The following is a 72,089-nucleotide window of genomic DNA, read 5'->3' as shown; positions in this document are numbered from 1 at the left end:
CGTGGGATTTCTCTCGTGGAAATGTGCACATTATCTTTTCCTTTCTATTGGTAGGTGGCACAGTGCACTGTGGCAAGTAAGCAAGCTAGAAGACTGTCAAAGTTATGGAAGAAACACATTAACAAGAGAATTGTGAGTAAAACCAAAGTTACTTTCCCCAGTAACTAGTTACTTTGAAAGTAACGAGTAACTTGAAGTAACTGAGTTACTTTTGATAGAAGTAACTAGTAATGTAACTAAGTTACTAATTTAAAGTAACTTTCCCAACACTGGTGCTGGTGAGTGTCAGAGGTCATCTATATTATTATCCAAACACCTCACATTCCCCCATGATGATTGCTAAACCTTGCTAAACCTCTGAAAACACATAGTTGTGTGGATGCTTTAAGCATCCACACTATTGAGTTCCTGTTTCTCTTTATTCTTTATTATTGTGTGGATGCTTTAAGCATCCACACTATTGAGTTCCTGTTTCTCTTTATTGTGTGGATGCTTTAAGCATCCACACTATTGAGTTCCTGTTTCTCTTTATTCTTTATTATTATTCTAGTTGCTTCCGTACACTTTTTGGCACTTAACTACTTCCACAATTTTCAGCCGATTTTCACCGTTCAAATTTTAAACTATTCTGCTATTTCTGCTAATTTACGCTACGATTTTTGCTATTTTTAACTATTATACTTTTTAAAATATTAAGCTTTTTTCCTTTAATTTGTCCCATTGAAATGAATGGGAAACTTCTGCAATTCTGCTAAAATTTGCTTGTTTTTGAAACTTAACTACTTCCTCATATTTTCACCTAGAACAACCATTCAAACTTTAAAATGTTCATAAATTATTGGGCTATTCAGGTATGATTCAGCTTTTTCAAATCTTTTACTGTTTTACTTTTATGCCTCTTAAAGTTTTGAGTTGCAAAATTGTGATTTTTCACAAAATACATGCGTTGTTATGGTTGCTATGCTCTTGGCTTCCAGTGTGCCACTGAAGGTTTTGCAATTTTCACTTCATGTCCGAACAACTTCTTGCTACTTGCTCAATTTTCACTCAACTTCCACAAATTATACATCAAAACGTAGGTATTTTTGCTGGCTTTCAGAAAATGTCACTATCATTGTTGTGGGATTTATAGAATTTTTGCAAATCTCCTCAGACCAACACAAGGTCTCAAAACTCTCCATATAAAGTCAATGGAGAGCTTGTTCAAAATCATCGCTGGATTTCTGTAATGAGAGGCATATTCGAATCGTCATATCTCCTTAACGAAGCGACTTTAAGACATGAGGCTTGTCCCCGAATATCTTCAGACACCCCTGACGCTCACAATTCAAGAATTTCTTTCTCACCTATTACCGTTCTGAAATGAGTTGGACTTGTTTGAGGGTAGGAAATTCGTCCTTCGCTCAGATTTCTTCAGATTTCAAACTGTGGAAATGAACCACTTTTTTCTCTCGTCATAACTTTTTGTTGGATTTCCACAGAGACCTGAAAATTTCCATGATTGTTCACCAAAGCCTGCTGTCTCTTACGGTGAAAGAATGATATCGATACTCCAAATAGATTTCGAGTTACAAAGCGTTGTTTGAGGGCAAGTCAAGGCAGTTTTTGCTTCGCTCTACTCAGTTATGGTGCATTAGAAGTCAAATATCTTTAATAATTCATATTTTAATGATAAATTGTAAACACTGGAAGATTCCCCCATCTCTTCTGAACAAAACGGTGTAAGAATGACCGCTCTAGCCCCTACGGTTTGGAAATTATGGTCATTTGTTTGAGGGGAGTCCTCACTATGAGAAATAGGCTGCAATAATCCTGTGCATCTCTGTGCTGCGTGTGTAAAAAGAGGCACCTGTTTTGGCGGGAAAACGTAAACAGCCACTCTGATTGGTGGATTTAAATTCGGCAGCTCTCTCCCTCTGTGTGTGTGTGTGTGTGTGTGTGTGTGTGTGTGTGTGTGTGTGTGTGTGTGTGTGTGTGTTTAGTGGGAGAGAGAGGACCCTGCCCTTATTTGGCAGCATGTCATTGTAGGATTTAAATTGAATATAGTTAGACTGGTTGACTGGATTAGAGCCTGTGTTTGTGTGTCCCTCTGTGCATTTGTGTTTCAATAAGTTATTACTATTCTGCTAAATCATAGTATTTCTGGTACTTTTCGGTACTTGTGCTAAATACAGTGTTTCTGCTAAATCATACTATTTCTGCTTTTCATAGGATTTGTGCCTAACATAGTATTTCTGCTAAATTATAGTATTTCTGCTTTTTATCGGATTTGTGCCTAACATAGTATTTCTGCTAAATTATAGTATTTCTGCTTTTTATACTATTTGTTCTAAATTATAGTATTTCTGCTTTTTATAGGATTTTTGCCTAATATAGTATTTCTGCTTTTTATAGGATTTGTACCTAATATAGTATTTCTGCTTTTTATACTATTTGTGCCTAATATAGTATTTCTGCTAAATTACAGTATTTCTGCTTTTTATACGATTTGTGCTAAAACATAGTATTTCTACTAAATGTAGTATTTATGCTTAATCATACTATTTCTGCTTTTTATGGGATTTGTGCCTAATATAGTATTTCTGCTTTTTATAGGATTTTTGCTCAAACATAGTATTTCTACTAAATGTAGTGTTTATGCTTAATCATCCTATTTCTGCTTTTTATAGGATTTGTGCTTAATATAGTATTTCTGCTAAATTATAGTATTTCTGCTTTTTATAGTATTTGTGCTAAAACATAGTATTTCTACTAAATGTAGTATTTATGCTTAATCATAGTATTTCTATATATTTCTGCCAGGTCCCCAGGCAGCCAATCCTCTGTGAGGACTGAGAAATTCAAATTTTCAAATCAGGGCCTGCACGGCTTCCCAGCCAATCATATATGTGTCCTGAGGCATTCAAATTTGCATATTGGGGCCTTCATGGCTTCTAAGCCAGCCAATCATATCTGAGGGCTGAGGAATTCAAATCCACAAATCAGGGCCTGCACAGCTTCCCAGCCAGCCAATCATGTATGTGGGCTCCAGCCATTCAAATTTGCATATTGGGGAATTCGTGGCTTCTAAGTCAACAAGTCATCCATGTCATATATCTCTAAAAATTCATATTTTAATGATAAATTGTCAACACTTGAAGATTCCCCCATCTCTTCTGAACAAAACGGTGTAAGAATGACCGCTCTAGCCCCTATGGTTAGGAAATTATGGTCATTTGTTTGAGGGGAATCCTCACTATGTGAAATAAACTGAAAGAAGCAGGTCTATGTCTCCGTGCTGCGTGTGTAAAAAGATGCACCTTTTTTGGCGGGAAAACGTAAACAGCCTCTCTGATTGGTGGATTCAAATTCAGCAGCTCCCAGGCTGACCTAGAAACTTAGTCCTCTCTCCCTGTGTGTGTGTGTGTGTGTGTGTGTGTGTGTGTGTGTGTGTGTGTGTTTGTTTAGTGGGAGAGAGAGGACCCTGCCCTTATTTGACAGCATGTCATTGTAGGATTTAAATTGAACATAGTTAGACTGGTTGACTGGATTAGAGCCTGTGTTTGTATGTCCCTCTGTGCATTTGTGTTTCAATAAGTTATTACTATTCTGCTAAATCATAGTATTTCTGGTACTTTTCGGTACTTGTGCTAAATACAGTATTTCTGCTAAATCATACTATTTCTGCTTTTTATAGGATTTGTGCCTAACATAGTATTTCTGCTAAATTATAGTATTTCTGCTTTTTATAGGATTTGTGCCTAACATAGTATTTCTGCTAAATTATAGTATTTCTGCTTTTTATACTATTTGTTCTAAATTATAGTATTTCTGCTTTTTATAGGATTTGTGCTTAATATAGTATTTCTGCTAAATTATAGTTTTTCTTCTTTTTATAATATTTGTGCTAAAACATAGTATTTCTACTAAATGTAGTATTTATGCTTAATAATAGTATTTCTATATATTTCTGCCAGGTCCCCAGCCAGCCAATCACATATGTGGTCTCAGGCATTCAAATTTGCATATTGGGGAATTCGTGGCTTCTAAGTCAACAAGTCATCCATGTCATATATCTCTAAAAATTCATATTTTAATATTAAATTGTCAACACTTGAAGATTCCCCCATCTCTTCTGAACAAAACGGTGTAAGAATGACCGCTCTAGCCCCTACGGTTAGGAAATTACGGTCATTTGTTTGAGGGGAGTCGTCACTATGAGAAATAGACTGCAAAAATCCTGTGTCTCTCTGTGCTGCTGCGTGTGTAAACAGATGCACCTGTTTTGGTGGGGAAAAGTGCACAGCCTCTCTGATTGGTGTATTCAAATTCACCAGCTCCCAGGCTGACCTAGAAACTTACTTCTCTCTCCCTGTGTGTGTGTGTGTGTGTGTGTGTGTGTGTGTGTGTGTGTGTGTGTGTGTGTGTGTGTGTGTGTGTGTGTGTGTGTTTGTGTGTGTGTGACAGAGAGAGAGAGAGAAAGCCTTTTAATGGGATGATCCCATTGTAAGATTCAAATTCAATATATTTAGACTGGTTGACTGAATTGGATCTTGTGTGTGTGTCTCTCTGTGCATGTGTGTTTCCTCATGTGTACATATTTGTAATTGTGTGGCAGTCATAAATTTTTTTGCTGATTTTTGTCATTTAACAAGTATATTTGAGGGAACCTCAGCATGTTCAGCATTTTTTCAGCTGTCCATTTTGCTTTTCCAATTTTTCTGTTTAACTTATTACTATTGTGCTAAATAATACTATTTCTGCTATTTTATAAGATCTGTGCTCAATATACTATTTCTGCTTTTATAGGATTTGTGCTTAATATAGTATTTCTGCTTTTTATAAGATTTGTGCTTAATATAGTATTTCTGCTAAATGTAGTATTTATGCTTAATCATACTATTTCTGCTTTTCATAGGATTTGTGCTTAATATAGTATTTCTGCTAAATTTAGTATTTCTGATTAATTATAGTCTTTCTACTAAATCATAGTACAGTATTTCTGCTTTTTATGGGATTTGTGCTAAAACAAAGTATTTCTACTAAATGTAGTATTTATGCTTAATCATACCATTTCGGCTTTTTATAGGATTTGTGCTTAATATAGTATTTCTGCTAAATTATAGTATTTCTGCCAAATTATAATATTTGTGCTAAAACATAGTCTTAATTTAAAATTACAATATTCATAGTTCATCACAGTGTCTCTGGTAAATCACAATATTTCTGCTCTGTTGTACTATTTTTCTAAATCATAGTGTTTCTGTAATGTTTAAGTATTTTTGGCTAAATATATTCTTTCTGTTATCTTATACTATTTCTCCTAAATTCTTGTATTTTTGAGAAGTTATCATGTTTCTGGTAAGTTACAATATTTCTGCTAAATTCTGCTATGCTATTGTATTTCTGCCAAGTATTATGTTTCCTCTAAGATATTGCAGTTCTGCTAAGTTATTACATTTTAGCAATGTTCCTTTGCTTCTGCAAAGTTTTTACAATTTCTGCAACTTTTCAGCTTTTTCAGCTACTTTTTGCATACAGCTTCAGCTTTAAGCATCCACACTGCATTTTCGCAGGAAATGCAAATTTTTCTAGTTGTGTGGATGCTTAAGCATCCACACTATTGAGTTCCTGTTTCTCTTTATTCTTTATTATTGTGTGGATGCTTTAAGCATCCACACTATTGAGTTCCTGTTTCTCTTTATTCTTTATACTTTATTCTAGTTGCTTCCGTACACTTTTTGGCACTTAACTACTTCCACAATTTTCAGCCGATTTTCACCGTTCAAATTTTAAACTATTCTGCTATTTCTGCTAATTTACGCTATATCTTTTGGTATTTTTCACTATTATACTTTTTAAAATATTAAGCTTTTTTCCTTTAATTTGTCCCATTGAAATGAATGGGAAACTTCAGCAATTCTGCTAAAATTTGCTTGTTTTTGAAACTTAACTACTTCCTCATATTTTCACCTAGAACAACCATTCAAACTTTAAAATGTTCTCAAATTATTGGGCTATTCAGGTATAAATCAGCTTTTTCAAATCTTCTACTGTTTTACTTTTATGCCTCTTAAAGTTTTGAGTTGCAAAATTGTGATTTTTCACAAAATACATGCGTTGTTATGGTTGCTATGCTCTTGGCTTCCAGTGTGTCACTGAAGGTTTTGCAGTCTTCTCTTCATGTCCGAACAACTGTTTGCTACTTGCTCAATTTTCACTCAACATCCACAAATTATACATCAAAACGTAGGTATTTTTGCTGGCTTTCAGGAAATGTCACTATCATTGTTGTGGGATTTATAGAATTTTCGCAAATCTCCTCAGACCAACACAATGTCAGAAAACTCTCCATATAAAGTGAATGGAGAGCTTGTTCAAAATCACCGCTGGATTTCTGTAATGAGAGGCATATTCAAATCGTCATATCTCCTTAACGAAGCAAAGTTAAGACATGAGGCTTGTCCCCGAATATCTTCAGACACCCCTGACGCTCACAATTCAAGAATTTCTTTCTCACCTATTACCGTTCTGAAATGAGTTGGACTTGTTTGAGGGTAGGAAATTCGTCCTTCGCTCAGATTTCTTCAGATTTCAAACTGTGGAAATGAACCACTTTTTTCTCTCGTCATAACTTTTTGTTGGATTTCCACAGAGACCTGAAAATTTCCATGATTGTTCACCAAAGCCTGCTGTCTCTTACGGTGAAAGAATGATATCGATACTCCAAATAGATTTCGAGTTAGAATGCGTTGTTTGAGGGCAAGTCAAGGCAGTTTTTGCTTCGCTCTACTCAGTTATGGTGCATTAGAAGTCAAATATCTTTAATAATTCATATTTTAATGATAAATTGTAAACACTGGAAGATTCCCCCATCTCTTCTGAACAAAACGGTGTAAGAATGACCGCTCTAGCCCCTACGGTTTGGAAATTATGGTCATTTGTTTGAGGGGAGTCCTCACTATGAGAAATAGGCTGCAATAATCCTGTGCCTCTCTGTGCTGCGTGTGTAAAAAGAGGCACATGTTTTGGCGGGAAAAAGTACACAGGCTCTCTGATTGGTGGATTCAAATTCACCAGCTCCCAGGCTGACCTAGAAACTTACTTCTCTCTCCCTGTGCATGTTCAGCATTTTTTCAGCTGTCCATTTTGCTTTTCCAATTTTTCTGTTTAACTTATTACTATTGTGCTAAATAATACTATTTCTGCTATTTTATAAGATTTGTGCCTAATATAGTATTTCTGCTAAATTACAATATTTCTGCTTTTTATACTATTTGTGCTAAAACATAGTATTTCTACTAAATGTAGTATTTATGCTTAATCATACTATTTCTGCTTTTTATGGGATTTGTGCCTAATATAGTATTTCTGCTTTTTATAGGATTTTTGCTCAAACATAGTATTTCTGCTAAATGTAGTGTTTATGCTTAATCATCCTATTTCTGCTTTTTATAGGATTTGTGCTTAATATAGTATTTCTGCTAAATTATAGTATTTCTGCTTTTTATAGTATTTGTGCTAAAACATAGTATTTCTACTAAATGTAGTATTTATGCTTAATCATAGTATTTCTATATATTTCTATATATTTCTGCCAGGTCCCCAGGCAGCCAATCCTCTGTGAGGACTTAGACATTCAAATTTTCAAATCAGGGCCTGCACGGTTTCCCAGCCAATCATATATGTGTCCTGAGGCATTCAAATTTGCATATTGGGGCCTTCATGGCTTCTAAGCCAGCCAATCATATCTGAGGGCTGAGGAATTCAAATCCACAAATCAGGGCCTGCACAGCTTCCCAGCCAGCCAATCATGTATGTGGGCTCCAGGTATTCAAATTTGCATATTGGGGAATTCGTGGCTTCTAAGTCAACAAGTCATCCATGTCATATATCTCTAAAAATTCATATTTTAATGATAAATTGTCAACACTTGAAGATTCCCCCATCTCTTCTGAACAAAACGGTGTAAGAATGACCGCTCTAGCCCCTATGGTTAGGAAATTATGGTCATTTGTTTGAGGGGAATCCTCACTATGTGAAATAAACTGAAAGAAGCAGGTCTATGTCTCTGTGCTGCGTGTGTAAAAAGATGCACCTGTTTTGGCGGGAAAACGTAAACAGCCTCTCTGATTGGTGGATTCAAATTCAGCAGCTCCCAGGCTGACCTAGAAACTTAGTCCTCTCTCCCTGTGTGTGTGTGTGTGTGTGTGTGTGTGTGTGTGTGTGTGTGTGTGTGTGTGTGTGTGTTTAGTGGGAGAGAGAGGACCCTGCCCTTATTTGGCAGCATGTCATTGTAGGATTTAAATTGAACATAGTTAGACTGGTTGACTGGATTAGAGCCTGTGTTTGTGTGTCCCTCTGTGCATTTGTGTTTCAATAAGTTATTACTATTCTGCTAAATCATAGTATTTCTGGTACTTTTCGGTACTTGTGCTAAATACAGTATTTCTGCTAAATTATAGTATTTCTGCTTTTTATAGGATTTGTGCCTAACATAGTATTTCTGCTAAATTATAGTATTTCTGCTTTTTATACTATTTGTTCTAAATTATAGTATTTCTGCTTTTTATAGGATTTGTGCTTAATATAGTATTTCTGCTAAATTATAGTTTTTCTTCTTTTTATAGTATTTGTGCTAAAACATAGTATTTCTACTAAATGTAGTATTTATGCTTAATAATAGTATTTCTATATATTTCTGCCAGGTCCCCAGGCAGCCAATCCTCTGTGAGGACTGAGACATTCAAATTTTCAAATCAGGGCCTGCACAGTTTCCCAGCCAATCAAATAAGTGTCCTGAGGCATTCAAATTTGCATATTGGGGCCTTCGTGGCTTCTAAGCCAGCCAATCATATCTGAGGGCTGAGGAATTCAAATCCACAAATCAGGGCCTGCACGGCTTCCCAGCCAGCCAATCACATATGTGGTCTCAGACATTCAAATTTGCATATTGGGGAATTCGTGGCTTCTAAGTCAACAAGTCATCCATGTCATATATCTCTAAAAATTCATATTTTAATATTAAATTGTCAACAGTTGAAGATTCCCCCATCTCTTCTGAACAAAACGGTGTAAGAATGACCGTTCTAGCCCCTACAGTTAGGAAATTATGGTCATTTGTTTGAGGGGAGTCGTCACTATGAGAAATAGACTGCAAAAATCCTGTGTCTCTCTGTGCTGCTGCGTGTGTAAACAGATGCACCTGTTTTGGTGGGGAAAAGTGCACAGCCTCTCTGATTGGTGGATTCAAATTCACCAGCTCCCAGGCTGACCTAGAAACTTACTTCTCTCTCCCTGTGTGTGTGTGTGTGTGTGTGTGTGTGTGTGTGTGTGTGTGTGTGTGTGTGTGTGTGTTTGTGTGTGTGTGTGTGTGTGACAGAGAGAGAGAGAGAGAGAGAGAGAGAAAGCCTTTTAATGGGATGATCCCATTGTAAGATTCAAATTCAATATATTTAGACTGGTTGACTGAATTGGATCTTGTGTGTGTGTCTCTCTGTGCATGTGTGTTTCCTCATGTGTACATATTTGTAATTGTGTGGCAGTCATAAATTTTTTTGCTGATTTTTGTCATTTAACAAGTATATTTGAGGGAACCTCAGCATGTTCAGCATTTTTTCAGCTGTCCATTTTGCTTTTCCAATTTTTCTGTTTAACTTTTTACTATTGTGCTAAATCACACTATTTCTGCTATTTTATAAGATTTGTGCTTAATATACTATTTCTGCTTTTATAGGATTTGTGCTTAATATAGTATTTCTGCTTTTTATAAGATTTGTGCTTAATATAGTATTTCTGCTAAATGTAGTATTTATTCTTAATCATACTATTTCTGCTTTTCATAGGATTTGTGCTTAATATAGTATTTCTGCTAAATTTAGTATTTCTGATTAATTATAGTCTTTCTACTAAATCATAGTACAGTATTTCTGCTTTTTATGGGATTTGTGCTAAAACAAAGTATTTCTACTAAATGTAGTATTTATGCTTAATCATACCATTTCTGCTTTTTATAGGATTTGTGCTTAATATAGTATTTCTGATAAATTATAGTATTTCTGCCAAATTATAATATTTGTGCTAAAACATAGTCTTAATTTAAAATTACAATATTCATAGTTCATCACAGTGTCTCTGGTAAATCACAATATTTCTGCTCTGTTGTACTATTTTTCTAAATCATAGTGTTTCTGTAATGTTTAAGTATTTTTGGCTAAATATATTCTTTCTGTTATCTTATACTATTTCTCCTAAATTCTTGTATTTTTGAGAAGTTATCATGTTCCTGGTAAGTTACAATATTTCTGCTAAATTCTGCTATGCTATTGTATTTCTGCCAAGTATTATGTTTCATCTAAGATATTGCAGTTCTGCTAAGTTATTCCATTTTAGCAAACTTCTTTTGCTTCTGCAAAGTTTTTACAATTTCTGCAACTTTTCAGCTTTTTCAGCTACTTTTTGCATACAGCTTCAGCTTTAAGCATCCACACTGCATTTTCGCAGGAAATGCAAATTTTTCTAGTTATTATTGTGTGGATGCTTTAAGCATCCACACTATTGAGTTCCTGTTTCTCTTTATTCTTTATTATTATTATTCTTCAAGTTGCTCGTTTTTCGTCCTTTAACTACTTCCACAATTTTTGTGCTATTTTCACCGTTCAAATTTTAAACTATTCTGCTATTTCTGCTAATTTGCGCTATGATTTTTGCTATTTTTTGCTATTATACTTTTTAAAATATTAAGCTTTTTTCCTTTAATTTGTCCCATTGAAATGAATGGAAAACTTCCAAAATTCTGCTAAATTTTGCTTGTTTTTGAAACTTAACTACTTCCTCATACTTTCGCCTAGAAAAACCATTCAAACTTTAAAATGTTCATAAATTATTGGGCTATTCATGTATGATTCAGCTTTTTCAAATCTTTTACCGTTTTACTTTTATGCCTCTTAAAGTTTTCAGTTGCAAAATTGTGATTTTTCACAAAATACATGCGTTGTTATGGTTGCTATGCTCTTGGCTTCCAGTGTGACACTGAAGCTTTTGCAGTCTTCTCTTCATGTCCGAACAACTGTTTGCTACTTGCTCAATTTTCACTCAACTTCCACAAATTATACATCAAAACGTAGGTATTTTTGCTGGCTTTCAGAACATGTCACTATCATTGTTGTGGGATTTATAGAATTTTGGCAAATCTCCTCAGACCAACACAAGGTCTCAAAACTCTCCATATAAAGTCAATGGAGAGCTTGTTCAAAATCACCGCTGCATTTCTGTAATGAGAGGCATATTCGAATCGTCATATCTCCTTAACGAAGCGACTTTAAGACATGAGGCTTGTCCCGGTATATCTTCAGACACTCCTGACGCTCACAATTCAATAATTTCTTTCTCACCTATTACCGTTCTGAAATGAGTTGGACTTGTTTGAGGGTAGGAAATTCGTCCTTCGCTCAGATTTCTTCAGATTTCAAACTGTGGAAATGAACCACTTTTTTCTCTCGTCATAACTTTTTGTTGGATTTCCACAGAGACCTGAAAATTTCCATGACTGTTCACCAACGCCTGCTGTCTCTTACGGTGAAAGAATGATATCGATACTCCAAATAGATTTAGAGTTACAAAGCGTTGTTTGAGGGCAAGTCAAGGCAGTTTTTGCTTCGCTCTGCTCAGTTATGGTGCATTAGAAGTCTAATATCTTTAATAATTCATATTTTAATGATAAATTGTTAACACTGGAAGATTCCCCCATCTCTTCTGAACAAAACGGTGTAAGAATGACCGCTCTAGCCCCTACGGTTAGGAAATTATGGTCATTTGTTTGAGGGGAGTCCTCACTATGAGAAATAGGCTGCAATAATCCTGTGCCTCTCTGTGCTGCGTGTGTAAAAAGATGCACCTGTTTTGGCGGGAAAACGTAAACAGCCACTCTGATTGGTGGATTTAAATTCGGCAGCTCTCTCCCTCTGTGTGTGTGTGTGTGTGTGTGTGTGTGTGTGTGTGTGTGTGTGTGTGTGTGTGTGTGTGTTTAGTGGGAGAGAGAGGACCCTGCCCTTATTTGGCAGCATGTCATTGTAGGATTTAAATTGAATATAGTTAGACTGGTTGACTGGATTAGAGCCTGTGTTTGTGTGTCCCTCTGTGCATTTGTGTTTCAATATGCCTCCATATTTGTAATTTTGTAAGTTATTACTATTCTGCTAAATCATACTATTTCTGCTTTTCATAAGATTTGTGCCTAATATAGTATTTCTGCTAAATTATAGTATTTATTCTTTTTATAAGATTTGTGCCTAACATAGTATTTCTGCTAAATTATAGTATTTCTGCTTTTTATACTATTTGTGCCTAATATAGTATTTCTGCTTTTTATAAGATTTGTGCCTAATATAGTATTTCTGCTTTTTATAGGATTTGTACCTAATATAGTATTTCTGCTTTTTATAGTATTTGTGCTAAAACATAGTATTTCTACTAAATGTAGTATTTATGCTTAATCATAGTATTTCTATATATTTCTGCCAGGTCCCCAGGCAGCCAATCCTCTGTGAGGACTGAGAAATTCAAATTTTCAAATCAGGGCCTGCACGGTTTCCCAGCCAATCATATATGTGTCCTGAGGCATTCAAATTTGCATATTGGGGCCTTCATGGCTTCTAAGCCAGCCAATCATATCTGAGGGCTGAGGAATTCAAATCCACAAATCAGGGCCTGCACGGCTTCCCAGCCAGCCAATCATATATGTGGTCTCAGGCATTCATATTTGCATATTGGGGAATTCGTGGCTTCTAAGTCAACAAGTCATCCATGTCATATATCTCTAAAAATTCACATTTTAATGATAAATTGTTAACACTGGAAGATTCCCCCATCTCTTCTGAACAAAACGGTGTAAGAATGACCGCTCTAGCCCCTACAGTTTGGAAATTATGGTCATTTGTTTGAGGGGAGTCCTCACTATGAGAAATAGGCTGCAATAATCCTGTGCCTCTCTGTGCTGCGTGTGTAAAAAGATGCACATGTTTTGGCGGGAAAAAGTACACAGGCTCTCTGATTGGTGGATTCAAATTCAGCAGCTCCCAGGCTGACCTAGAAACTTACTTCTCTCTCCCTGTGCATTTTTTTGCTGATTTTTTCATTTAACAAGTATATTTGAGGGACCCTCAGCATGTTCAGCATTTTTTCAGCTGTCCATTTTGCTTTTCCAATTTTTCTGTTTAACTTATTACTATTGTGCTAAATCATACTATTTCTGCTATTTTATAAGATTTGTGCCTAATATAGTATTTCTGCTAAATTACAGTATTTCTGCTTTTTATACTATTTGTGCTAAAACATAGTATTTCTACTAAATGTAGTATTTATGCTTAATCATACTATTTCTGCTTTTTATGGGATTTGTGCCTAATATAGTATTTCTGCTTTTTATAGGATTTTTGCTCAAACATAGTATTTCTACTAAATGTAGTGTTTATGCTTAATCATCCTATTTCTGCTTTTTATAGGATTTGTGCTTAATATAGTATTTCTGCTAAATTATAGTATTTCTGCTTTTTATAGTATTTGTGCTAAAATATAGTATTTTTACTAAATGTAGTATTTATGCTTAATCATAGTATTTCTATATATTTCTGCCAGGTCCCCAGGCAGCCAATCCTCTGTGAGGACTTAGACATTCAAATTTTCAAATCAGGGCCTGCACGGTTTCCCAGCCAATCATATATGTGTCCTGAGGCATTCAAATTTGCATATTGGGGCCTTCATGGCTTCTAAGCCAGCCAATCATATCAGGGCTGAGGAATTCAAATCCACAAATCAGGGCCTGCACGGCTTCCCAGCCAGCCAATCATGTATGTGGGCTCCAGGTATTCAAATTTGCATATTGGGGAATTCGTGGCTTCTAAGTCAACAAGTCATCCATGTCATATATCTCTAAAAATTCATATTTTAATGATAAATTGTCAACACTTGAAGATTCCCCCATCTCTTCTGAACAAAACGGTGTAAGAATGACCCTTCTAGCCCCTACGGTTAGGAAATTATGGTCATTTGTTTGCCTCTCGCCGCGATCTAATTCTGACTCCTCATTACCCTGTTTTTCAAAACGGCTCCTCTCTTTCCCAGTGGCGCAGTTGGTAATGACATGGGTCAGCAAGCCAAAGATCGTGGGTTCGATTCCACCTTGGTCAACATGTTTTTTTCCCTACAAATTAATACACTGTCACAGACCAGTAATTCATATTCATCATTTATTACAATTCTGCAAACTTTTATGATTTTACCAGCTTTTCTAATATGGACCTCACATTCTTGTTAAGACTCCATGGCACAAACACTCTTCCCTTTAGGCTCTGTGTATGTGTGTGTGTATCAATATGTCTCCCATTTTAAAGTATTAGTCCTCCATAATTGTATTTCTGGTAAATCACAGTATTCCTGCTATGTTGTACTATTTTTCTAAATCATAATGTTTCTGTAATGTTTAAGTATTTTTGGCTAAATATATTCTTTCTGTTATCTTATACTATTTCTCCTAAATTCTTGTATTTTTGAGAAGTTATCATGTTTCTGGTAAGTTACAATATTTCTGTTAAGTTCTGCTATGCTATTGTATTTCTGCCAAGTATTATGTTTCCTCTAAGATATTGCAGTTCTGCTAAGTTATTCCATTTTAGCAAAGTTCCTTTGCTTCTGCAAAGTTTTTACAATTTCTGCAACTTTTCAGCTTTTTCAGCTAGTTTTAGCAGACAGCTTCAGCTTTAAAGCAATTCAGAATTCATGATTACAACCAATATGTAGTAGAATAAAAGAAACAAATGTGCAATGAACATATCAGGAGTCCCTGTTAAAAAGTCTCATAGCAGTGTGGTTAAGGGACCTCCTGAACCTCTTGAGTCCTGCAGTGGAGTGAGATGAACCTCTGCAGCTCCTACTGTGAGGATGCTTAGGCGATCACCAACACCAGCTCCTTGGTGTTGGTGTTCAGCAGAAGACTGTTCTTATTACTGCAGTCAGTTAAATAAATCTATCATAATAAAGTACATTTTAACATAATGACCTTGTGTTTATTTATGTCTTTTAACCATTATTTCAAATTCAAAGAATCCTGTTTTAAACATTTATTAAACTTATAGAATTAAATTTCTGCTAGTTGCTTTTTGTTGCAAAAAAATCTAGTATAATAATATTTAAATTTACATATATTTTTCACGTTTTCCATGCCAATTTTGTGTAATTGCGGAGTTTCCCACTACCCGTGAATGCCTCTTTTTTTAACGTCTCTGCCTGACTCCTGAATCTCCGTCCACTCTCAGCTCGATCCCCACCGGTAAGCGCTGCTTCTCTGTCTCTCTTTTCTGAAATGAAATGTCTATAAGCTGTATGAGGGATTTACCCAGTTGTTGTTAGTGACTTATGAAGCCAGTCGAAGTATAAGTCATGTTAAAGTAACACAATGGCTGCTTTTTTAGTGAAACGTTGTAATTTTACTATTTAAAAGGAGTGTTTGGTATGCTAGCACTAAGTGCTAACGCCTAGCCTAGCTGCTATAGGCCCAGTGTGAAATTAATATGGTTCATTTGATTGTTTATTACAGTTATTGTGTTGTATTTGGTTCATTCGGTGTGTTAGTGTTTCTGAGTCTGTTAGGGAAGCTGAAGTTAATTCTCTTCACAAATCAGTCAGTTAAAAACGGCCTCATTCTTTCGGTTGTAAGGTAATGAGCCGTCATTTTAGAACCACTGATTAGCTGCTGAAGCAGCAGGGTCGGCAACTTCAAAGGAGCCATTTTACCGCCATTAGCTGTGTCCCAAAACGTCGGCTGCATCTTTCGGAGGACCCAGCCTTCGCGGTCTACGTGGACCGAGAAGGCTGTGAAAGTGGACGGTCTAGCCTTCAGATTTGCGTCACCGCTGTCTCGCTGGAGTTTAATAAACTCGGCCGTCTGCTCCTTGCTATTTAAAATATAACAGGACACTGGCGTAAATTCTCGACCGTTTAACGTTTATTGAGCTGTGTGAAAATCCCGGAGGAACCCACCGGATTGATTAATAAAGCTTTATTTAATCTAATAATCTAATAACTTTGATCTCAGCCAAACCGATTTACTCCAGAACAAATAAAACACAGAAAAAGGCAAACAATTACATTTTTAAGTTATCAGAGTGACTTGTATATCATGTTTAACCTGAGTAGCGAAAGAGCGGGGGTCTGAACCCCCCTCCCAGCTTGCCATCGAGCCGGTGGGTGACAGACGTCTCTGAAAACGTCGGCACACTTTTGCAAATATGCGATGTCTTGATAAACCAAGCAGATATTTACACCGCTACTTTCTCGCCTAAAAATATGTTAAAAGTTTATTCGGGGAAATGAAGGACTCATTTGTCGGCCGCATTTGAGACAGCCTTCGTCGACTGGCTGTGACATAATCGGCCTTCAAATGCGGCCTCCGGAGGATGCAGCCGACATTTTGGGACACAGCTTCTGACTGAAAGCCGGGAGAAAAAGAGTCACGTGCCTGTACCGGTGTGTTTTTGTGCTGTGGGTTAATTAACAGAAGGGAGAGAGAGAGTGAGGATGAAACACATAATATAAGAATAATAACATCTCTTAACAAGAAGTTTTTTTTTAATTAGGTAATTTTAGTTTTTTAGTTAAATTTTAAGAACTGTTTAACAAACACTTGTTTGTGCAGGTTTTTTTTTTTTTTTTAAATGAAACCTACACCTGCAGCTCTGTTTAACTTCTCACTTTGTGAAAAACTAACGAAATATAAAAAAGTCCACCTTCAAATAAATAAAATGCAGCAGTGCACCACTAATATTATAAATATGATATGTAGATATTTAAAACAACAGCATATTAAATGATACTGTGTGCAGGTGATAATATTTTTAGGAAGCAGAATTTGAATGCAGACGAACTCAAATGTTGAAGCCTACAAAAATATCATCCAAGCTTTCATTTATGATTGTTCATGCTTTGAAATTGTGATGTCAGAATTTGATAAAGTGTGCAGAGCTAGGTGTAGCAAATCATTGCTTATTAAATCTACTGTGTTATCTAATAGCACCAAACTAATAGAGCTATCACATAACTGAGAGACGTGTGTGGCTTATTACAAATGGATGAAACCATATTTTACCTTAATGAAGACAGTAATCTTTAATAAGGTGTAGAAAAAGGTGAGTTGTTTGTTGCTGTGGTAAACAAAGAATGTACTGAATCTTTTGTACTACACAGAGTGATGCAGTATTGACTGTGATGCTGATTTGAGTTGTCTCATTCTGTATTTTTGTGCTTTGTCTTTTGTTACACAGAGTGAAAGAGATCTTTGGTTTTGCCTTTGCTGGTAAGTAAACAGTGATTGTAACTGAGGCAGTATGAACCTGGCATTGCGTAGCACATTTGGCAACTTACATACAGTAGTTTGACTTTTTGTGATATGTTTCCATTTACTGATGGGCAAAAACACAAAGTCAGGATTTATTACCTGTAGCAGCAAAGCCCTCACACAGGACCTCTGACTGTCCCTGAAAATGTCCCTGAAGTTTAATAGCCCATTTATGTATGATTTAAATTTCTTATGGCTTATTGAATCCAAACATAGCTAAATGTCAGTTGTTCATTTTCTCCTTATGTTTGTGGATTTAAGTAGCAGACAAAACAATGAAAGTGTTTTAGGGGAGTCAGTATAAGTGGTTGCTCAAACACTTAAGAGCTGCACAGGTATTGATTCATATTGTCTCTCAAATTCTGCTGATGTGTTACATTAAAGTCAGAACACTGTAGAAGTATTTTGTACAGTTAAGCAATAATGAAAAACTAAGAAAACCAGAGGTGTGAGTGGACATTGTTAGGTACATTACAGCCAGTGTGTCTAATTAGTTTATCACTTATTTGGTGAATATAATGTGTTTTAAAATTTAATAGAAAAGTTGCCAAAAAGGTACACTGCAAAATACATAAATATTCCTAGCAACAGGTATAATGAAAGGACTTTTTAGTGTAAAAATTTAAGACATTTAATTTTAATTACAAAACATGGTGCACCTCTGCTATTGTAACATGTCAATATTTAAAACTATTTTAAGATTTACATATTCATATCAGACATGACGAGGTTTTCTGTTGCTTCTGATTTATATAATTATTTTGTATCTAACATTTTTGGCTTTCACACTTTAGTAGTACTGACCTGTTGTAGAAAATGTTGGAGCCACAAAGCTTCTGTGTAGGAAATATTTGGTATATCCTGCACTTGTGCCAACAAATATTGGTGGCTATTCTTTATATTTCTGTAGTAATGAATGCTTTTATTACACTTGCTACAGCCATGTGAGACGCTGCAGTTCATTTATCTCCTCTTTAGACTACAGTAAGCTCATAAAGCCTTAAATAAATTAAGAATTTTACTAGTTAATTTATGTCACAGTAAATTGGATTGTGTGTGAAGAGGCTCAACAGTCTGAATCATCAAACAGTGATCTGATGAATTGTTTCCTTTCTCTAGACTGCTGATCTGATCGTCTCCAGTCTGGTAAGTAAAGGTTTGTCTGAGGTACAGTGCTGGGAAATGTTTCTCATTATAGGACATTCAGTTTAGTGGAGTGAGTCAGCACAGCTCTTGGGAATAATCAGATCGTAGAAAAGTCTGTGTAAACATTTCCAGACTTACAGATCTCTCTTATCATCATAGTACATTTTTAATTAGGCCCTAATATCGGCCATGCTAAGTTTATTGTAGATTTAGTGGAGTGTGTATTAAACATGCCCCATATTTGACTGAAAAATGTAGAAACTGCTGTTTAGGAGTCATCTGTCTCCAAATTTTTCATTTTGCCAAAAGTCATACTGAGTAAATTATTTTTTACTTTTATGTTAACGGCTCCCCAGACATTATGATATACTGTTGAACCAGGTAAGTACACACAGAAACGGGAATTTGAGACCTTTGGGCATTTAGGATCATGTGAGTTGAGTGCTGTGAAGTGTTTAAAGCAGGTGGTCTGAAACTGTCTGCTCTGACTTCATTGTGTGGGTTTAGCTTGACCATATAATGTTTATAGTAAGTTACTGTAGCACCACATCTTGGTTTACAGACTGTGTTTGTTTTTATTGTGTTAATAGAATGCAAAAATGTCCTTAGAAATGTTCCACCACCATATGATAAACATTTTCATTCAGTTGAATCTAATAATGTACTGTACGACTCTTCAGTGTGTAATGATATATATGTTCTGTATTTTTCGGACTGTAAGGCGCACTAAATTCTAAGGCACATTAAGCCAAACAAAACAGATAAGTCAAACTTTATTCAACTCATTTACAATAACTCTCAAAATTGTTCAGTTGTAAGACATAAAATACAGAACAATACACTCACTTTTCAGGATTTATGGACTGATGAATGTGGATTGATCAGTTTGAAATCTGCTTCATAAGCATGGCTCTCAACAGGTGCCAGGCCCTTATACACACACACACCATATTATGTTGAAGCACAGTACGAATTACTCTATGAGGGTGCTGACTATGTTAGCCATGCTCCTTAGAAAAAAAGAAGAAAAAAAAAAAGAAAAGCCATGCTCCGACAATACATCAAGTGGTGCTGCTTTGTAGCTTACCAAAGTCATACTAAAACATTTGACAGAGTGCCGTGTACCACATAGAATTGGTTTGAAATCAGTAAGCACAACCATACAGAAGGTGCACTGTCTATTTTTGAGAAAATTAAAGGCTTTTAAATGTGCCTTATAGTCTGAAAAATACGGTAAAGCCAGGTTTATTGGAAGTGTGTCTAATTCCACTTTCTTTCTGTCTTACAGGTGACCTGCTGCAGAAAACCCTCTCCCTCTATCATTAACAAGCCATTAACAAGCAAATTCAGTCTGTCCTATCACTCTCCCTCTCCCTGCTCCATCTTTTTTGACAAGCCATTCTATCTTCTATCCATTCTCCGCCATGTACTCTATCTAATTTTGACAAGCATAAGCCCTAGTTTGACAAGAAACCAAGTTTGACAACAAACCAAGGTTGACAACAAACCAAGTTTTTGGAAATTGAAGTTACCGCAACTTCGACGATCTGTTTTCAGAAATCTGAGAGATCTCTGCTCTCACTGCTCCTTCTTTCCTGTCGTTAAACTCTCTCATATCCACTCATTTTACTGGAAATTACAAGTAAGAAGTTGAATATACAGTACAGTAGAAGTCACTGTAGAAACTACTTACACAGCCCTACATTTGTCATTTTAATTTTGCATTACACTTTGGAATAAACATTGATTGGCTTACAGGTGCAATTGCTTTGATAAATTATATAAAATATACACCTCTTAAAGGTTTATTTGTAATAAGACAATCTGGTTATTTTGTAATATATACATTCAGACTGCTCTATTTACATAAATATTAAATTAGATTCAAATACATTTTTCAAGTCTGTTTCATTGAGTATAACATTTGACTACAGTAAGTTTATACTAATATTATTTAAGGACAAACCCATTTCTATTACTCAGTGTAAGTATTGAGTTACAATTGTCATTGAGAAGCTGCCCTGAGGACCCAGACTTCCTGTTTCCTGACTGCTGCAGAACATCCAGCTGAAGAATCCTCATCGCCTGTCATCTGATCACCACACCACCACAGCTCCTTATATTTGCTTTAGATTTTAGATATCTCAAAGATTTACACAAAGTCTACTTCAAAGCTAAGAGTTTTATTATAGCCTGTTGATTGTTGAGATTTATTCTGCATATTACTTCACAGAAGTATAGACCTATTCATTAACCATTCTGGTTAAAAAAAAGAAGTAATAATATACAGTTGTTGAAAAAGCTACAATAAAACGTTTTTAAGGATCTTTCAATAACTTTTATATTGAGTTTGTATTTAAGCCAGCCTTTTACATCAATTAAACGGTCATAAGAACACTTTACCATTTGTATAGTTGATCCATTTAATAGAAACTTGAGGAGTTTTTCAGTGTTTACAGGTTGAGTTTTGTATACATTTGTGTATAAATACATATAAGGTCCAGTTTGTACTTGCACAAAATGCCAAGGAAAGGTCAAAGGTCACAGTCCCAGAAGCTTAGATGGCAAAAGCAGAAGGAACAGGTAAATCTTTCTCAGACCGGTGAGCAGGTAAAGGTGTCTGTTACAAGTATTCCCAGTCCAGAAGTGCAGCTCAGCGTTCAGACGGCCGCAGTGTCTTATGCAGATGTGGTAAAGAGAGGTGTTTGCTCATCATCTGTGCCAAATGCTAAAGAACAACAGGTAATCCAGACTGAACCCCAGCTAACTGTGCAAACGCAGCATGATGGAGAAGCTCCAGGACCGTCTCATGTACAGGTTACAAACAGTGAAAGTCGTCCACGAGTGAGTAGCATCTGTGCGTCTCGAAGCCAGGCCAATGCTAAGTATGGAAAGTACCGGAATCAGCAATGCATGGCGAACAGTTTGGTTTTCCTGTCATTCTTACACGAGGATGAATTCATTACCAGAGCAGATCTCAACCGTGTGTTGGACAAAGGCCATGCCGTGTATTCAGATGCCAGAAAGAGGTTTGTGAACAGCGTGTTTCTAGCCTGTGATGAACTTCCCACTGTGATCATCAGCCGCAGACACGAGTATCAAGTCGACATGTCTCAGTTTGCTCATTATGGCACATTTGACGGTACAGATCATCTTCCGAGCCTTGAACAGGGACTACAGCGTTTGGCTTCAGAGTTTCGCTATGCTTTGCTAGTCATGGGAGGAACAGCCATCGCAGTTTCCAGGCTGACTTCAGGTGAATACGCATACTTTGACCCTCACCCACGTAAGTCTACAGGAATGCCATTGTCGCTAAGTGTAAGTGGTGGAACTGCAGTTATGTTAAAATTCACACGTCTTAACGACATGATTGACAGGATCAAACGTTTGTACCGAATGTGTAGCATCGCACCAACCTGTGCTTATGAGCTACAGCCTGTTGAGTTCCACAGTGAAAACGCTGCTGACCAAAGAAATGCTGATGAAAACAGACAAACAGCTACAACTGTTTCAGCACCAGCTTTAAATGAACCTGAATTTGAAACCCCAAAGTCCACTGAGCAGACACAGAAAACTGTGGCCGACACTTTAGCTACTGAAGTGATGTCATCCAGAGTGGATTATTCAAATGAGCCAGCTGCTGAGCTGAACAATTCTGATTATTTAGAAATAGAAACCTCTGCATCTTCTGTGAGAGAACCTCAGGTAACATCAGATTCTGTTCCTCAGAAGGATCCAACCGCTGCCAACCGCTGTTCAACAAAGACAACACAGGAACTTTCACATAAACTGCTGAAATATAGTAAACAGGGAAGGAAAAAAATGAGGAGAAGATTATTGACCCAACAAAAACTACCAAAAAGAAAGGATCCTGATCACAGACAAAAGAAGACTGTGTACAAAAGTAATCTATATAAGCTAAATCCTATATATAGAGAGAAACAGAGGGAACATTTGAGAAAGATCTATAAGGAAAGAGATGATTTTAAGGAAAAACAGAAGGCGCAAATGAGAAGGATCTATAGAGAAAGTGCTAAAATTAGAGAGAGAAAAAGAGAACGTGTCATAAGGATGTATAAAGAAGATTCTTTATTCAGAGAAAAGCAGAAGGAACGAATAACAAGAACATACAAAGAATCTCCCGTGTTCCGAGAAAAGCAGAAGGAACGAATAACAAGAACATACAGAGAATCTCCCGTGTTCCGAGAAAAGCAGAAGGAACGAATAACAAGAACATACAGAACTTGTGCCGAATTCAGAGAGAAACATAAAGCTTACATGAGGTCATATGTTTCTAACCTATATAAAGAAAGTGTAGAATTTAGACAGAAAAAAAAATGTTACATCACTAAACGTTATGGAGAAGAGAGACAATTTCAGCAACAACACAAAGAGAATATGAGAGAACGAATGAGAGTAAAATATTGGAACGGTTTTTCTTTTAGACAGATGCATAATATCAGATGTGCAATGAACATAAAAAGAAAATATCGTCAGATGCATCGACCAGCTGAAAGTTTACAGTGTCATCCAGATAACAGTTTAATGAATGAGGCCATATCTCATTTCAGATCCAACATTAAGTCAGCACCATCTTATGTTTGTACTGTTTGTCTAAAAGCTTCTTTTCCTAATCAGGTGAAAATCTGCAAAAGAGAAAATTACTCAAAACACCAAACTGTAGCTCAGCAGTGTCTAACTGGTAAATTTGTTCATGTGTGTGATGAAGCATGTAATGATCACTGCAGCTTTCCCGTTGAGAGAAAAAAGGAGTATATTTGTCACACGTGTCACAGTTCCCTCAAAAGTGGATGCATGCCCAGGCTTGCTGCTGTCAACGGTTTAGAACTGCAGGATATTCCAGCTGAACTGTGTGATCTCAACATTCTGGAGAGACATCTGATTGCCAAATGCATACCATTTGCAAAGATTATTCCTCTTCCAAAGGGCAGACAAAGACTCATACGTGGTAATGTGGTGTGTGTACCATCTGAAGTCCAACAAACAGTTGACTATCTACCTCGGCTCAGAAGCCAATCACAGATCATGAGGGTGAAATTGAAAAGACGACTGTGCTACAAAGGCCATCAGCTGTTCCAGACTGTCACCTGGTCTAAACTGATCGAAGCCCTGCGTAAACTGAAACAGATTCACCCACAGTACACAGATATTGTTATCAGAGATGATGCATTGCTTTGTGATCCAACATTACCTGATGATGACAGCAGTGATGAAGCCAGCATGGGAAGTGATGATTATGATGAAGCAGATTTAATGGAAATTGACAACTATGAAAAAGATGCCCTTTTGTGCGAAAGTGAGTCTGAAAGTGAACAAGCTATTAATATGCAATCCTGTGATGAACAACCAGAGGAACAAAATCCAGATGAACCAGAAAGTGATTTGAACAATGGAGGTTTTGCTCTAGAAAGTTGTCTGCAGCCTGTTGACATTTCAGAAGAGATTCTCTGTTTCAGTGATAACACGTATTGTGTGGCTCCTGCAGAAAGAAACAATCCTGTCAGCTTCTTCAGAACTCCTCATTTGGAAGCCATGGCATTTCCTGTGCAGTTTCCTACTGGTCAGAATACACTGGATGAAAAGAGACTTCTTAAACTCACACCAAGTGCTTACTTCAAGTCAAGGCTTTTCAACATTGATGCAAGATTTGCTAAAGACACAAATTACCTGTTTTTCTCACAGTTTGTCACTGAAATACATTTGGCTAATTCCAGCATGACAATACAGCTAAGGAAAGGTAAAACTATGACCAAAGATGGACGCAAAATCACATCAGGAATGTTACAAAGTAAGACAGAAGTAGAGAAGCTGGTAAGAAATAAAGATGCAATCAGATTTATGCAGCCACTCAGAGGAACTCCAGCTTACTGGCAGAAAACTACCAAAGATTTATTCAGTATGATTCGTCAAATAGGAACACCTCAGTTCTTTGTCACTTTCTCTGCTGCTGAGATGAGATGGCCTGAAGTGATTCAAGCAATAAAGAGACAGCAAGGTGAAGAGGTTGATTTTGGAGCCCTGGACTGGTCAGAAAAGTGTGAAATTCTAAGATCAAATCCAGTAACTACCATGCGGATGTTTGATAAGCGTGTTGAGGCTTTGTTCAGAGATTTGCTTTTTTCTCCTGCACAGCCCCTTGGTGAGATCATTGATTACTTTTACAGAGTTGAGTTCCAGCACAGAGGTAGTCCGCATATACACATGTTGCTGTGGATTCGAGAAAAGGTAGAAGCAGATGTGGATGACGACCAAACTGTCTGTGACTTTGTGGACAGATACATCTCAGCTCAACTCCCTGATCCAGAAAAGCAACCTGAACTGCACAAAAAAGTCACTGAACTACAAAAGCACAGCAAAAACCACACAAAAACATGCTTTAAGAGTGTGAACTCTGGTTGTAGATTTGGGTTTCCAAAACCACCATCCACAAGAACAATGATTGTGAGACAGGATGAGGATTCAGACACTGAAGCTGCAAAAGCCAAACTCAGACCTTTGTTGAACCTGCTGAAGGAACCTGAAGCTGCTTCCCTCACCATAGAGCAGATTCTGTCACGATGCAACTTGACAATGAATGAGTATGAACAGTGCCTCCAGAACATAAACAAGAAAACAGCTCTGATTCTGAAACGTGACCCAAAGGACTGTTGGATCAACAATTACAACCCACACCTGCTTGAAGCCTGGAACTCTAATTTAGATGTCTCATTCATTTTGAATGCCTATTCATGTGTAGAATACCTCTGTAAATATATAACGAAGAAAGAATCTGGCCTCTCTGAATACCTGAAGACAGTTATTGATAACTCTGGAAACAACATGGTCAATGAATGTGATGAAATGAGAGCTGTGATGCAGGCTTACTCAAAAAAGAGAGAGATCAGTGCACAGGAGTGTGTGACTCGAGTCTGTGGCCTAAAAATGAAAAAATGTTCCCGCAGTGTTGTATTTGTACCAACAGATGATAACCCGGTAAAAATGAGTCGGCCCATGAGCTTCCTGGAAAGCACAACACATGACAGTTGTAATATTTGGATGACAAGTTTGAGTGATAAATACAAATGCAGACCTGAGACCCCAGAATATGAGGAAATGTCACTGGCTGATTTTGCTGCCTTGTGCAGGTTGGTGAGTGGTCCAAATGAAGGAAAAGATGTGCTTCCTCTTCTAAACCAGCTTGGATTTGTACAAAGGCGAAAGAATGATAAACCAGCTATAATCAGATATTACCACTGTTCACAGGAAAAAGATCCTGAGCAATATTATGGTCGACTGTTGAGACTTTACCTTCCACACAGATCAGAGCAGGAACTGAAACCACAATGTTTCCAAACCTATCAGTCCTTCTACAACTCAGGTTTTGTGCGACTTCCATGTTCAGACCACAGTGAGTCTGTGAAACGGATTGTGAAGAGAAATAAAGACAAGTATGAGAAGAACTCTGAGGATATTGAGAGTGCACTGGAAGAGTTTGAACAAAATAGGGATGTTGTGATCGATGAATGGTGTAATCTTGCTCCTGAATCTGAAGTTGTGAGGCTGCAATGTGATGAGAATCTTCCTGAGAGACATTCTGATGATGAGAACGAACAGGAGAATGTCCCCGACTACAGTCGTCAGTCTGATGCTGTAACAGAGATCAGAGCCATCAGAGAACAACCTGCAGTAGATCCAGCCGTGGTACGTGTAATGTATCAGAATCTGAACCAGAAGCAGGCCTGCGTGTTCTATGCCATAAGAGACTGGTGTATTCAGCGAGTTTGTGGTTTGAACCCAGATCCATTTTTCTTCTATATCAACGGTGGTGCAGGAACTGGAAAGTCACATCTGATTAAGTGTATTCACTCTGAAGCATCAAAGATCCTGAGCAGACTGCCTGCTAATGCAGAAGAAGCTGACATATCAAATCCAACTGTTTTACTGACTTCATTTACCGGGACAGCAGCTTTTTCTATCAATGGCTCTACATTACATTCTCTACTGAAACTACCCAGGAGTCTGAAACCACCCATTCAAGGACTTGGTAACCAACTGGATGAAGTCAGATCTGAGCTGATGAATGCTGAAATTATTGTTATTGATGAGATTTCAATGGTTTCAAAACCCCTTTTTGCCTATGTGGATGCAAGACTGAAACAAATCAAAGGCACTCAGAGACCTTTTGGTGGAATGTCAGTTTTAGCTGTTGGAGATTTTTACCAGCTGCCACCAGTGCGACAGTCTAAACCTCTCTGCGTTTACGATCCAGAACAGATTGACCTATGGCAGGAACATTTTCAGATGATCACTCTAACCGAGATTATGCGTCAGAAAGATGATGTGGCCTTTGCAGAGATGCTGAACAGGATTAGAGTGAAAGAAAAGACGGATGAACTTTCTCAGTGCGACAGAGATTTGTTGTCACAGGCTGTGACTGCACCAGAAGAATGTCCAACTGAGGTCTTACACATTTATGCCACCAACAAGAATGTGGAATCCCATAACACAGATACCCTGAAGAAGCTTCATTCAAACATCATAATCATCACTGCAGACGATTTCCAGAAGGATAAACGTACAGGCAGAATGGAACGAAGAGACAAACCATTTACAGGTGGGAGAAATGATTTACCTGACACTCTGAATGTTGCTGAAGGAGCTCGAGTTATGCTGACCAGAAACTTGGACACACTAAACGGTTTGGTCAACGGTGCTTTTGGTATACTGGTAAAGGTGGTGAGATCTGAAAATGATGGACACATAATTAAACTGGGGCTCAGAATGGACAACCGGCAGCCTATGAGACACAACCGCAGTGCTAATGCAGCATCTGATGATCTGGTTTACATTGAGAGAGCAGAGGAGAGTCTGAAGTTTAAAGGAGCGGTACGCAGACAGTTTCCTGTAAAGCTAGCATTCGCCTGCACAATTCACAAAACTCAGGGTCTTACAACACAGACAGCTGTAGTTTCAATGAAGAACATTTTTGAACCAGGTATGGCTTATGTTGCTCTCAGCAGGGTGACGTCTCTCAGTGGACTGTATTTACAGGACTTGGATGAGAAAAAGATTTACGCCAATCCCGAGGTAACTGCAGCGCTCCAAACCATGAGACAAGCCAGTGTTGAGGAAATGATGCCTCTTCTTCAGGTCAGAGAAACAGCCAACAGACTTGACACTCTTACACTGATCCATCACAATACGGAGGGTTTGCCATCTCACATCAGTGACATCAAGAGTCATCATGAAATGTGTTTAGCAGATGTTTTGTGTCTCACAGAGTCTCACCTCCAAGGCTCCTTTGTTGCAGACAGTCTTCATTTGGATGGCTACACCATGTTCAAACGCAACAGACATGTGTCCTACACAAACTTTCCTCACATGGCCAGCAGAAGTGGTGGTGGAGTTGTTGTGTATTTGAGGAATCATTTTCAGGTTCAGGTAAAACAGTATCTGCATAATGTCACTGATCTTGAGTTTTTAGTGTTGAAGGTTCAGGCTCCATTCCCTGCACTCATTGCTGTTGTGTACAGACCTCCTGACTACAGTTTGACACCATTCATGCAAAACCTGGTAAGTCTTTTAGATTCACTTGAAATAATGGACTGTCACCCAATCATTGTGTGTGGAGATTTTAATGAAAACCAGTTGCAGAGTGGAAGAAAACAGATTCTGGAGCAGTTTCAGTCGAGAGGGTATTCACAGCTGATCACTTCTGCCACTACAGACAAGAACACCCTGCTTGACCTCATTTTTATTTCTCAGCCACAGCTATGTCGTCATTCAGGTGTTCTGAGATCATACTACAGTTACCACAACCCTGTGTTTTGTGTCCTGTCCTTGAGCCAATCATGAAGGCGTCTGGTGAGTTTTGAAACAATTACAGATCATGTTTGTTACAGAGTTTACTGATTGTAGAGTATGAAAAATATTTTTCATTGGAAAAAATTGTCTTCCCTACTCTGTCTGTAAGAAGACCCTTTCTTATTGCAGTGTTATTAATCATTTCACCAAATCATGGCTGTACTTCATGCAGAGCCGGGAGATCTGCTTTCTGTTATCATGCACCTCAGATCTGAAATATACTGCATTAAACGGACATAATTTATTTTTTATTCTCATGTTTTAAATGACTAAATCTACTTATACATTTTTTCATGGATGTTAATTGTTATCTCCTTTTTTGATACTTTTTTTACTCTGACGTATGTATCTCAACAAACGAGATCTTCCCCTCAAAGATGCTTTCAAATATGAAATAGTAAATAAATAAATCCCAGATAAATGCAGGTATTTATTATGGGTCACATGAATAAATACAGACAATTATATTTTCTTGATTATAGTAAATTTTGTAGAATCAAATGTTTTTGGGATGAATGAGGTTTTGCTTATCATGTTTTACAGGTAAATTTTTTTTAAAGTTTTAAACTATCTTCAGGCTAACAGAGATGTCTATAATTATACATTATGTAGAGAAAAACATTTTTACAGCTTACAGAATTTGTATAAAAACTGATTTAGAAGTACATGGAAAGTTTCTGCATCCATTTTCTGACTTGGCCTTTATCTGGGTGGGTTTGGGTTTGGGTGGATAAAGGCCAAGTCAGAATTCTCTGAGCAGCTGGAAAAAGCTGATAATAAACAAAGACATCAGAAAGCGGGGGCTTTAGGTGTAGCCCCCGCTTTCTGACGCACTAATTAGATTTAGTAACTGACACCCCATACCAGCATTATATAGACACTTGGGGGCAGAGATGGGTGGGTGGGGAGGGTGGGTGGGTGGTGTTAAAAGCACTGTATGTTTTGTAGATGTATTTTTTTCAGACAGGGCACACACAGTCCTGTTTCCTTTGTGGGAAAACCTTCAAACTTCACCATCCTCAGCTGAAACAACAACATCTTAACACCATCTTCATGAACTGCTAAGCCAAACCTGATCCATCAGTGCTGGACTGCACAGATAACCACATGCCACACAGAGACTGCTGTTTTATGAACTGCTATACCAGTGTGTCTTCAATGGAGAAGATGACACACCCATCACCTGACCTCCTGCCTGATCTGGAGACCGTCATGATGCTGCCACACTACACACCTCTGAGACCATGAATGATGACTCCTACTGAGGAAACTATTTCCTGTCAGAGATGCTCAGTGATCCTCAGAGCAGAGAGAGGTATGATTCTTTATCTTTGATAAAAAATGGCAGTGTTTTTAATTCAATTAATTAATTAAAATCCTGTTTAGTGCATAAATAATTCCACACTCAAATGATTATACTTGTTGACACTTTTTGAGTTTTAATTCACATTACGGATTACAAATCTATGCTTTTTCTACTCTGTCTCTCTGTGCAGGTATTGCTGTCTTCTGAGTTCTTCAGTGTCCCAACTGAGACATTCAAACCTCATTGCAGAGCTCATGTCTTTCCTCACCATCATGTGACTGTGAGATTGCTCTGGATTCTGGTTATGTGGCCTGCAGCACCTATAAGGTATTTCAACATTGTTCATTGTATAACTTATTTGTAGTTTTTAGGCCTTAACACAAATAAAATGTTCCTTTTTCTGTATTTTTTAGAACAAGCTCGTCCAGTGTGCCTGCATTCCAGCTTCTTAGACTCTACTCAAGTGGACAGAGTATCAGTGTTTGGCCACTCTTACAGACACCAACTTCTGTCAACTCACTGCTACTGATCAGGCACCTCACTCCAGGAAGACACAGGGCTGCAAGCCTGTCATCGTTTCCAGTGTGGCTTTGTATTCTTGGGGTAGCATCAGATTTTTCCCACAAATATTCAAAGGTAACACTTGTTTTAAGCTTAGTTATTAAATCAAAAGTCTTCCCTTGTGTTAATTTTTTTTATTTTATTTGTTTTTGTTTTCTTTTAGATTTATGTGCACTGATCGGATGTGGTGGAGCTTTGTTAACTGTGTGGAAAACATCTGTTTGTGATGATATTTACAATGAGGCTTTAAGGTGACAGTTTCCATGTAATTTCAATCCTTTTACTAAGCAAAAACATGTTTGCAATTAACATATTTTTTTTAAGTTTTATCTTCTGGATTTCTGGTTAACATTCCTCTGTGACAGCAAATACTAAACTGGTCCAAGTACCCAGCATATCATTGGTCAAAGGCAAAAAGGACCACATGTCACACTAGCAATGAATTATTGACTGTGTTTGTGTCATCAGATTTAACTAACAATATCAGACATATGAAACTGAACTCTGGATTAATGTGCAGATTTTTTTTGTGTTTTTTTTTATTGTTGAATAATTATTTTGTAGAACAAACCCAATCTATTTACCCAAACAATGTAACTTGTTTGGGTAAATAGTGGATTAATATATCTAAGTCTATAAGTATAGCAAGCTGAATTCATACAGACACACAGCTCTAAATCCTGGATTGTAGGATGTACAAAAATGATCATGTGATTATTATGGACATTTAAATAACTATATCTATTGAACCATTACATGTATTCTTTTTAGAAATTACACAATCTCAAAATGTGAAAAAAGAAAGTGTTTAAGAGAATAAATAATGTGTGTTTGTATGAATCCTGCCTTAGTATGGGGTGTCAGTAACTACATTAGTATAGAGTAGGTCTAACAGTGGTTTTCCACATCTGCTCTAATACAGCAGTCCCCAACCTTTTTTGCGCCACGGACCGGTTTATGCCCGACAATATTTTCATGGACCGGCCTTTAAGGTGTCGCGGATAAATATAACAAAATAAAACTAGTACCGGTACTGAAAAAAAGAAAATTTATTCATAACACACGTGAAAAGACCCAGGAAAACCAAGTAAACGATAAAAACGATAACAAAATAACGCTGAAAACCGATAAAAACCCTGAAAACTATACATTTCACACCTGAGCCTCATCTCTCGCGGCCCGGTACCAAACGACTCACGGACCGGTACCGGTCCGAGGCCCGGGGGTTGGGGACCGCTGCTGTAATATATATAGATAATGGGTCAGACATATAAAGTCATTTTGAAAAGTTCATAAAGGTCATTTATATGTGTTCCTCTTTATCATTTTATATCAGGTCAAACAGCTGACTTGAGTTTTGATCAGAGTAGAACCATGACATTCATGCTAATGGTTCTACTGTTTACAGTTACTTTATGATGGATTTCACCCTGGTCACAGCACTATGTGAAAAGCTGTTAGAGGTAAAGTTAAGCCAATTAATACCTCATCATAAGTCACTCTCTAACGCAAAGCAGTGATTATTTTTCACTGTAATTTATTCCACAACGATGTTCTTTATTTGATCCTTGTTTCTTTAAATATGCAAATCGATTGTTCAGCTGTGTGACTCTCCACACCTCAAATATATCACAATGTGGACTTCATTTTGACAGTATTTTGTAGATTGGTACCATATTTATCATCAAATCAGGAAACTGTAAACTAATTGAAAAAATTAAGCTTATGAAAATTTTAATGTGGCATAGGAACATGTTGTTTATCCTTGCCAAATGGTATTTACACAAAACTCCAGCAAATCAGAGGATATATTTTTGTCTCTCACTTGCTATATATGTGTATATTTTTGCAGTTAATAGCCTATCATGTGTCTGCGCATCTTAGGGCCATAAACATAAACATGGCAAACAAGGATATGTTCATAATTCCAACAGATGCTTCAATTGTTTGTATAGATTTTAGATCAATTTGATTTGCATTTTCTATTAATATTTTTCTGTTTGTCCCAAATGGTATTTTTATTTCTTTATGCCATTATTGTAATCATTGGAAACAACTGAGTAAATATTTTGTATCATATGTTTCTAAAAATATTTGAATGTTCTACTTTTCTACTACTGGTTTTCTACTTTCTAAACTTTCTGCCACTTTTTGGCATTTCAATAACATTATTTTTGGGTGTTTTAATCTCTGACCGCAGCATCTTGTGCATTTATTACCTAAATGTTGTTTGTGTGGGTCTTGCCTTTGTTATGTTTTTTTTGCCATTTTTAGATTTCACCAGCTGTGCAAACTCGCAATTTTACCTTGGTTTTGTTCCACATTAGTTTATCTGCTGGCACGTTTTCTTCCTTTTCTAATGTTTTTGGTAATTTTTCACAGTTAAACAAGTAACTTTGAGGTTACTTCAGCATTTTCAGCTGTTATCTGTTGACAGTTTTGCCTAATTATTACATTTCTGCAAATTTCTAGCAGTTCTGATAAGTTGTAATATTTCTGCCAAGTTTTTAATTTTCTACTAAATTATATTATTCCTGCTAGGTTACACTACTTTTGTTTGTTATGTTATGTTAAGTTATGTTATTCTAAATTATTGCATTTCTGCTAAGTTATTACATTTTTCTTAACTTGATATTGTTCTGCAAAGTTATTAAAATTTCAGCAACTTTTTAAACACTGACTTTGATTTCTTCAGCTTCTTCAGCTATTTTCAACTATTTTCAGCAGACAGCTTCAGCTTTACAGTTTCCTCTAAGTGATTGCAGTTCTGCTAAGTTATTACATTTTAGCAAGGTTCTTTTGCTTCTGCAAAGTTTTTACAATTTCTGCAACTTTTCAGCTTTTTCAGCTACTTTTTGCAGACAGCTTCAGCTTTAAGCATCCACACTGCATTTTCGCAGGAAATGCAAATTTTTCTAGTTGTGTGGATGCTTTAAGCATCCACACTATTGAGTTCCTGTTTCTCTTTATTCTTTATACTTTATTCTAGTTGCTTCCGTACACTTTTTGGCACTTAACTACTTCCACAATTTTCAGCCGATTTTCACCGTTCAAATTTTAAACTATTCTGCTTCTTCTGCTAATGTGCGCTATGACTTTTGCTATTTTTAACTATTATACTTTTTAAAATATTAAGCTTTTTTCCTTTAATTTGTCCCATTGAAATGAATGGGAAACTTCAGCAATTCTGCTAAAATTTGCTTGTTTTTGAAACTTAACTACTTCCTCATATTTTCACCTAGAACAACCATTCAAACTTTAAAATGTTCACAAATTATTGGGCTATTCAGGTATGATTCAGCTTTTTCAAATCTTTTACTGTTTTACTTTTATGCCTCTTAAAGTTTTGAGTTGCAAAATTGTGATTTTTCACAAAATACATGTGTTGTTATGGTTGCTATGCTCTTGGCTTCCAGTGTGCCACTGAAGGTTTTGCAATTTTCACTTCATGTCCGAACAACTTCCTGCTACTTGCTCAATTTTCACTCAACTTCCACAAATTATACATCAAAACGTAGGTATTTTTGCTGGCTTTCAGAAAATGTCACCATCATTGTTGTGGGATTTATAGAATTTTTGCAAATCTCCTCAGACTAACACAAGGTCAGAAAACTCTCCATATAAAGTGAATGGAGAGCTTGTTCAAAATCACCGCTGGATTTCTGTAATGAGAGGCATATTCGAATCGTCATATCTCCTTAACGAAGCAAAGTTAAGACATGAGGCTTGTCCCCGAATATCTTCAGACACCCCTGACGCTCACAATTCAAGAATTTCTTTCTCACCTATTACCGTTCTGAAATGAGTTGGACTTGTTTGAGGGTAGGAAATTCGTCCTTCGCTCAGATTTCTTCAGATTTCAAACTGTGGAAATGAACCACTTTTTTCTCTCGTCATAACTTTTTGTTGGATTTCCACAGAGACCTGAAAATTTCCATGATTGTTCACCAAAGCCTGCTGTCTCTTACGGTGAAAGAATGATATCGATACTCCAAATAGATTTCGAGTTAGAAAGCGTTGTTTGAGGGCAAGTCAAGGCAGTTTTTGCTTCGCTCTACTCAGTTATGGTGCATTACAAGTCAAATATCTTTAATAATTCATATTTTAATGATAAATTGTAAACACTGGAAGATTCCCCCATCTCTTCTGAACAAAACGGTGTAAGAATGACCGCTCTAGCCCCTACAGTTTGGAAATTATGGTCATTTGTTTGAGGGGAGTCCTCACTATGAGAAATAGGCTGCAATAATCCTGTGCCTCTCTGTGCTGCGTGTGTAAAAAGAGGCACATGTTTTGGCGGGAAAAAGTACACAGGCTCTCTGATTGGTGGATTCAAATTCAGCAGCTCCCAGGCTGACCTAGAAACTTACTTCTCTCTCCCTGTGCATTTTTTTGCTGATTTTTTCATTTAACAAGTATATTTGAGGGACCCTCAGCATGTTCAGCATTTTTTCAGCTGTCCATTTTGCTTTTCCAATTTTTCTGTTTAACTTATTACTATTGTGCTAAATCATACTGTTTCTGCTATTTCATAAGATTTGTGCTTAATATAGTATTTCTGCTTTTAATAGGATTTGTGCTTAATATAGTATTTCTGCTTTTTATAGAATTTGTGCTTCATATAGTATTTCTGCTTTTTATATGATTTGTGCTTAATATGGTATTTCTGCTAAATTATAGTATTTCTGCTTTTTATAGGATTTGTGCTAAAACATAGTATTTCTACTAAATGTAGTATTTATGCTTAATCATAGTATTTCTATATATTTCTGCCTGGTCCCCAGGCAGCCAATCCTCTGTGAGGACTTAGACATTCAAATTTTCAAATCAGGTCCTGCACGGTTTCGCAGCCAATCATATATGTGTCCTGAGGCATTCAAATTTGCATATTGGGGACTTCATGGCTTCTAAGCCAGCCAATCATATCTGAGGGCTGAGGAATTCAAATCCACAAATCAGGGCCTGCACAGCTTCCCAGCCAGCCAATCATGTATGTGGGCTCCAGGTATTCAAATTTGCATATTGGGGAATTCGTGGCTTCTAAGTCAACAAGTCATCCGTGTCATATATCTCTAAAAATTCATATTTTAATGATAAATTGTCAACACTTGAAGATTCCCCCATCTCTTCTGAACAAAACGGTGTAAGAATGACCGTTCTAGCTCCTACGGTTAGGAAATTATGGTCATTTGTTTGAGGGGAGTCGTCATTATGAGAAATAGACTGCAATGATCCTGTGTCTCTCTGTGCTGCTGCGTGTGTAAAAAGGATGCACCTGTTTTGGAGGGAAAGAGTGCACAGGCTCTCTGATTGGTGGATTCAAATTCAGCAGCTCCCAGGCTGACCTAGAAACTCACTTTTCTCTCCCTGTGTGTGTGTGTGTGTGTGTGTGTGTGTGTGTGTGTGTGTGTGTGTGTGTGTGACAGAGAGAGAGAGAGAGAGAGAGAGAGAGAGAGAAAGGCTTTTAATGGGATGATCTCATTCTAAGATTCAAATTCAATATATTTAGACTGGTTGACTGAATTGGATCTTGTGTGTGTGTCTCTCTGTGCATGTGTGTTTTCTTATGTGTACATATTTGTGATTGTGTGGCTGTTATAGATTTTTTTGCTGATTTTTTTCATTTAACAAGTATAGTTGAGGGACCTTCAGCATGTTCATCATTTTTTCAGCTGTCCATTTTTGCTTTTCCAATTTTTCTGTTTAAGTTATTACTATTGTGCTAAATCATACTATTTCTGCTATTTTATAAGATTTGTGCCAAATACCGTATTTCTGCCAAATATAGTATTTCTGATTAATTATAGTTTTTTCTACCAAATCATAGTACAGTATTTCTGCTTTTTATAGGGTTTGTGCTTAATATAGTATTTCTGCTAAATTATAGTATTTCTGCTTTTTATAGTATTTGTGCTAAATTATAGTATTTCTGCCAAATTATAATATTTGTGCTAAAACATAGTCTTAATTTAAAATTACAATATTCATAGTTCATCACAGTGTCTCTGGTAAATCACAATATTTCTGCTCTGTTGTACTATTTTTCTAAATCATAGTGTTTCTGTAATGTTTAAGTATTTTTGGCTAAATATATTCTTTCTGTTATCTTATACTATTTCTCCTAAATTCTTGTATTTTTGAGAAGTTATCATGTTTCTGGTAAGTTACAATATTTCTGCTAAATTCTGCTATGCTATTGTATTTCTGCCAAGTATTATGTTTCTTCTAAGATATTGCAGTTCTGCTAAGTTATTCCATTTTAGCAAACTTCTTTTGCTTCTGCAAAGTTTTTACAATTTCTGCAACTTTTCAGCTTTTTCAGCTACTTTTTGCATACAGCTTCAGCTTTAAGCATCCACACTGCATTTTCGCAGGAAATGCAAATTTTTCTAGTTGTGTGGATGCTTTAAGCATCCACACTATTGAGTTCCTGTTTCTCTTTATTCTTTATACTTTATTCTAGTTGCTTCCGTACACTTTTTGGCACTTAACTACTTCCACAATTTTCAGCCGATTTTCACCGTTCAAATTTTAAACTATTCTGCTTCTTCTGCTAATGTGCGCTATGACTTTTGCTATTTTTAACTATTATACTTTTTAAAATATTAAGCTTTTTTCCTTTAATTTGTCCCATTGAAATGAATGGGAAACTTCAGCAATTCTGCTAAAATTTGCTTGTTTTTGAAACTTAACTACTTCCTCATATTTTCACCTAGAACAACCATTCAAATTTTAAAATGTTCACAAATTATTGGGCTATTCAGGTATGATTCAGCTTTTTCAAATCTTTTACTGTTTTACTTTTATGCCTCTTAAAGTTTTGAGTTGCAAAATTGTGATTTTTCACAAAATACATGTGTTGTTATGGTTGCTATGCTCTTGGCTTCCAGTGTGCCACTGAAGGTTTTGCAATTTTCACTTCATGTCCGAACAACTTCCTGCTACTTGCTCAATTTTCACTCAACTTCCACAAATTATACATCAAAACGTAGGTATTTTTGCTGGCTTTCAGAAAATGTCACCATCATTGTTGTGGGATTTATAGAATTTTTGCAAATCTCCTCAGACTAACACAAGGTCAGAAAACTCTCCATATAAAGTGAATGGAGAGCTTGTTCAAAATCACCGCTGGATTTCTGTAATGAGAGGCATATTCGAATCGTCATATCTCCTTAACGAAGCAAAGTTAAGACATGAGGCTTGTCCCCGAATATCTTCAGACACCCCTGACGCTCACAATTCAAGAATTTCTTTCTCACCTATTACCGTTCTGAAATGAGTTGGACTTGTTTGAGGGTAGGAAATTCGTCCTTCGCTCAGATTTCTTCAGATTTCAAACTGTGGAAATGAACCACTTTTTTCTCTCGTCATAACTTTTTGTTGGATTTCCACAGAGACCTGAAAATTTCCATGATTGTTCACCAAAGCCTGCTGTCTCTTACGGTGAAAGAATGATATCGATACTCCAAATAGATTTCGAGTTAGAAAGCGTTGTTTGAGGGCAAGTCAAGGCAGTTTTTGCTTCGCTCTACTCAGTTATGGTGCATTACAAGTCAAATATCTTTAATAATTCATATTTTAATGATAAATTGTAAACACTGGAAGATTCCCCCATCTCTTCTGAACAAAACGGTGTAAGAATGACCGCTCTAGCCCCTACGGTTTGGAAATTATGGTCATTTGTTTGAGGGGAGTCCTCACTATGAGAAATAGGCTGCAATAATCCTGTGCCTCTCTGTGCTGCGTGTGTAAAAAGAGGCACATGTTTTGGCGGGAAAAAGTACACAGGCTCTCTGATTGGTGGATTCAAATTCAGCAGCTCCCAGGCTGACCTAGAAACTTACTTCTCTCTCCCTGTGCATTTTTTTGCTGATTTTTTCATTTAACAAGTATATTTGAGGGACCCTCAGCATGTTCAGCATTTTTTCAGCTGTCCATTTTGCTTTTCCAATTTTTCTGTTTAACTTATTACTATTGTGCTAAATAATACTATTTCTGCTATTTTATAAGATTTGTGCCTAATATAGTATTTCTGCTAAATTACAATATTTCTGCTTTTTATACTATTTGTGCTAAAACATAGTATTTCTACTAAATGTAGTATTTATGCTTAATCATACTATTTCTGCTTTTTATGGGATTTGTGCCTAATATAGTATTTCTGCTTTTTATAGTACTTTTGCTCAAACATAGTATTTCTACTAAATGTAGTGTTTATGCTTAATCATCCTATTTCTGCTTTTTATAGGATTTGTGCTTAATATAGTATTTCTGCTAAATTATAGTATTTCTGCTTTTTATAGTATTTGTGCTAAAACATAGTATTTCTACTAAATGTAGTATTTATGCTTAATCATAGTATTTCTATATATTTCTGCCAGGTCCCCAGGCAGCCAATCCTCTGTGAGGACTGAGAAATTCAAATTTTCAAATCAAGGCCTGCACGGCTTCCCAGCCAATCATATATGTGTCCTGAGGCATTCAAATTTGCATATTGGGGCCTTCATGGCTTCTAAGCCAGCCAATCATATCTGAGGGCTGAGGAATTCAAATCCACAAATCAGGGCCTGCACGGCTTCCCAGCCAGCCAATCATATATGTGGTCTCAGGCATTCATATTTGCATATTGGGGAATTCGTGGCTTCTAAGTCAACAAGTCATCCATGTCATATATCTCTAAAAATTCACATTTTAATGATAAACTGTTAACACTGGAAGATTCCCCCATCTCTTCTGAACAAAACAGTGTAAGAATGACCGCTCTAGCCCCTACGGTTAGGAAATTATGGTCATTTGTTTGAGGGGAGTCCTCACTATGAGAAATAGGCTGCAATAATCCTGTGCCTCTCTGTGCTGCTGCTTATGTAAAAAGATGCACCTGTTTTGGCGGGAAAACGTAAACAGCCACTCTGATTGGTGGATTTAAATTTGGCAGCTCTCTCCCTCTGTGTGTGTGTGTGTGTGTGTGTGTGTGTGTGTGTGTGTGTGTGTGTGTGTGTGTGTGTGTGTGTGTGTTTAGTGGGAGAGAGAGGACCCTGCCCTTATTTTGCAGCATGTCATTGTAGGATTTAAATTGAATATAGTTAGACTGGTTGACTGGATTAGAGCCTGTGTTTGTGTGTCCCTCTGTGCATTTGTGTTTCAATAAGTTATTACTATTCTGCTAAATCATAGTATTTCTGGTACTTTTCGGTACTTGTGCTAAATACAGTATTTCTGCTAAATTATAGTATTTCTGCTTTTTATAGGATTTGTGCTTAATATACTAGTTCTGCTTTTTATAGGATTTGTGCTTAATATACTATTTCTGCTTTTTATAGGATTTGTGCTTAATATACTAGTTCTGCTTTTTATAGGATTTCTGCTTAATATACTAGTTCTGCTTTTTATAGGATTTGTGCTTAATATACTATTTCTGCTTTTTATAGGATTTGTGCTTAATATACTAGTTCTGCTTTTTATAGGATTTCTGCTTAATATACTAGTTCTGCTTTTTATAGGATTTGTGCTTAATATACTATTTCTGCTTTTTATAGAATTTATGCTTAATCATACTATTTCTATATATTTCTGCCAGGTCCCCAGGCAGCCAATCCTCTGTGAGGACTCAGACATTCAAGTATACAGATCACAGCCTGCACGGCCTCCCAGCCAGCCAATCATATCTGAGGTCTCCCGTTTCCTCTCTCGTCATATCTCAGCGACAGATGTACAGAGAGCAATGAAAATCGCAGTCAAAGTACACCAAAGTCCGCTGATTCAGCCAGTAGAAGAATTATGCTTCTAGTCCACCTAGTTTTTTAGTTACACAACGTTTTGTAACTCCAAAAAACAGTGTTTTTCGCCTCTCACCGCGATCTAATTCTGACTCCTCATCAGCCTGTTTTTCCAAAGCGGCCGCTCTCTTTCCCAGTGGCGCAGTTGGTAATGACACGGCTCTGCAAGCCAAAGATCGTGGGTTCGATTCCACCTTGGTCAACATGTTTTTTTTTCCCTACAAATTAATACACTGTCACAGACCAGTAATTCATATTCATCATTTATTACAATTCTGCAAACTTTTATGATTTTACCAGCTTTTGATAATATGGACCTCACATTCTTGTTAACACTCCATGGCACAAATACTCTTCCCTTTAGGCTCTGTGTATGTGTGTGTGTGTATCAATATTTCTCCCATTTTAAAGTATTACTCCTCCATAATTGTATTTCTGTTCAATCAAAGTACTTTTACTACATCTTAGTACTTCTGCTCAATAATAGTATTTCTGCTAAATCATAGTATTTTTGCCAAATCATGATTTTTGTGCCAAATCATAACATTTGTGTTATGTTAAAGTATTACTACTAATTGGAGGAATTTCTGTCATGTTACAGTATATGTGCTAAATATAGTATTTCTGCCAAATCATACAATTTCTACTATGTTATATTTTTCTTTCTAAATACAGCATTTCTGCTATATAATTGTATTTCTGCTTTTTATACTATTTGTGCCTAACATAGTATTTCTGCTAAATTATAGTATTTCTGCTTTTTATACTGTTTGTGCCTAATATAGTATTTCTGCTTTTTATAGGATTTGTGTTTAACCTTCAGAGGTCCTTAGGGACATTTATTGTCTTTTGCATTTTTAATTTTAATATAGTATTTCTGCTAAATTATAGTATTTCTGCTTTTTATAGGATTTGTGCTAAAACATAGTATTTCTACTAAATGTAGTATTTATGCTTAATCATACTATTTCTATATATTACTATTCTGCTAAATCATACTATTTCTGCTTTTCATAGAATTTGTGCCTAATATAGTATTTCTGCTAAATTACAGTATTTCTGCTTTTTATACTATTTGTGCTAAAACATAGTATTTCTACTAAATGTAGTATTTATGCTTAATCATACTATTTGCATATTGGGGAATTCGTGGCTTCTAAGTCAACAAGTCATCCATGTCATATATCTCTAAAAATTCACATTTTAATGATAAATTGTCAACACTTGAAGATTCCCCCATCTCTTCTGAACAAAACGGTGCAGTGACCGTTCTAGCCCTTACGGTTAGGAAATTATGGTCATTTGTTTTGAGGGGAATCCTTAATGGATAATGTTTATATATATATATATTTGTCTTTAAAACATCTTTGCAGACTGACTGTCCTGGACTGGTTGTTGTTGTTTTTTTTTCAGGTCTGGTGAACTCAGCTCTTTGGTGTTGGTGTTCAGGAGTAGAGCCTTCTAATAATATTTATTCAAGTTATAGATTTAAAGTTCTGCGAGTTTTTTCTGTAGCAAATAAATATTGTATAGAATATTTAAAATCACCTACATTTTTGATGTTTACAATGCCCATTGTGTGTAATACTGGAATTTCCTACTACCCGTGAACGCCTCATCTTTTACCTGACTGCCGGACATCCGCCTTTCCGCACACTTCGCTGAGTCCGCTCTGGGTGAGTGCTGCTGCTCTGCTTCTCCTCTTCTCTCCTAAATGTTTATAGTCTGTTTGTGCGATTTAACGAGTTCTTTTAGTGATTTATAAAGCCAACCGAGGTATAACTCATATTAGAGTAACACAGTGGTTGCTTTTTCTTAGTGAAACTTTGTCATTTTTGTATGTAAAAGGAGTGTTTGATGAGCTAACAACCCGATGCTAATGCCTAGCGCTCCTTTGAGCCCAGTGTGAAATGAAAATTTGACTGTGAACCACGGTTATCGTGTTGTTTTATTAATTACATTTGGTGTGTTTGTCAGTCTGTTACATAAGGTGCAGTTAGTTCTCTTCACAAATCAGTTGGTTAAAACGGCCTCATTCTTTATGCTGTAAAGATTTTAACGAACCGCCATCTTAGATTCAGTGTCAGCTGTCGGCAAGATCAAAGGAGCCATTTTATCGCCTCTGACCGAACACGGGAGAAAAAGAGTCACGTTTGTCCAGGTCTTGTGGATTAATTAAGAGAAAGGAGGGGGGGAGAAACTGAGGATTAAACATAGGCTATGTCCCCACATACACGGGTATTTTTGAAAACTGAGACTTTACGTTTTCGTTTTAAAAAACAATCCCGTCCACACATAAACGCAGAAATGAAGGAAAACTCTGCTAGGAACATACCAAAGCAACAGGTGGCGATATATTCCTAAAGTGTAGAAATGTTGGCCAATCAGAAGTCTAGAAGCCTCGGTGGGAAATAGCAAACAAAGATGGGGCATAAAAGCAGAACAGAGTCATATGTGTGGGGGGACAGTAACTGTGTGCGTATATGTAAGCATTTAAACACTGCAGAGAGAACAATTAACAGTAACCGTATTGTAGAAATGCATTTCATTGAAACAATAACGTGGCGCACAGTGTGACGTCAAAAAAGGTGCTGCGTTTTCTCCGTTTCCCTGTCCACACATAAATGCAAAAACGGAGTTTTCAAAAATATCCTGGCAAGCGTTTTTAGTTTTTCAGTGACCGAAAACGCCGTTTAAGTGTGGACGAAAGGTGCAAACGGATAGAAAAATCTCCATTTTCAAAAGTACCTGTGTACATGTGGACATAGCCCAAGAATATTAAGAACTCCTAATTTGTAGACTTTAATTTTTAAGAACTGTTTAACAAGGCTTGTTTGTGCCAACCTAAATCTGCAGCACAGTTTAAATTCTCACTTTGTGGAAAATTAATGAAATAAACAACAGCCCACCTTCACATAAATAAAATATGGCAGTATATTATTAGTAGTATGGTACATAGATATTTATTTTAAAACTACAGCATATTTAATGATACTATGTGCAGTTGGTAATATTTTAGGAAGTAGAATTTGAATGCAGACCACCTCAAATATTAAAGCCTTAAAAATATACACCGTGCAGTTTTTCATGTATGAGTGTTTTGCAATCTTAAATGAGATGTAGACCAAAGAAAACAGAGGAGAGTTGTTGTTTGTATTCCAGCTGTAGTAAACAAAGAAGTTTAGTGAATCTTTTTGACAACAGAGAGTGATGCAGTATTGATGCTGATTTGAGTTTTCTGATCCTGTACTTTTGTTCTTTGTCTTTTGTTACACAGAGTGAACTAGAAGCTTGGTTTTGCCTTTGCTGGTAAGTAAACAGTGATTGTAACTGAAGCAATATGAAATTGGGATTGTGTAACATGTTTAGCAATTTATATACAATAGTTTGGCTTTCTGTGATATCTTGCCATTTGCTCATGGGCAAAAACACATTTAGGATTTATAAGCAGTAAAGCCCCCCCCCCCCCCCCCCCCCCCCCCCTACTAGATCTCTGAGTGTCCCTAAAAATGTCCCTGAAGTTTAATAGGCCATTTATGTCTAATTTTAATTTTAAAGGCTTATCAAAGCATTTCTCTAGTAATTATTGTTTTTATTACACATGTTAAGGCCATTTGAGACTCTGCAATTAAATTTTGCCCTCTTTAGACTAAAGTGAGTTCATTTTGTCTGAGGTACAGTGCTGGGAAAATTCTTTTTTTTCCTTGCAGATTTATTTTGTTCATGCTTTTTTGTCACATGTTTCAAATCATCTAACAGGGATGATATGAATAAATACAAAAAAGCATTTTAAAGTGATGATTTCACGTATGAAGCAGAGAAAACCAAACCAGAGCTATCTGTTCTAATGTGAGAACATGCTGGTCTCTAATACCCAGTTGTGGAAGCCCTGATACGAAGAACTACCATCAAGCATTTATAGTATCAAGTATTATTTGTGATTGTTGCATGCTTTGAAACTGTGATGTTATCATTTGATCAAGTGTGCAATGCGAGCAAATCATTGCTTGTGGTATCTGCTGTGTTATGTAATAGCACCAAAGTATTAGAGCTTTACGTTAATGAGGAATTTCTGTGGCTTATTGCAGATCGATAAAACGACACATCACCTTAATAAAGACAGAAATCTTTAATAAGGTGCAGAAAGAGAAGATCGGGTGTTTATAGTAAAGCTGTTGTAAACAAAGAATTTAACAGATTTTTTTTTTCACTACAGATTGTGATGCAGTATTGACTCTGATGCTGATTTTAGTTGTCTGATTCTGTATTTTTGTTCTTTTGTTACAGAGTGAAACAGAACTTTGGTTTTGCGTTTGCTGGTAAGTAAGCAGCAATTGTAACTGCAGTAATATGACATTGTCACTGTGTAACATGTTTAGCAACTTACCTAACGTAGTTTGGTTTTTGTGAGATTACCATTTATTGATGGGCAAAATCAAATGGTCAGAATTTATAACTTGTAGCAGCAAAGGCCCCACACATGACCTCTGACTGTCCCTGAAGTTTAACAGGCCATTTGTGTCTGATTTTTATGTTTGAACACAAACAACTGTTTTTATACAGTTGTTTGTGTTCTCCGTTTGTTTGTGGATTTACGTAGCAGAGCACCACAGTTGTTGATTTATATCTTCACTCATATTCTGCTTATGTATTGATAATTTCCCCCAGGGATCAATAAAGTATTCTGATTCTGATTCTGATGTATTAAAGTCAGACCACTATAGAAGTATTTTTGCCTGAGTGAACAGAAGTGGTAGGTTAAACATTTAAGCAATAATAAAAAAACTCAGAGAACCAGAGTTGTGAGTAGGCAATGTTGTGTATGTTAAAGCCTGTGTGTAATTTATATACAATAAGTTTAAATCAGTTTCTTAATAATTTGCTTGATACATTGTGTTTAAAATTTTATATAAAAGGGAAATATTGCAAAATACAAAAAGATTCCTGCCAACAGGTACAATGGAAGGACTTTTTATTATAATTTTTGTAATTGCAAAATGGTGTGCCACTGTTGTTACTATAACATGTCAGAATTTACATGTATTTTAGGATTTACATATTCAGATCAGAACTAAAACCTGGTGAGGTTTTCCGTTGATTCTAACAGTTGTGGTTTTTCCACACTTTATTAAGCACTGACTTGTGATAGAAAATGATGGAGCTAAAAAGCCATAATCTGTACCAACAAATATTGGTGCCTCTTCTTTGCACTTCTGTAGTATGCATGCCTTTATTACACATGTTATCACCATGTGAGACTCTGTAACTGAAGTTTGTCCTCTTCAGACTACAGTGAGTTCATAAAGGCTTGGAGAAATTGAGGATTTTACTAGTTATTTCATGTCACAGTAAATTGGATTGTGTGCGAAGAGGTTCAACAGTCTAAGTCATTAAACAGTGATCTGATGTGTTGTTTCCTTTCTCTAGGATACTGATCTGATCGTCTCAAGTCTGGTAAGTAAAGGTTTTGTCTGCGGTACAGTGCTGAGAAAGGTCTTTCTTCCTTGCAGATTTATTTTGTTTATGCTTTTTTCACGTTTCAAATCATCTAACAAGGATGACCTGGATAAATACAAAAAGCAGTTTTAAAGTGATGATTTCATTTTTGAACCAGAACAACCTGGTCTAATGTAAAAACATGTTGGTCTCTAATACCCAGCTGTGGATGCCCTGATAGCAACAATTACCATCAAGCATTTACAGTAACTGGTAATGACTGGTTTACATCACTGGTTGATTTTGGTCCACTATAATTTCAGAATTGTCATAATTAGATCCAAACAGGACAGGCAAAAAAAGAAAAGAAAAAAGTCTTAATTAAGGCCCAATATAGGGTTTTCAAGTCATACCAAGAATCTTAATTTCATTAAAGTCCAGACTGATTCGTTTACACCATGTGTTTTGTTTCATTCATTCAATTGGACTTGCTTGTGTGCTTCAGATCCTAAGTGTGATTAAACTTAAGCCCAGGACCTGATGAGTTGATGTAGGTCCTGAAGTAGTAAAGGAACTCTGGGACATCACAGTAACAGCACCATGTTTGACTTTAATGCTGGTGTTTTTCTCTCACTATAGATGATTCAGTTTAGTGCAGTTAGTCAGCACAGCTGTTGGTTATCATCGAGATATTATTAGGCAACTTGTTTTTGCCTGTTCAGCTACAACGTCTGGGAGGGTTTCTGTTTTCTGGGGTCTCCAGATCCTTAGAAATCTCTTTGTAAACCTTTACAGAACTATATGTGTTTGTTTCACATTAGAGCAGCTCACGACTAGCAGTTTAGGGACAATTAAATATTCACATAGGACAGGGGTCTCAAACTCCACTCTTCAAGGGCCGGTGTCCTGAAGCTTTTCCATGCGTCCCTGTTACAAAACACCTGAATAACATTTGTAGGTCATTAGTGAGAGGATAGAATTTCACTGTGTGCTGAAGTGACATCCCCTAAGACTACTCAAATTTAAGTAATTTAAGTGTTTGGAAAAATGTCCTTCTAAAAGTACTTTCATTGCGTCATGTTCATTCACTCATGAGCTGCTATAACATGAATCAAATGGCTGAATTACCACCTCAGCATGCAGTCACGTTCTGTAGAGTTTTGCTAATGACCTACTAATGTTATTCAGGTGTGTTGCAACAGGGACACATAGAAAAGTTTCTGGACACCAGGCCTTAAGGACCAGAGTTTGAGACCACTGGTGGTAGGACATTGTGGATTTCAAAAGCTTCTTCCCTTAAATCACTGCCTAAAAACTGCTTTTTGTAATTTGTCATAATGACTTGCAAAATATAGGTGGGATGAAAACATAAACATAAGACATTTTATAGTGGCCTGATATTTTTATCAAGGCTGTTTTTTGAAAATAATCCTGCCCTAATTTACAAAAGATGAACTGTGTCTGAAAGTCATGTTTGTTTGTTTGTTTAAGAAATGTGGGAATCTCCAGCAAAGATCTTACATGCAACAGCTCAGATACAGCACTCACTTCTGTTCTTTTTTTTATCATGAAATGATCTACAAAGAAATTATCATCATACTAAATTTTGCTAATTAGGCCTTTATATCAGCTATGATACGTTTATTATAGATTTAGTGTAGTGCTTATTGCTGTGTATCAAACATGCCCCAAATGTGACTGAAATATGTAGAAACTGCTGTGTAGAAACTAGCTGTCTCCAAATTTCTCATTTTGCCAAAATTCATACAGAGTGGCCTGAAACTGTCTGCTGTAACCTCAGTGTGTTGGTTTTGTTGGACCATATAATATTTACAGTAAGTTACTGTAGCAGCACGTCTTGGTTTGAGTTTATAGACTTAGTTTATTGTTTTAATAGAACGTAAAAATGTCCTTATAACAGTTCCACCATCATTTGTTAAACATTGTCATTCTGTTCACTCCAATAATTTACTGTAGAAGTCTTTAGTATTTAAAGCCCTACATGTACTGTATTTTTGAGATTATAAGGCATAATGTCAATAAACAAGCCTGTTTTTAAGGCAGATTAAGCCAAACAAACAGTCAGATAAGTCAAACTTTATTCAAGTCATTCATAAACAACTCTCAACACTGTTCAGTTGTAACACATAAAATACAGAACAATACACTCACTTTTTCAGTTCATTCCTCATCCACAAATTCATCAAACTCTTCATGGGTTGATCAGTTTGAAATCTGCTTCTTAAGCATGTCTCTTAGCACGTGCCAGGTCCTTGTACACACACCATAATGTTATGTTGAAGCACCGTACGAATTACTCTACGAGGGTCCTGACTATGGTAGCCATAATGCTCTGACAATACATCAAGCAGCGCAGCTTTGTAGCTTACCGAAGTATTACTAAAATATTTGACAGAATTTTGAGCGCTGTGTACCACAGAAATCCCGTTTGAGGTCAGTAAGCATAACCAGAATCGATACGCTAGGCACATTGTATGTTTTTGAGATAATGACAGGATTTTAGGTGTGCCATATAGTCTGAAGAATATGGTAAATCCAAGCATGTTGGAAATATGACTAATTCCAGGCCTTTTGTGTCTTACAGGTGACCTGCTGCAGAAGATCCTCTCTCTCTCTATCATTATAAGCAATTCTGTCTATCCTATCACTCTCCCAACTCTATCTAATTTGAAAGCCATTCTATCTTGTATCCCTCTCTCTACTGCTCTATCTAATTTGAAAGCCATTCTATCTTGTATCCCTCTCTCTACCGCTCTATCTAATTTGAAAGCCATTCCATCTTGTATCCCTCTATCTCTACTGCTCTATCTAATTTGAGAATCCAAGTTTTCAGAAATCCTTTTCAGAATCCAATCTATCTGTTACAGAATTCTGAGAGATCTCTGCTCTCACTGCTCTTTCTTTCCTGTCTTTAAACTCTCTCACATTCAGTCATTTTGCTGGAAATTACAAGTTGAATATACAGTAGTAGAATTACAGTACAGTAGAACTTTTAGTAGAAACTACTTACACAGCCCTACATTTGTCATTTTAATTTTGCATTAGACTTTAGTTTGGACTGCTAGTTTGGCTTACTTTGATCAATTGTATAAAATATCACCTTTTTATAAGTTTATTTGTAATAAGATAATCTGGTTATTTTGTAATACATACATTCAGATAAATAATAAATTAGATCCAGTCTGTTAGTCTGTTTCATTGGCTATAACATTTGACTGCAAGTTTATAGTACTATTATTTAAGGACAAACCCATTTTGTCACTCAGTGTAAGTATTCAGTTAGTATTGTCATCGAGAAGCGCCTGAGGACTTCCTGTTTCCTGACTGCTGCAGAAAATCCAGCTGGAGAATCCTCATCACCAGTCATCTTATCACCACACCACCAAAGCTCCATATATTTGATTTCAATTTTAGATATCTGAAAGATTTACATAAACTCCCCTAAGAGCTAAGACTTTTAATATAGCCTGTTGATTGTTGAGATTTATTCTGCATATCATTTTACAGAAGTTGTAATTATTTACCAGTCTGGTTAAAAAAATATAAGTAAAATTATACAGTTTCAAAAAGAGCTACAATAAAACAGATCAAATTGTTTCCAGAGAACTTTGAATTTCCTTTATTTTGAGTTTGGAGTAGAAAATCAGCTTTTTATATATAATAGTACATTTCTCAGATTTAACAGTAATTTGAGGAGTTATACGTTTTTCTGTGTTTCAAGGTTCAGTTTTGTTTACATTTGTGTATAACCACATATAAGCTCCAGGTTGTACTTCAGCAAAATGCCAAGAAAAGGTCAAAGGTCGCAGTCCCAGAAGCTTAGATGGCAAAAGCAGAAAGAACAGCTGAATGTTTCTCAGAGCAGTGAGCAGGTAAAGGTGTGTGTTTCAACTTTTCCCAGCACTGAAGTGCAGAGCAGTGTTCAGACAGCCACAGTGTCTTATGCAGATGTGGTAAAGAGAAGTGTTCCCTCAGTGTCTGTCCCAGAGCCTGAAGTTATGCAGCTAATCCAGACTGAACCCCAGCTAACTGTACAAACACAGCATGATGAAGAGACAGCCACAGTGTCTTATGCAGATGTGGTAAAGAGAGGTGTTCCCTCAGTGTCTGTCCCAGAGCCTGAAGTTATGCAGCTAATCCAGACTGAACCACAGCTAACTGCACAAACACAGCATGATGGACACGCTCCAGTACAGTCTCATGTACAGGTTACAAACAGTGAAAGTCGTCCACGAGTGAGTAGCGTCTGTGCTTCCCGAAGCCAGGCCGCTCCTAGGTATGGAAAGTACCGGAATCAGCAATGCATGGCTAACAGTTTGGTTTTCCTGTCATTCTTACACGAGGATGAATTTATTACCAGAGCAGATCTAAACCGTGTGTTGGACAAAGGCCATGCCGTCTATTCAGATGCCAGACTGAGGTTTGTGAACAGTGTGTTTCTAGCCTGCGATGAACTTCCTTCAGTTGTTACCAGCCGCAGACACGAGTATCAAGTCGACATGTCTCAGTTTGCTCATTACGGCACATTTGATGGTACAGATCACTTTCCGAGCCTTGAACAGGGATTACAGTGTTTGGCTTCAGACGTTCGCTATGCTTTGCTAGTCATGGGAGGAACAGTCATCGCTGTTAGCAGGCTGACTTCAGGTGAATATGCATATTTTGACCCTCACCCACGTAAGTCTACTGGTATGCCATTATCGCCAAGTGTAAGTGGTGGAACTGCAGTTATGTTGAAGTTCACACGTCTTAATGACATGATTGACAGGATCAAACGTTTGTACAGAATGTTCAGCATCGCACCAAGCTGCACTTATGAGCTACAGCCCATCGAGTTTCACAGTGAAAACGCTGCTGACCAAAGAGATGCTGATGAAAACAGACAAACAGCTACAACTGTTCCAGCACCAGCTTTAAATGAAGTTGTTCATGAAATAAACTCCCAAACATCTACTGACCAGACACAGAAGACTGTGAGAGACACTTTAACGACTGAAGTGACATCATCCAGAGTGGATTATTCAAATGAGACAGCTGCTACTGAAAACAACCATCTTCCTTCTGAGTATTTAGAAAAAGAAACATCTGCATCCTCTGTGAGAGAAACGCAGGTAACATCAGATTCTGTTCCTCAGAATGATTCAAACACTGCCTACTGTTTAACTAATATAACAGAGGAACCCTCAGATAAACTGCTGAAATATAATAAACAGCAAAGGAGAAAAATAAGGAGAAGATTATTAGCCCAAGAAAAAGTACCACAGAGAAAGGAAAATCAGAAGAAGAAAGAAAGGCAGATGTACACTTTTGATGAAAGTTTTAAGGCAAAGAAAAAAGGTTGTAGTAGAAAGTCTAATGATCCTGATCACAGACAGAAGAAGAGTGTGTACAAAAAATATCTGTATAAACTAAATGCTACATATAGAGAGAAACAGAGAGAACATTTCAGAAGAACCTATAGAGAAAGTGCTAAAATAAGAGAGAAAAAAAGAGAATGTGTCATAAGGATGTATAAAGACGATTCTTTATTCCGAGAAAAGCAGAAGGAACGTATGAGAAAAACATATAAAGAATCTTATAGACAATTTCCTATGTTTAGAGAACAGCAGAAGGAACGTATAAGAAGAAATTACAGAACTTGTGCTGAATTCAGAGAAAAACATAAAGCTTACATGAGGTCATATGTATATAACCTATATAAAAAAAGTGAAGATTTTAAACAGAAAAAACGATCTTATCTGACTAAGCGTTATGGAGAAGAAAAACAATTTCAGCAACAACACAAGGACAATATGAGAGAACGAATGAGAGTAAAATATTGGAACGGTTTTTCTTTCAGACAGATGCATAATATCAGATGTGCAATGAATATAAAACGGAAATATCGCCAGATGCATCGACCGGCTGAGACTTTACAGTGTCATCCAGAGAACACTTTAATGAATGAGGCCATATCTCGTTTCAGATCAAACATTAAGTCAGCACCATCTTATGTTTGTACTGTTTGTCTAAAAGCTTCTTTTCCTAATCAGGTAAAAATCTGCAAAAGAGAAAATTACTCAAAACACCAGACTGTAGCTCATCAGTGCCTAACTGGTAAATTTGTTCATGTGTGTGATGAAGCATGTCATGATCACTGCAGCTTTCCTGTTGAGAGAAAAAAAGAGTATATCTGTCACACATGTCACAGTTCCCTCAAAAGTGGATGCATGCCCAGGCTTGCTGCTGTTAATGGTTTAGAACTGCAGGATATTCCAGCTGAACTTTGTGATCTCAACATTCTGGAGAGACATCTGATTGCCAAATGCATACCATTTGCTAAGATTATTCCTCTTCCAAAGGGGAGACAGAGACTCATACGTGGTAATGTGGTGTGTGTACCATCTGAGGTCCAACAAACAGTTGACAGTTTACCGAGGATCAGAAGCCAATCACAGATCATGAGGATAAAGCTGAAAAGACGACTGTGCTACAAAGGCCATCAGCTGTTCCAGACTGTCACCTGGTCTAAACTCATTCAAGCTCTGCGTAAACTGAAACAAATTCATCCACAGTACACAGATATTGTTATTAGAGATGATGCATTGCTTTGTGATCCAACGTTACCTGATGATGACAGCAGTGATGAAGCCAGCATGGCAAGTGATGATTATAATGAAGCAGATTTAATGGAAATTGACAACTATGAAAAAGATGCCCTTTTGTGCGAAAGTGAGTCTCAAAGTGACCAAGATATTAATATGCAATCCTGTGATGAACAACCAGAGGAACAAAATCCAGATGAACCAGAAAGTGATTTGAACAATGGAGGTTTTGCTCTAGAAAGTTGTCTGCAGCCTGTAGACATTTCAGAAGAGATTCTCTGTTTCACTGATAACACATATTGTGTGGCTCCTGCAGAAAGAAACAATCCTGTTAGCTTCTTCAGAACTCCTCATTTGGAAGCCATGGCATTTCCTGTGCAGTTTCCTACTGGTCAGAATACACTGGATGAAAAGAGACTTCTTAAACTCACACCAAGTGCTTACTTCAAATCAAGGCTTTTCAACATTGATGCAAGATTTGCTAAAGACACAAATTACCTGTTTTTCTCACAGTTTGTCACTGAAATACACTTGGCTAATTCCAGTATGACGATACAGCTAAGGAAAGGTAAAACTATGACCAAAGATGGACGCAAAATCACATCAGGAATGTTACAAAGTAAGACAGAAGTAGAGAAGCTGGTAAGAAATAAAGATGCAATCAGATTTATGCAGCCACTCAGAGGAACTCCAGCTTACTGGCAGAAAACTACCAGAGATCTATTCAGCATGGTTCGCCAAATAGGAACACCTCAGTTCTTTGTCACTTTCTCTGCTGCTGAGATGAGATGGCCTGAAGTGATTCAAGCAATAAAGAGACAGCAAGGTGAAGAGGTTGATTTTGAAGCCCTGGACTGGTCAGAAAAGTGTGAAATTCTAAGATCAAATCCAGTAACCACCATGCGAATGTTTGATAAACGTGTTGAGGCTTTGTTCAGAGATTTGCTTTTTTCTCCTGCACAGCCCCTTGGTGAGATCATTGATTACTTTTACAGAGTTGAGTTCCAGCACAGAGGTAGTCCACATATACACATGTTGCTGTGGATTCGAGAAAAGGTAGAAGCAGATGTGGATGACGACCAAACTGTCTGTGACTTTGTTGACAGATACATCTCAGCTCAACTCCCTGATCCAGAAAAACAACCTGAACTGCACAAAAAAGTCACTGAGCTACAAAAGCACAGCAAAAACCACACAAAGACATGCTTTAAGAGTGTGAACTCTGGTTGTAGATTTGGGTTTCCCAAACCACCAGCCACAAGAACAATGATTGTGAGACAGGATGAGGATTCAGACACTGAAGCTGCAAAAGCCAAACTCAGACCTTTGTTGAACCTGCTGAAGGAACCTGAAGCTGCTTCCCTCACCATAGAGCAGATTCTGTCACGATGCAACTTAACAATGAATGAGTATGAACAATGCCTCCAAGACATAAACAAGAAAACAGCTCTGATTCTGAAACGTGACCCAAATGAGTGTTGGATCAACAATTACAACCCAGACCTGCTTGAAGCCTGGAACTCTAATTTAGATGTCTCATTCATTTTGAATGCCTATTCATGTATAGAATACCTCTGTAAATATATAACAAAGAAAGAATCTGGCCTCTCTGAATACCTGAAGACAGTTATTGACAACTCTGATAAGAACACCGTCAATGAGTGTGATGAAATGAGAGCTGTGATGCAGGCTTACTCAAAAAAGAGAGAAATCAGCGCACAGGAGTGTGTGACTCGAGTCTGTGGCCTAAAAATGAAAAAATGTTCCCGCAGTGTTGTATTTGTACCAACAGATGATAACCCGGTAAAAATGAGTCGGCCCATGAGCTTCCTGGAAAGCACAACACACGACAGTTGTAATATTTGGATGACAAGTTTGAGTGATAAATACAAATGCAGACCTGAGACCCCAGAATATGAGGAAATGTCACTGGCTGATTTTGCTGCCTTGTGCAGGTTGGTGAGTGGTCCAAATGAAGGAAAAGATGTGCTTCCTCTTCTAAACCAGCTTGGATTTGTACAAAGGCGAAAGAATGATAAACCAGCTATAATCAGATATTACCACTGTTCACAGGAAAAAGATCCTGAGCAATATTATGGTCGACTGTTGAGACTTTACCTTCCACACAGATCAGAGCAGGAACTGAAACCACAAGGGTTCCAAACCTATCAGTCCTTCTACAACTCAGGTTTTGTACGACTTCCATGTTCAGACCACAGTGAGTCTGTGAAAAGGGTTGTGAAAAGAAATAAAGACAAGTATGAGAAGAACTCTGAGGATATTGAGAGTGCACTGGAAGAGTTTGAACAAAATAGGGATGTTGTGATTGATGAATGGTGTAATCTTGCTCCTGAATCTGAAGTTGTGAGGCTGCAATGTGATGAGAATCTTCCTGAGAGACATTCTGATGATGAGAACGAACAGGAGAATGTCCCCGACTACAGTCGTCAGTCTGATGCTGTAACAGAGATCAGAGCCATCAGAGAACAACCTGCAGTCGATCCAGCCGTGGTACGTGTAATGTATCAGAATCTGAACCAGAAGCAGGCCTGCGTGTTCTATGCCATAAGAGACTGGTGTATTCAGCGAGTTTGTGGTTTGAACCCAGATCCATTTTTCTTCTATATCAATGGTGGTGCAGGAACTGGAAAGTCACATCTGATTAAGTGTATTCACTCTGAAGCATCAAAGATCCTGAGCAGACTGCCTGCTAATGCAGAAGAAGCTGACATATCAAATCCAACTGTTTTACTGACTTCATTTACCGGTACAGCAGCTTTTTCTATCAATGGCTCTACATTACATTCTCTACTGAAACTACCCAGGAGTCTGAAACCACCCATTCAAGGACTTGGTAACCAACTGGATGAAGTCAGATCTGAGCTGATGAATGCTGAAATTATTGTTATTGATGAGATTTCAATGGTTTCAAAACCCCTTTTTGCTTATGTGGATGCAAGACTGAAACAAATCAAAGGCACTCAGAGACCTTTTGGTGGAATGTCAGTTTTAGCTGTTGGAGATTTTTACCAGCTGCCACCAGTGCGACAGTCTAAACCTCTCTGTGTTTACGATCCAGAACAGATTGACCTATGGCAGGAGCATTTTCAGATGATCACTCTAACCGAGATCATGCGTCAGAAAGATGATGTGGCCTTTGCAGAGATGCTGAACAGGATTAGAGTCAAAGAAAAGACAGATGAGCTTTCTCAGTGCGACAGAGATTTGTTGTCACAGGCTGTGACTGCACCAGAAGAATGTCCAACTGAGGTCTTACACATTTATGCCACCAACAAGAATGTGGAATCCCACAACACAGATACCCTGAAGAAGCTTCATTCAAACATCATAATCATCAATGCAGACGATTTCCAGAAGGATAAATGTACAGGCAGAATGGAACGAAGAGACAAACCATTTACAGGTGGGAGAAATGATTTACCTGACACTCTGAATGTTGCTGAAGGAGCTCGAGTCATGCTGACCAGAAACTTGGACACACTAAACGGTTTAGTCAACGGTGCTTTTGGTATACTGATAAAGGTGGTGAGATCTGAAAATGATGGACACATAATTAAACTGGGGCTCAGGATGGACAACCGGCAGCCTATGAGACACAACCGCAGTGCTAATGCAGCTTCTGATGATCTGGTTTACATTGAGAGAGCAGAGGAGAGTCTGAAGTTTAAAGGAGCGGTACGCAGACAGTTTCCTGTAAAGCTAGCATTCGCTTGCACAATTCACAAAACTCAGGGTCTTACAACACAGACAGCTGTAGTTTCAATGAAGAACATTTTTGAACCAGGTATGGCTTACGTTGCTCTCAGCAGGGTGACGTCTCTCAGTGGACTCTATTTGCAGGACTTGGATGAGAAAAAGATTTACGCCAATCCCGAGGTAACTGCAGCGCTCCAAACCATGAGACAAGCCAGTGTTGAGGAAATGATGCCTCTTCTTCAGGTCAGAGAAACAGCCAGCAGACTTGACACTCTTACACTGATCCATCACAATACAGAGGGTTTGCCATCTCACATCAGTGACATCAAGAGTCATCATGAAATGTGTTTAGCAGATGTTTTGTGTCTCACTGAGTCTCACCTTCAAGGCTCCTTTGTTGCAGACAGTCTTCATTTGGACGGCTACACCATGTTCAAACGCAACAGACATGTGTCCTACACAAACTTTCCTCACATGGCCAGCAGAAGTGGTGGGGGAGTTGTTGTGTATTTAAGGAATCATTTTCAGGTTCAGGTAAAACAGTATCTGCATAATGTCACTGATCTTGAGTTTTTAGTGTTGAAGGTTCAGGCTCCATTCCCTGCACTCATTGCTGTTGTGTACAGACCCCCTGACTACAGTTTGACACCATTCATGCAAAACCTGGTAAGTCTTTTAGATTCACTTGAAATAATGGACTGTCACCCAATAATTGTGTGTGGAGATTTTAATGAGAACCAGTTGCAGAGTGGAAGAAAACAGATTCTGGAGCAGTTTCAGTCGAGAGGGTATTCACAGCTGATCACTTCTGGCACTACAGACAAGAACACCCTGCTTGACCTCATTTTTATTTCTCAGCCACAGAAATGTCTATATTCAGGTGTTCTGAGATCATATTACAGTTACCACAACCCTGTGTTTTGTGTCCTGTCCTCGAGCCAATCATGAAGTCATCTGGTGAGTTTTGAAACAATTACAGATCATGTTTGTTACAGAGTTTACTGATTGTAGAGCATGAAAAATATTTTTCATTGAAAAAATTGTCTTCCCTACTCTGTCTGTAAGAAGACCCTTTCTTATTGCAATGTTATTAATCATTTCACCAAATCATTGCTGAACTTCATGCAGAGCAGAGAACATCTGCTATCATGCACCTCTGATCTGAAATGTGCTGCAACATTTATTAAACCAACATCATTTCTTTTATTCTCATGTTTTAAATGACTAAATCTTTTTACTGTGACGTATGTAGCTCAACAAACGAGATCTTCCCCTCCAAGGGCTTGAAAATATGAAATAGTAAATAAATAAATCCCACATAAATGCAGGTATTTATTATGGGTCACATGAATAAATACAGACAATTATATTTTCTTGATTATAGTAGCTTTTGTAGAATCAAAAGTTTTTGTGATGAATGAGTTTTTGCTTATCATGTTTTACAGGTAAAAAATGTCAAAAGTTATAAACTATCTTTAGGCTACCAGAGATGTCTATAATGATACATTATGTAGAGAAAAACATTAGTACAGCTTACAGAATATGTATAAAAACTGATTTAGAAGTAAATGGATAGTTTTCTGAAAGTTCCCGACTACAGTTTAACACCACCCACCCAGATCAGCCCCCAAGTGTCTATGTAATGCTGGTATGGTGTGTGAGTTTGACTTGGCCTTTATCCGGGTGGGTTTGGGTTTGGGTGGATAAAGGCCAAGTCAGAATTCTCTGAGCAGCTGGAAAAAGCTGCTAATAAACAAAGACATCAAAAAGTGTGGGCTTTAGGTGTAGCCCCCGCTTTCTGATGCACTAATTAGACTTAGTAACCGACACCCCATACCAGCATTACATAGACACTTGGGGGCTGAGCTGGGTGGGTGGTGTTATAAGCACGTGTTTTGTTAGATATATTTTTTCAGACACCATCTTCATGAACTGCTGAGCCAAACCTGATCCATCAGTGCTGGACTGCACAGATAACTACATGCCACAAGGAGACTGCTGTTTTATGAACTGCCATACCAGTGTGTCTTCAATGGAGAAGATGACACACCCATCACCTGACCTCCTGCCTGATCTGGAGACCATCATCATGCTGCCACACTACACACCTCTGAGACCATCAATGATGACTCATACTGAGGAAACTGTATTTCCTGTCAGAGATGCTCAGTGATCCTCAGAGCAGAGAGAGGTATCATTCTTTATCTTTGATAAAAAAAAAATGTCAGTGTTTTTAATTCAATTAATTAATTAAAATCCTGTTTATTGCATAAATAATTCCACACTCAAATGATTATACTTGTTGACACTTTTTGAGTTTTAATTCACATTATGGATTACAAATCTATGCTTTTTCTACTCTGTCTCTCTGTGCAGGTATTGCTGTCTTCTGAGTTCTTCCGTGTCCCAACTGAGGCCTTCAAACCTCATTGCAGAGCTCATGTCTTTCCTCACCATCATGTGAGTGTGAGATTGCTCTGGATTCTGGTTATGTGGCCCGCAGCACCTATAAGGTATTTCAACATTGTTCATTGTATAACTTATTTGTAGTTTTTAGGGTTTCTACAGACAAAAAAAATGTTCCTTTTTCTGTATCTTTTAGAACAAGCTCGTCCAGTGTGCCTGCATTCCAGCTTCTTAGACTCTACGCAAGTGGACAGAGTATCAGTGTTTGGCCACTCTTACAGACACTGACTTCTGTCAATTCACTTCTACTGATCGGGTACCTCACTCCAGGAAGACAGAGGGCTGCAAGCCTGTCATCATTTCCAGTGTGGCTTTGTATTCTTGGGGTAGCATCAGATTTTTCCCACAAATATTCAAAGGTAACACTTGTTTTAAGCTTAGTTATTAAATCAAAAGTCTTCCCTTGTGTCATGTCTGTGAAGGTTCTCATGATGTCCTTTGATGTAGTCTCTCTCTTCACTTGCATACCCACTACAGAGGCAGTGGAGACTGTCAGAAAACGACTGCAAGAAGACAGCTCCTTGGAAGACAGGACCAACTTCACACCCGATCAGATGTGCACACTGTTAGACCTCTGCCTCACCACTACATATTTCAAATACAACGAGGGTTTCTACAGACAAAAACATGGCTGTGCCATGGGTTCCCCTGTGTCACCTGTTGTAGCCAACCTTTACATGGAGGAAGTGGAAAGGAAGGCTCTTGGCTCTTTCAAAGGAAGAGTACCCAGCCACTGGTAGAGATATGTAGACGACACCTGGGTCAAAATCAAAAGGCAAGAAGTGGAATCCTTCACTGCGCACATTAACGCCGTGGATAAAAACATCAAGTTCACCAGGGAAGACACAAAGGACGACTGTTTGCTTTTCCTGGACTGCGCTGTGCACATTGAAGAGAACGGCAAACTCAACATCGAAGTTTACTGGAAGCCCACACACACGGACCAGTACCTCCTCTTTGACTTCCATCACCCTCTGTAACACAAACTTGGAGTAATTAGGACACCCCCCCGGGCAGAACATGTTCCCTCTAAGCCTGAAGGGAAAAAGAAGGAACACACACATGTAAAGGAAGCACTCAAAACGTGTGGCTATCCTAATTGGGCGTTCTTAAAGTCAGCAAAGATGCACAGAAAAGAACATCAGATACCAGCGAGGGAGGATAAGAAAGACAGATGCAACAACATTGTCATCCCCTATGTACTAATTAGACTTAGTAACCGACACCCCATACCAGCATTACATAGACACTTGGGGGCTGAGCTGGGTGGGTGGTGTTAAAAGCACTTGTTTTGTAGATATATTTTTTCAGACACGGCACAGTCTCCTTTGTGGCAAAACCTTCAAACTTCACCATCCTCAGCTGACACAACAACATCTTAACACCATCTTCATGAACTGCTGAGCCAAACTTGATCCATCAGTGCTGGACTGCACAGATAACTACATGCCACAAGGAGACTGCTGTGTTATGAATTGCCATACCAGTGTGTCTTCAATGGAGAAGATGACACACCCATCACCTGACCTCCTGCCTGATCTGGAGACCATCATCATGCTGCCACACTACACACCTCTGAGACCATCAATGATGACTCATACTGAGGAAACTGTATTTCCTGTCAGAGATGCTCAGTGATCCTCAGAGCAGAGAGCGGTATGATTCTTTATCTTTGATTTAAAAAAACAAATGTCAGTGTTTTTTAATTCAATTAATTAATTTAAATCCTGTTTATTGCATAAATAATTCCACACTCAAATGATTATACTTGTTGACACTTTTTGAGTTTTAATTCACATTATGGATTACAAATCTATGCTTTTTCTACTCTGTCTCTCGGTGCAGGTATTGCTGTCTTCTGAGTTCTTCAGTGTTCCAACTGAGACATTCAAACCTCACTGCAGAGCTCATGTCTTTCCTCACCATCATGTGAGTGTGAGATTGCTCTGGATTCTGGTTATATGGCCTGCAGCACCTATAAGGTATTTCAATATTGTTCATTGTATAACTTATTTGTAGTTTTTAGGCCTTAACACAAATAAAATGTTCCTTTTTCTGTATTTTTTAGAATAAGCTCGTCCAGTGTGCCTGCATTCCAGCTTCACAGAAAAGAACATCAGACACCAGCGAGGGAAGATAAGAAAGACAGACACAACAACATTGTCATCCCCTATGTAGCCGGTGTATCAGAAAAACTCAGGAGAGTTTTCTCCAAATACGACATCCCAGTGTACTTCAGACCCAGTAACACACTCAGACAGAAACTGGTTCACCCGAAAGACAAAACTCCTAAACACAAACTTAACAATGTGGTGTACGCTGTACAGTGCAGCGAGGAATGCCCAGACTTCTACATCGGAGAGACCAAACAGCCACTTCACAAGCACATGGCACAACATAGAAGAGCCACCTCCACGGGACAAGACTCAGCAGTTCATCTGCATCTAAAGGACAAAGGTCAGTCTTTGAGGATGCCAATGTTCACATTTTGGACAGATGGAGGAGTGAAAGAAGCCATTTACGTCCACTGTGAGCGACCATCTTTAAACAGAGGCGGTGGTTTATGACACCAACTGTCTGCCATCTATAATCCAGTTTTGAGTTCCCTCCCCAGACACCGTAACGTCCACTCACATCCTGGGAGTGGGCGTGGGTGATTTCCTGACCTCGGGAAATCACATGATAGGGTGGGGCCAGGTTTCACAATGAGCTCACCCGAAACCCTGGCTGATTGGGACCCACACCCACTTTCACACCTTGGCTCATGTGATTAGGTAGAGGATCATCAGGGGGTTCTTTGTCCCTCTTTGGGGGGAAACTCCCACTGGGTTTAAATCTGGGACTCTCCACCATTGACCCTTAGAACTGAAGAAGCTTCTCGGATGAGAGGTGAAACATCTTCAAGGAACTCAAAGAAGTCCAGACGCTTTTCTTTCCAAGCTCCTTAGACTTCACTTGTGTTAATTACATTTTATTTGTTGTTGTTTTCTTTTAGATTTATATGCAGTGATTGGATGTGGTGGAGCTTTGTTAACCGTGTGGAAAACACCTGTTTGTGATGATATTTACAATGAGGCTTTAAGGTGACAGTTTCCATGTAATTTCAATCCTCTTACTAAGCAAAAACATGTTTGCAATTAACATATTTTTTTCAGTTTTGTCTTTTGGATTTATGGTTAACATTCCTCTGTGACAGCAAATACTAAACTGGTCCAAGTAACCAGCATATCATTGGTCAAAGGCAAAAAGGACCACATGTCACACTAGCAATGAATTTTTGACTGTGTTTGTGTTAGTATAGAGTAGGTCTAACAGTGGTTTTCCACATCTGCTCTAATATATATAGATAATGGGTCAGACATATAAAGTCATTTTGAAAAGTTCATAAAGGTCATTTATATGTGTTCCTCTTTATCATTTTATATCAGGTCAAACAGCAGACTTGAGTTTTGATCAGGGTAGAACCATAACATTCATGCTAATGGTTCTACTGTTTACAGTTACTTTATGATGGATTTCACCCTGGTCACAGCACTATCTGAAAAGCTGTTAGAGGTAAAGTTAAGCCAATTAATACCTCATCATAAGTCACTCTCTAACGCAGGGCAGTGATTATTATTCACTGTAATTTATTCCACAACAATGTTCTTTATTTGATTCTTTAAATATGCACATCGATTGTTTAGCTGTGTGACTCTCCACACCTGAAATATATCACAATGTGGACTTCATTTCGACAGTATTTTGTAGATTGGTACCATATTTATCATCGAATCATCTTGTGCATTTATTAACTAAATGTTGTTTGGTTTTTTTTTGTTTGTTTGTTTGGGGTTTTTATGTTGCCATTTTTACATTTCACCAACTGTGTAAATTCTGCAATTTTACCTTGGTTTTGTTTCACATCAGTTTATCTGCTGGCTGGTATTCCTGTCTTCCTTCTCTCACCCCAACCGGTCGCAGCAGATGGCCGCCCCTCCCTGAGCCTGGTTCTGCTGGAGGTTTCTTCCTGTTAAAAGGGAGTTTTTCCTTCCCACTGTCGCCAAAGTGCTTGCTCATAGGGGTCATATGTCATATGATTGTTGGGTTTTTCTCTGTATCTATGAAGCGCCTTAAGGTGACTTTTGTTGTGATTTCTTGCTATATAAATTGAATTGAATTGGTTTTCTTTCTTTTCTAATGTTTCTGGTCATTTTTCACAGTTAAACAAGTAACTTTGAGGTTACTTCATCGTTTTCAGCTGTTATCTGTATAAATTTTTTTCCTAATAATTACATTTCTGCAAAATTATAGCAGTTCTGGTAAGTTGTAATATTTCTGCCAAGTTATTATTATTTTTTAATCAATTATTACATTTCTGCTAAGTTGTAGCTTCTGGTAAACTACAACATTTCTGCTGAATTGTTATGTTTCTTCTAAGTTATTGCATTTCTGCTAAGTTATTACATTTTTGCTAACTTGATGTTCTTCTGCAAAGTTATTAAAATTTCAACAACTTTTTAAACACTGACTTTGATTTCTTCAGCTTCTTCAGCTATTTTCAACTATTTTCAGCAGACAGCTTCAGCTTTACAGTTTCCTCTAAGTGATTGCAGTTCTGCTAAGTTATTCCATTTTAGCAAAGTTCCTTTGCTTCTGCAAAGTTTTTACAATTTCTGCAACTTTTCAGCTTTTTCAGCTACTTTTTGCATACAGCTTCAGCTTTAAGCATCCACACTGCATTTTCGCAGGAAATGCAAATTTTTCTAGTTATTATTCTAGTTGCTTCCGTACACTTTTTGGCACTTAACTACTTCCACAATTTTCAGCCGATTTTCACCGTTCAAATTTTAAACTATTCTGCTATTTCTGCTAATTTACGCTATGATTTTTGCTATTTTTAACTATTATACTTTTTAAAATATTAAGCTTTTTTCCTTTAATTTGTCCCATTGAAATGAATGGGAAACTTCTGCAATTCTGCTAAAATTTGCTTGTTTTTGAAACTTAACTACTTCCTCATATTTTCACCTAGAACAACCATTCAAACTTTAAACTGTTCACAAATTATTGGGCTATTCAGGTATGATTCAGCTTTTTCAAATGTTTTACTGTTTTACTTTTATGCCTCTTAAAGTTTTGAGTTGCAAAATTGTGATTTTTCACAAAATACATGCGTTGTTATGGTTGCTATGCTCTTGGCTTCCAGTGTGTCACTGAAGGTTTTGCAATTTTCACTTCATGTCCGAACAACTTCTTGCTACTTGCTCAATTTTCACTCAACTTCCACAAATTATACATCAAAACGTAGGTATTTTTGCTGGCTTTCAGAAAATGTCACTATCATTGTTGTGGGATTTATAGAATTTTTGCAAATCTCCTCAGACCAACACAAGGTCTCAAAACTCTCCATATAAAGTCAATGGAGAGCTTGTTCAAAATCATCGCTGGATTTCTGTAATGAGAGGCATATTCGAATCGTCATATCTCCTTAACGAAGCGACTTTAAGACATGAGGCTTGTCCCCGAATATCTTCAGACACCCCTGACGCTCACAATTCAAGAATTTCTTTCTCACCTATTACCGTTCTGAAATGAGTTGGACTTGTTTGAGGGTAGGAAATTCGTCCTTCGCTCAGATTTCTTCAGATTTAAAACTCTGGAAATGAACCACTTTTTTCTCTCGTCATAACTTTTTTTTGGATTTCCACAGAGACCTGAAAATTTCCATGACTGTTCACCAAAGCCTGCTGTCTTTTACGGTGAAAGAATGATATCGATACTCCAAATAGATTTCGAGTTACAAAGCGTTGTTTGAGGGCAAGTCAAGGCAGTTTTTGCTTCGCTCTACTCAGTTATGGTGCATTAGAAGTCAAATATCTTTAATAATTCATATTTTAATGATAAATTGTAAACACTGGAAGATTCCCCCATCTCTTCTGAACAAAACGGTGTAAGAATGACCGCTCTAGCCCCTACGGTTTGGGAATTATGGTCATTTGTTTGAGGGGAGTCCTCACTATGAGAAATAGGCTGCAATAATCCTGTGCCTCTCTGTGCTGCGTGTGTAAAAAGAGGCACATGTTTTGGCGGGAAAAAGTACACAGGCTCTCTGATTGGTGGATTCAAATTCAGCAGCTCCCAGGCTGACCTAGAAACTTACTTCTCTCTCCCTGTGCATTTTTTTTGCTGATTTTTTCATTTAACAAGTATATTTGAGGGACCCTCAGCATGTTCAGCATTTTTTCAGCTGTCCATTTTGCTTTTCCAATTTTTCTGTTTAACTGATTACTATTGTGCTAAATCATACTGTTTCTGCTATTTTATAAGATTTGTGCCTAATATAGTATTTCTGCTTTTTATAGGATTTTTGCTCAAACATAATATTTCTACTAAATGTAGTGTTTATGCTTAATCATCCTATTTCTGCTTTTTATAGGATTTGTGCTTAATATAGTATTTCTGCTAAATTATAGTATTTCTGCTTTTTATAGTATTTGTGCTAAAACATAGTATTTCTACTAAATGTAGTATTTATGCTTAATCATAGTATTTCTATATATTTCTATATATTTCTGCCAGGTCCCCAGGCAGCCAATCCTCTGTGAGGACTTAGACATTCAAATTTTCAAATCAGGGCCTGCACGGTTTCCCAGCCAATCATATATGTGTCCTGAGGCATTCAAATTTGCATATTGGGGCCTTCATGGCTTCTAAGCCAGCCAATCATATCTGAGGGCTGAGGAATTCAAATCCACAAATCAGGGCCTGCACAGCTTCCCAGCCAGCCAATCATGTATGTGGGCTCCAGGTATTCAAATTTGCATATTGGGGAATTCGTGGCTTCTAAGTCAACAAGTCATCCATGTCATATATCTCTAAAAATTCATATTTTAATGATAAATTGTCAACACTTGAAGATTCCCCCATCTCTTCTGAACAAAACGGTGTAAGAATGACCGCTCTAGCCCCTATGGTTAGGAAATTATGGTCATTTGTTTGAGGGGAATCCTCACTATGTGAAATAAACTGAAAGAAGCAGGTCTATGTCTCTGTGCTGCGTGTGTAAACAGATGCACCTGTTTTGGCGGGAAAACGTAAACAGCCTCTCTGATTGGTGGATTCAAATTCAGCAGCTCCCAGGCTGACCTAGAAACTTAGTCCTCTCTCCCTGTGTGTGTGTGTGTGTGTGTGTGTGTGTGTGTGTGTGTGTGTGTTTAGTGGGAGAGAGAGGACCCTGCCCTTATTTGGCAGCATGTCATTGTAGGATTTAAATTGAACATAGTTAGACTGGTTGACTGGATTAGAGCCTGTGTTTGTGTGTCCCTCTGTGCATTTGTGTTTCAATAAGTTATTACTATTCTGCTAAATCATAGTATTTCTGGTACTTTTTGGTACTTGTGCTAAATACAGTATTTCTGCTAAATCATACTATTTCTGCTTTTCAAAGGATTTATGCCTAATATAGTATTTCTGCTAAATTATAGTATTTCTGCTTTTTATAGGATTTGTGCCTAACATAGTATTTCTGCTAAATTATAGTATTTCTGCTTTTTATAGGATTTGTGCCTAACATAGTATTTCTGCTAAATTATAGTATTTCTGCTTTTTATACTATTTGTTCTAAATTATAGTATTTCTGCTTTTTATAGGATTTGTGCTTAATATAGTATTTCTGCTAAATTATAGTTTTTCTTCTTTTTATAATATTTGTGCTAAAACATAGTATTTCTACTAAATGTAGTATTTATGCTTAATAATAGTATTTCTATATATTTCTGCCAGGTCCCCAGGCAGCCAATCCTCTGTGAGGACTGAGACATTCAAATTTTCAAATCAGGGCCTGCACAGTTTCCCAGCCAATCAAATAAGTGTCCTGAGGCATTCAAATTTGCATATTGGGGCCTTCGTGGCTTCTAAGCCAGCCAATCATATCTGAGGGCTGAGGAATTCAAATCCACAAATCAGGGCCTGCACGGCTTCCCAGCCAGCCAATCACATATGTGGTCTCAGGCATTCAAATTTGCATATTGGGGAATTCGTGGCTTCTAAGTCAACAAGTCATCCATGTCATATATCTCTAAAAATTCATATTTTAATATTAAATTGTCAACACTTGAAGATTCCCCCATCTCTTCTGAACAAAACGGTGTAAGAATGACCGTTCTAGCCCCTACGGTTAGGAAATTACGGTCATTTGTTTGAGGGGAGTCGTCACTATGAGAAATAGACTGCAAAAATCCTGTGTCTCTCTGTGCTGCTGCGTGTGTAAACAGATGCACCTGTTTTGGTGGGGAAAAGTGCACAGCCTCTCTGATTGGTGGATTCAAATTCAGCAGCTCCCAGGCTGACCTAGAAACTTACTTCTCTCTCCCTGTGTGTGTGTGTGTGTGTGTGTGTGTGTGTGACAGAGAGAGAGAGAGAGAGAAAGCCTTTTAATGGGATGATCCCATTGTAAGATTCAAATTCAATATATTTAGACTGGTTGACTGAATTGGATCTTGTGTGTGTGTCTCTCTGTGCATGTGTGTTTCCTCATGTGTACATATTTGTAATTGTGTGGCAGTCATAATTTTTTTGCTGATTTTTGTCATTTAACAAGTATATTTGAGGGAACCTCAGCATGTTCAGCATTTTTTCAGCTGTCCATTTTGCTTTTCCAATTTTTCTGTTTAACTTATTACTATTGTGCTAAATCACACTATTTCTGCTATTTTATAAGATTTGTGCTTAATATACTATTTCTGCTTTTATAGGATTTGTGCTTAATATAGTATTTCTGCTTTTTATAAGATTTGTGCTTAATATAGTATTTCTGCTAAATGTAGTATTTATTCTTGATCATACTATTTCTGCTTTTCATAGGATTTGTGCTTAATATAGTATTTCTGCTAAATTTAGTATTTCTGATTAATTATAGTCTTTCTACTAAATCATAGTACAGTATTTCTGCTTTTTATGGGATTTGTGCTAAAACAAAGTATTTCTACTAAATGTAGTATTTATGCTTAATCATACCATTTCTGCTTTTTATAGGATTTGTGCTTAATATAGTATTTCTGCTAAATTATAGTATTTCTGCCAAATTATAATATTTGTGCTAAAACATAGTCTTAATTTAAAATTACAATATTCATAGTTCATCACAGTGTCTCTGGTAAATCACAATATTTCTGCTCTGTTGTACTATTTTTCTAAATCATAGTGTTTCTGTAATGTTTAAGTATTTTTGGCTAAATATATTCTTTCTGTTATCTTATACTATTTCTCCTAAATTCTTGTATTTTTGAGAAGTTATCATGTTTCTGGTAAGTTACAATATTTCTGCTAAATTCTGCTATGCTATTGTATTTCTGCCAAGTATTATGTTTCCTCTAAGATATTGCAGTTCTGCTAAGTTATTCCATTTTAGCAAACTTCTTTTGCTTCTGCAAAGTTTTTACAATTTCTGCAACTTTTCAGCTTTTTCAGCGACTTTTTGCATACAGCTTCAGCTTTAAGCATCCACACTGCATTTTCGCAGGAAATGCAAATTTTTCTAGTTATTATTATTCTTCAAGTTGCTCGTTTTTCGTCCTTTAACTACTTCCACAATTTTTGTGCTATTTTCACCGTTCAAATTTTATACTATTCTGCTATTTCTGCTAATTTGCGCTATGATTTTTGCTATTTTTTGCTATTATACTTTTTAAAATATTCCACTTTTTTCCTTTAATTTGTCCCATTGAAATGAATGGAAAACTTCCAAAATTCTGCTAAATTTTGCTTGTTTTTGAAACTTAACTACTTCCTCATACTTTCGCCTAGAAAAACCATTCAAACTTTAAAATGTTCACAAATTATTGGGCTATTCATGTATGATTCAGCTTTTTCAAATCTTTTACCGTTTTACTTTTATGCCTCTTAAAGTTTTCAGTTGCAAAATTGTGATTTTTCACAAAATACATGCGTTGTTATGGTTGCTATGCTCTTGGCTTCCAGTGTGACACTGAAGCTTTTGCAGTCTTCTCTTCATGTCCGAACAACTTCTTGCTACTTGCTCAATTTTCACTCAACTTCCACAAATTATACATCAAAACGTAGGTATTTTTGCTGGCTTTCAGAACATGTCACTATCATTGTTGTGGGATTTATAGAATTTTGGCAAATCTCCTCAGACCAACACAAGGTCTCAAAACTCTCCATATAAAGTCAATGGAGAGCTTGTTCAAAATCACCGCTGCATTTCTGTAATGAGAGGCATATTCGAATCGTCATATCTCCTTAACGAAGCGACTTTAAGACATGAGGCTTGTCCCGGTATATCTTCAGACACTCCTGACGCTCACAATTCAAGAATTTCTTTCTCACCTATTACCGTTCTGAAATGAGTTGGACTTGTTTGAGGGTAGGAAATTCGTCCGTCGCTCAGATTTCTTCAGATTTCAAACTGTGGAAATGAACCACTTTTTTCTCTCGTCATAACTTTTTGTTGGATTTCCACAGAGACCTGAAAATTTCTATGACTGTTCACCAAAGCCTGCTGTCTCTTACGGTGAAAGAATGATATCGATACTCCAAATAGATTTCGAGTTACAAAGCGTTGTTTGAGGGCAAGTCAAGGCAGTTTTTGCTTCGCTCTGCTCAGTTATGCTGCATTAGAAGTCTAATATCTTTAATAATTCATATTTTAATGATAAATTGTAAACACTGGAAGATTCCCCCATCTCTTCTGAACAAAACGGTGTAAGAATGACCGCTCTAGCCCCTACGGTTTGGAAATTATGGTCATTTGTTTGAGGGGAGTCCTCACTATGAGAAATAGGCTGCAATAATCCTGTGCCTCTCTGTGCTGCGTGTGTAAAAAGAGGCACATGTTTTGGCGGGAAAAAGTACACAGGCTCTCTGATTGGTGGATTCAAATTCAGCAGCTCCCAGGCTGACCTAGAAACTTACTTCTCTCTCCCTGTGCATTTTTTTGCTGATTTTTTCATTTAACAAGTATATTTGAGGGACCCTCAGCATGTTCAGCATTTTTTCAGCTGTCCATTTTGCTTAACTGATTACTATTGTGCTAAATCATACTGTTTCTGCTATTTCATAAGATTTGTGCTTAATATAGTATTTCTGCTTTTTATAGAATTTGTGCTTAATATAGTATTTCTGCTTTTTATAGGATTTGTGCTTAATATAGTATTTCTGCTAAATTATAGTATTTCTGCTTTTTATAGTATTTGTGCTAAAACATAGTATTTCTACTAAATGTAGTGTTTATGCTTAATCATAGTATTTCTATATATTTCTGCCAGGTCCCCTGGCAGCCAATCCTCTGTGAGGACTTAGACATTCAAATTTTCAAATCAGGGCCTGCACGGTTTCCCAGCCAATCATATATGTGTCCTGAGGCATTCAAATTTGCATATTGGGGCCTTCATGGCTTCTAAGCCAGCCAATCATATCTGAGGGCTGAGGAATTCAAATCCACAAATCAGGGCCTGCACAGCTTCCCAGCCAGCCAATCATGTATGTGGGCTCCAGGTATTCAAATTTGCATATTGGGGAATTCGTGGCTTCTAAGTCAACAAGTCATCCATGTCATATATCTCTAAAAATTCATATTTTAATGATAAATTGTCAACACTTGAAGATTCCCCCATCTCCTCTGAACAAAACGGTGTAAGAATGACCGCTCTAGCCCCTATGGTTAGGAAATTATGGTCATTTGTTTGAGGGGAATCCTCACTATGTGAAATAAACTGAAAGAAGCAGGTCTATGTCTCTGTGCTGCGTGTGTAAAAAGATGCACCTGTTTTGGCGGGAAAACGTAAACAGCCTCTCTGATTGGTGGATTCAAATTCAGCAGCTCCCAGGCTGACCTAGAAACTTAGTCCTCTCTCCCTGTGTGTGTGTGTGTGTGTGTGTGTGTGTGTGTGTGTGTGTGTGTGTGTGTTTAGTGGGAGAGAGAGGACCCTGCCCTTATTTGACAGCATGTCATTGTAGGATTTAAATTGAACATAGTTAGACTGGTTGACTGGATTAGAGCCTGTGTTTGTGTGTCCCTCTGTGCATTTGTGTTTCAATAAGTTATTACTATTCTGCTAAATCATAGTATTTCTGGTACTTTTCGGTACTTGTGCTAAATACAGTATTTCTGCTAAATCATACTATTTCTGCTTTTCATAGGATTTATGCCTAATATAGTATTTCTGCTAAATTATAGTATTTCTGCTTTTTATAGGATTTGTGCCTAACATAGTATTTCTGCTAAATTATAGTATTTCTGCTTTTTATAGGATTTGTGCCTAACATAGTATTTCTGCTAAATTATAGTATTTCTGCTTTTTATACTATTTGTGCTTAATATAGTATTTCTGCTAAATTATAGTTTTTCTTCTTTTTATAATATTTGTGCTAAAACATAGTATTTCTACTAAATGTAGTATTTATGCTTAATAATAGTATTTCTATATATTTCTGCCAGGTCCCCAGGCAGCCAATCCTCTGTGAGGACTGAGACATTCAAATTTTCAAATCAGGGCCTGCACAGTTTCCCAGCCAATCAAATAAGTGTCCTGAGGCATTCAAATTTGCATATTGGGGCCTTCGTGGCTTCTAAGCCAGCCAATCATATCTGAGGGCTGAGGAATTCAAATCCACAAATCAGGGCCTGCACGGCTTCCCAGCCAGCCAATCACATATGTGGTCTCAGGCATTCAAATTTGCATATTGGGGAATTCGTGGCTTCTAAGTCAACAAGTCATCCATGTCATATATCTCTAAAAATTCATATTTTAATATTAAATTGTCAACACTTGAAGATTCCCCCATCTCTTCTGAACAAAACGGTGTAAGAATGACCGTTCTAGCCCCTACGGTTAGGAAATTACGGTCATTTGTTTGAGGGGAGTCGTCACTATGAGAAATAGACTGCAAAAATCCTGTGTCTCTCTGTGCTGCTGCGTGTGTAAACAGATGCACCTGTTTTGGTGGGGAAAAGTGCACAGCCTCTCTGATTGGTGGATTCAAATTCACCAGCTCCCAGGCTGACCTAGAAACTTACTTCTCTCTCCCTGTGTGTGTGTGTGTGTGTGTGTGTGTGTGTGTGTGTGTGTGTGTGTGTGTGTGTGTGTGTGTGTGTGACAGAGAGAGAGAGAGAGAGAGAGAGAGAGAAAGGCTTTTAATGGGATGATCTCATTCTAAGATTTAAATTCAATATATTTAGACTGGTTGACTGAATTGGATCTTGTGTGTGGGTCTCTCTGTGCATGTGTGTTTCCTCATGTGTACATATTTGTGATTGTGTGGCTGTAATAAATTTTTTTGCAGATTTTTGTCATTTAACAAGTATATTTGAGGGACCCTCAGCATGTTCAGCATTTTTTCAGCTGTCCATTTTGCTTTTCCAATTTTTCTGTTTAACTTATTACTATTGTGCTAAATCATACTGTTTCTGCTATTTTATAAGATTTGTGCTTAATATACTATTTCTGCTTTTATAGGATTTGTGCTTAATATAGTATTTCTGCTAAATGTAGTATTTATGCTTAATCATACTATTTCTGCTTTTCATAGTATTTGTGCTTAATATAGTATTTCTGCTAAATTTAGTATTTCTGATTAATTATAGTTTTTCTACTAAATCATAGTACAGTATTTCTGCTTTTTATGGGATTTGTGCTAAAACAAAGTATTTCTACTAAATGTAGTATTTGTGCTTAATCATACCATTTCTGCTTTTTATAGGATTTGTGCTTAATATAGTATTTCTGCTAAATTATAGTATTTCTGCCAAATTATAATATTTGTGCTAAAACATAGTCTCAATTTAAAATTACAATATTCATAGTTCATCACAGTGTCTCTGGTAAATCACAATATTTCTGCTC

The 72,089-nt window shown here is 37.2% G+C and overlaps 1 protein-coding gene and 2 long non-coding RNA genes across 3 annotated transcripts; all 3 read left to right on the top strand.

Annotated features, from left to right (window-relative positions):
* Nucleotides 1–15,171: 15,171 nt before the first annotated feature.
* LOC147318303 (uncharacterized) lies at nt 15,172–20,875 on the top strand. Its single transcript, XR_015131435.1, has 4 exons — nt 15,172–15,304; nt 17,295–17,326; nt 18,488–18,514; nt 19,803–20,875. It is a non-coding gene; the product is annotated as an uncharacterized LOC147318303 (long non-coding RNA).
* A 20,532-nt stretch (nt 20,876–41,407) lies between these two features.
* On the top strand, nt 41,408–48,673 carry LOC147318302 (uncharacterized). Its single transcript, XR_015131434.1, has 5 exons — nt 41,408–41,697; nt 43,299–43,330; nt 44,309–44,340; nt 45,449–45,475; nt 48,063–48,673. It is a non-coding gene; the product is annotated as an uncharacterized LOC147318302 (long non-coding RNA).
* A 1,043-nt stretch (nt 48,674–49,716) lies between these two features.
* LOC147318301 (uncharacterized) lies at nt 49,717–62,749 on the top strand. The gene is made up of 6 exons (XM_086310189.1): nt 49,717–57,970; nt 58,156–58,292; nt 58,382–58,604; nt 58,723–59,901; nt 60,091–60,227; nt 60,314–62,749. Exon 1 carries the CDS (start codon nt 49,783–49,785, stop codon nt 56,725–56,727), a length of 6,945 nt encoding a protein of 2,314 aa, XP_086166315.1. The 5' UTR covers nt 49,717–49,782; the 3' UTR covers nt 56,728–57,970; nt 58,156–58,292; nt 58,382–58,604; nt 58,723–59,901; nt 60,091–60,227; nt 60,314–62,749.
* Nucleotides 62,750–72,089: the final 9,340 nt, after the last annotated feature.

This window comes from Aulonocara sp. 'chitande type north' Nkhata Bay, linkage group LG11 (genome assembly GCF_057382095.1).
Source record: "Aulonocara sp. 'chitande type north' Nkhata Bay isolate Kocher_YH1m ecotype deep benthic linkage group LG11, A_spYH_male_GT1.1, whole genome shotgun sequence".
NCBI classification, from domain to species: Eukaryota; Metazoa; Chordata; class Actinopteri; order Cichliformes; family Cichlidae; genus Aulonocara; species Aulonocara sp. 'chitande type north' Nkhata Bay.
This window is presented reverse-complemented; position numbering and strand designations above follow the sequence as displayed.

What these genes read in the sequence shown, in the direction of transcription:
- LOC147318301 (XM_086310189.1), top strand. Translation starts at nt 49,783, where the DNA reads ATGGCTAACAGTTTGGTTTTCCTGTCATTCTTACACGAGGATGAATTT.